General features: G+C 43.9%; 2 protein-coding genes across 2 annotated transcripts; one reads left to right on the top strand and one right to left on the bottom strand.

Annotated features, from left to right (window-relative positions):
* The first annotated feature begins 3,258 nt into the window (after positions 1-3,258).
* On the top strand, positions 3,259-31,814 carry dpysl2b (dihydropyrimidinase like 2b). Its single transcript, XM_035776128.2, has 14 exons — positions 3,259-3,569; positions 11,654-11,742; positions 11,960-12,144; positions 12,769-12,933; positions 14,567-14,628; positions 15,412-15,492; positions 20,508-20,576; positions 20,699-20,819; positions 20,976-21,132; positions 21,634-21,775; positions 21,988-22,158; positions 23,101-23,280; positions 25,185-25,359; positions 25,917-31,814. Exons 1-14 carry the CDS (start codon positions 3,522-3,524, stop codon positions 26,006-26,008), a joined length of 1,737 nt encoding a protein of 578 aa, XP_035632021.1. The 5' UTR covers positions 3,259-3,521; the 3' UTR covers positions 26,009-31,814.
* A 4,296-nt stretch (positions 31,815-36,110) lies between these two features.
* LOC118387595 (alpha-1A adrenergic receptor-like) lies at positions 36,111-50,639 on the bottom strand. Its single transcript, XM_035776126.2, has 3 exons — positions 50,059-50,639; positions 42,940-44,291; positions 36,111-38,655 (listed from the first exon to the last, which is right to left on the bottom strand). The coding sequence occupies exons 2-3, from the start codon at positions 43,865-43,867 to the stop codon at positions 38,111-38,113; spliced, it is 1,473 nt and encodes a 490-aa protein (XP_035632019.1). The 5' UTR covers positions 43,868-44,291; positions 50,059-50,639; the 3' UTR covers positions 36,111-38,110.
* Between the last annotated feature and the right edge of the window lie 913 nt (positions 50,640-51,552).

Below are 51,552 nucleotides of genomic sequence, written 5' to 3'. Positions count from 1 at the left end.
CTATGTATGGATCATTGACTTTAGGGAAAACAAACCCAGAGCAGGGCCAGCACCTAGCCGATATCCTTCACATCACTCTTCAATGGACTGGACATTGTCAGGTCGAGTTTGCCTACATTTCCCATGAGGCTCTGTGAAGCAATGGGACGTTACTTCCTGTGCTGTGCTTGGTGGAGTATCCATCAGAGGGAGAAGTTCCTGTAGTGAGCTGGCCAATAGGACAATGTCAATGTTAGAGTGCATGGCTTTATGTAGTCTTTAGCCGGTTTTCCTGTGGTCAAACTGCATCAGCCCAGCTTTTTATCAATCAAATCCCCACCTCTGGTCATTATGCATGCACAGTTAGAGTGGCAGGAACCTCACAGGATGTGTGTGTGTTTCCCTCCCACATATGCCAGACCTATACACCTAGTGCAGAGGGACACTATACAGAACATCCATCTCAGTCAGCATCTTGGCCAATGCTCATATGACTTGCTCTATGCATAATGAAAACTGTGTACTGTCAGATAAATACGCATTGTGTAATTTAGACTTTTATGGTTTATGCTCCTGTGTTTCTTCCTCACTAAAACAGAGTAGATCATGCTACTTCTCATTCTCTCTTCAGTGTCTTGGCCTCTTTTGACTCCCTGCTTAAATGCATGTTAAATATGTGTGTTTTTTTTTTAAATATAAAAATAGGCCTGTTATCTAAGATCCTCTTTACTGCTTCATGTATATTGTAGTACCTCTGTGCTCTATCGCTTATTATCTTCATTAGAATCAATCATTATTATTTTAAGGTAAAAAATAAAGAACAGAGTAGCAGTAGGATATGATGAGTGTGAAAGTGTGTGCGTGTGTGTGTTATCTGTGTGGGTTTTGTGTGAGTGTCAGTGTAGTGTGAGTGTGTATATACAGTGCCCTCTGAAAGTATTCACACCCCTTGACTTTTTCCACATTTTGTTGTTACAGCCTGAATTTAATATTGTTTAAATGTAGATGTATTTTGTCACTGGACTACACACAATACCCCATAATGGCAAAGTGGAATTATGTTTTTAGACATTTTTACAAATTAATTAAAATCTTAAATCTCTTAAGTGAATAATTATTTGACACCCTTTGTTATAGCAACCCCAAATAAGTTCAGGAGTAAAACTCTGCTTAGAAAGTCACATAATAAGTTGCATGGACTCACTCTGTGTGCAATAATACTGTTTAACATGATTTTTGAATGACTACCTCATCTCTGTACCCCACACATCCAATTATCTGTAAGGTCCCTCAGTCGAGTAGTGAATTTCAAACACAGATTGAACCGCAAAGACCAGGGAGGGTTTCCAATGCCTCGCAAAGAATGGCACCAATTGGTAGATAAAAATGCAAAAAAAGCAGACTTTGAATATCTAATTAAGCATGGTGAAGTTCTTCATTCCCCTTTGGATGGTGTATCAATACACTCAGTCGCTACAAAGATACAGGTGTCCTTCCTAACTCAGTTGCCAGAGAGGAAGGAAGCTGCTCAGTGATTTCGCCATGGGGACTTTGAAACCGTGACAGCGTTTAATAGCTGTGATAGGAGAAAACTGAGGATGGATCAACAACATTGTAGTTGCTCCCCAATACTAACCTAATTGACAGAGTGAAGAGAATGAGGCCAACACAGAATAAAAATATTCCAAAAGGTACTGAAGGTACTGTATAGTCTTGTGAGTGTGCATAAAGTCAATGCAAGATCGGGTCAATGCAGATAGTCCGTGTAACCATTTAATTAAATATTTAGCAGTATTATGGCTATTTAGCAGTATTATGGCTATTTAGCAGTATTATGGCTATTTTGCAGTCTAATGGCTTGGGGGTAGAATCTGTCTCGGAGCCTGTTGGTCCAAGAGCCGATGCTCCAGTACCGTTTGCCGGATGGTAGCAGAGTGAACCGTCTATGGCTTGGGTGGCTGAAGTCTTTGGTAATTATTTGGGCCTTCCACTGACACTGCCTAATATAGAGGTCCTGGATGGCAGGGAGCTCGGCCACAGTGATGTCTCTTTTCAGCCTCCTGAGATGGAAGAGGTGCTGTTGTGCCCTCTTTATGACTGTGCAGGTGTGTGTGGACCATGTTAAGTCCTTAGGGATGTGGACGACAAGGAACATGAAGCTCTCGACCCATTCCACTACAGCCCCATCGATTTGAATGGGGTCGTGCTCTCACCTCTTTCTCCTGTAGTCCATGATCAGCTCCTTGTTCTTACTGATGTTGAGGAAGAGGTTGCTGTCCTGGCACCACACTACCAAGTTTCTGACCTCCTCCCTGTAGGCTGTCTCATCGCCATCAGTGATCAGGCCTACCACCGTTGTGTTGTCTGCGAACTTTATGATGGTGTTGGAGTCGTGGGTGAACAGTTGAGCACAGGAGGGGACTAAGCACACACCTCGGAGGGGCACCTGTGTTGAGGGTCAGCATGGCGGAGGTGTTGTTGCCTACCCTCTCCACTTGGGGCCGGCATGTCAGGAAGTCCAGGATCCTGTTGCAGAGGGAGGTGTTCAGACTCAGGGCTCCAAGCTTTGTGATGAGTTTGGAGGGGACCACGGTGTTGAATGCTGAGTTGTGGTCTATGAGCAGCATTCTCACATAGTTATTACCCATCTTTTCCAGGTGGGAGAGGGCAGTGTGAAGCGCAATTGAGATTGCATCACCTGTGGATCTGTTGGGGCGGTTTACAAATTACAGTGGATCCAGAGTGTCTGGGATGATCGTGTTCATATGTGTCATGAGCAGCCTTTAAAAGCACGTTATAATTACAGATGTGAGTGCTACAGGGTGATAGTCATTTAGACAAGTTACATTTGAGTTATTGAGAACCCGGACAATGGTGATCAGCTTGAAACAGGTTGAGATTGGTACAAAGAGATATTGAAAATGTCTGTGTAGACACTTGCCAGCTGGTCTGCGCATGCTCTTTAGAACATGCCTTGGTTTTCTGTCTGGCCCTGCAGCCTTGCATTGAAGGAGAGCAAGAGTCATCAGGAACAACAGGTGCTTTCATGTAGGACGGTTTTGTTTTCCTCAAAGCAAGCATTAGTAATTTAGCTCATTTTAAAGTTGTTGTGCATTGGGCATCTCACAGCTGGCTTTGCAGGGGTGTAGCTAAAGCTGTAGCCTACTGTATTCCCTAATTCGGGTTGAGAAATGCATAGCATAGTTCCTGATTTCTCAATGGATCAGGGCGGGGCTCTGCGCATGCACGTAGGGCTTCGTCAAGAGTGTCTGTCCCTCCCTCCCTCGGTGTGTGAGTCCGTCTGGCAAGGTTTGGCGCATCAGCGGAGAACAGGAGAGAGAGAGAGGACGTGATTTGGAGCTGCGGTTCTTTCCCTAGATTCTGCGAGCGGTGGCCTCCCGCTTTCGGACGCACGACTCCTTTTGGAATTGTCTCTTTGCTGCGAACTTCCTTGACTATTCCACACCGGCAAACCGCACTATTCTGAACACCCATTCCATTGATAGCGGTCCATTAAGCGCAGCAAGAGCAGAACAGAGAAGATGTCTGGGCAAGGCTATCAGGGCAAGAAGAACATTCCCCGCATTACAGTGAGTTAGGAAAACATGTATTCATTCCATTGAACATTGTGCATGTATTGCTACAACTATCCGTTCACCAAATCAGGCAAAGATGTGCATCGCTAAAACGAGGCTTGTGATCCGAATTAGTTGAAGCTCTCTCGGGTAGCTTTAGGCTACATCTCAAAGATGAACGACCTGTTTACATAAACTGTGAATTGCATTCTGCACGAGCTCTTGGTGTAATTAACGGGGTCTTTAGGATTAACATGGAGAGGCCACATTTTTGAGACTATGTAAAGAAATGATCTTTCAAATGACAATGGGCTAAAATGGGCTATTACAGTTTTGCTTATCGGGTCAACACGCGTGATCGTTCAGAGCATAGGCTGTCTTTCAAGGACTTAATTTATCTCAATTGTCTTTATTTGACAAGATGAGAGCCTGAGGCTAGCTGTCCAACTCTGGATAGGCCAAATCACATTTGGCTCTTGTAAGACTCTCCTTGAAATCAATGTTGTCCTCGAATCATTTCCACATGTAACATTAATTCAGTCGCACGGTTGTGGTTTCGCGGACCCGCATTATAGGCAACATTTCCATGCCGATGTTCTTTGTCAGAGAACGGTATCTGGCCGGTTATCACCGTTCGCCAACGGGTGGAGCAAATGCATTAGCTTTCTTGCCTGTGCCCATCGCTGCAATGTCAAGTTAGTTTTTTGGACAATTCCAACTCCGGTGAATTCGGTAAAATTTGTATTTATATATAGGCGGGTTTAGGACATATAACCCGATATTGTTTACGGATTTTGTGTGACTGCGAGGCAGCAACCATGTCTCGCCCAAGATTTTAAATCATGGCGAGGAGAGAAAATCATAGGATAATGACAAGAGAAGAGGAATGAAAGGGGGCGTCAGAGGCTCCAGTTTCCTGCCGTGTCTCTCAGCCTCCACACTAATGAAGGGAAAGGGGAAAAAACGACTATAGACTCCCGCATGTCTTTCCATATTTATATTGCTGAACTGCATCATTTATAGGTTTTCGTCTCCAGTGGTCTATATGAACCCCCCCAGCTGTTAATCCAACATTCATGCTTCCCAACCACATTGCAATGAACCAATGCTTCAATACACAGTTGAAAAACACCTTTTGGCCTTTGTCCATAGGCCTACTTCTCCATGTAATGGATGTCCTGAAGATCTATAATAAGTCTAAGCTTTTATGGGAAAAGTGCCTCTCTCCTCTTTGCGTGTGCATGTGAGCTTTTTTGTGGACAAAGAAAGCAATTTGAAAGGGGCTTTGGCTGGCATCCCGGTTGGTTACTCCAGCAGGCTGTCAGGCTGGCTGGGTCTGACAAAACTGATGCAGGTTTGGCCTAAACCCTGTCACATCCCACAGCCTGCTCATATGGATACGGCAGCCGCCAGTCATGACCCGGTGAAGGGAGCAGGCTAGGGCTACCCCACCTAATGATCTATTCACATAGTCACACACACTATCATTCTGCAGTGCTCTGCCCCTTCTACTGAGCTGTCCTCATCCCTCTCTGAACTCCTGTTGCTAAACTCAGCCATTGTCCAATATGAGGATGACTGGAGAGACAGAGAAAGAATAGAGGTACGCCTAAAGTAGCCCATAATTCAGACTGCAAGAGATGAAAGAGCAAAATGTATAGACAGACAGATAAACAGGGGTGACTGAGAGTGCAGTACCAAGGGTGACTGAGAGTGCAGTACCAAGGGTGACTGAGAGTGCAGTACCAAGGGTGACTGAGAGTGCAGTACCAAGGGTGACTGAGAGTGCAGTACCAAGGGTGACTGAGAGTGCAGTACCAAGGGTGACTGCGAGTGCAGTACCAAGGGTGACTGCGAGTGCAGTCCCAAGGGTGACTGCGAGTGCAGTACCAAGGGTGATTGCGAGTGCAGTACCAAGGGTGATTGCGAGTGCAGTACCAAGGGTGACAGAATGCAGTACCAAGGGAGCAGCCGCAGTTGTGTGTACGTGTGCCACACCCCTGTGGCAGGGAGCAGTGAGCACACTGTGTTGTCTGCCTGTCATGTAGACAGCCTGTCACACACACATTTATGGAACCAAACAATCCCCTTCCCCGTACAGTCCAACAATCTTCTGCTTATCCAGGTCATATCCTTGTTATTTCATGCATTTATCAATTATCATAACACAGGATCAGCAAGCCAGGGAGTGTCGTCACTGTTTCAAGGTAGATGTATATCTATGTGTATATCATATGTGTATGAATGTGTTTGCGGTTTTAGATCAGTTTATCATCCTCGCGCTCCAGGCTTTGCTCTGTCTTCACCCAGTTCTGGAGTAGATTCCCTGAAGAGCGTAACAGTAAGTGTTAGATCAGAGGATCAGAAGCCATAGTAGCCCTAACAGCTGACTCAGATATAGAACATATACTCTGTGCCAGGGGAAAGAGAACATGAGGGCAGATGGAGAGAGATGAATGAAAGAGAAACTGAGAGAGTAAGAACATAGTACAATCAATCTAACATACAAAAACAATTCACTGCATAACCAAACACACGATCACTATAGATACACACAAAGAATGTGCTTGTATGCAACTTTCTGTCTTTCATGTTAAGTCAATTGTGATTTTTTTTTGGTTGGGTGATTATGACAAACACCCCCCACAGAAACATAGGCACACACACACACACACACACACACACACACACACACACAGTTGTTGAGATTGGAAAGTCAAAGGGCAGCAGGCAGGCTGCAGTACGAGGCTGTCGTCACCAGCTGGAGTGGTCAGCTGCAGACTAGGAAGCAGGACACCTCAGAGACGCCTCATCGAATATGAATGTCATCCTAAAATCACCACCTGGGGCTGCATTCAAAAGATGACTCATCCAACTCTCTCATGAATATGATTAGGTTCATTTACACTCACTCACTCACTCACTCACTCACTCACTCACTCACTCACTCACTCAAAGTTACCATTGGAAAATGCAGAAACAGAAATAGATTCTTTGATTTATTGTTATTTAAGGGGAGGACTCAAGGGTTCCTGTATAAAACTGATGGACTTAACTGCAGGACGGACATATCATGAATACTTTAATGAGAGAGGTCTTCCTGTTGTTCCCAGGCTCTGGGGTCAAGAGTTCAGGAGTCAGTGGAATACCTGGGATAGGGCCACTGTGGATGCCATTTTAATCAGAAGCCTCTGGCCGTGTCCGAATGCCCCTAGCAGCATTCTAAATAGTATGCATTTTGGGTATGCGAAAATACAAGTTACAATATATAGAATGTGAAATTCAGTATGCCTTAAATGCCATGATTTCATACTCATTTTGCCTTTTAATTTAGTAGAGTTCGCTGCACATTATTGAGGAAGAGAATCGTCTTTCGAGACTCGCGTGTTTTTGTCTACCTCTGATAATCAGACAAGGGGACGCAATCTACCAAAATGAACAAATGGTGGGATTCAATGCAATTGCACATTATATGACACCTTCACAGTATGGATGAGACTAGTAGTGATATTTGTGTGTACTGCATTAGTTTTCTACTAAACGGTATGTTCTAAATAGTATGTAGTTAGTACGATTAGTACACAGTATGCAATTGAAGTAAGCAGTAGGCAAGCCAGATTTCAGACACGGCCCCTGTATCTTCCTGTTAGATCAGTCTCTGTTACTAAAGACAGTCCAGCCTGGCGCTGCTCATCTCCAGCCCGCCATTCTCCCACAGTAATCCCATTATGCACTGTGGCCTGGGGAATTCCGTGTTCACACATTACACAAAGCACACTCTTAGTTCTAAGGGACACTGACTGCCTGCCAAGAACACTTTTTTCCCTTCTACGCTGTGAGATATAATCCAGCATATCCCCATTCATAAACCCTCCAATGTGAGATATAATCCAGCATATCCCCATTCATAAACCCTCCAATGTGAGATATAATCCAGCATATCCCCATTCATAAACCCTCCAATGTGAGATATAATCCAGCATATCCCCATTCATAAACCCTCCAATGTGAGATAGTGTTTATTTATGTCCACTTCAGCAGCTGGGCACAGGAAGATAGGGGAAGGAATGGTGCCCCAGTGCAACCTGGGATTTCTCTCTGACAAGCAAGGTTTCCTTTTTCTTTTAAGAGGATCCGGCGGCCGCTACACAGTACAGATGGTTGGCTCAACAAAATCCATGCTTCTAAATTGGAGCGTCTGTACAGTAGCAGTCATAGTCTGTGTGTCTTAAACCAGACAGCCACCCAGCAGCTCCTGTAGTCTTTGATCAGGGGGACTGTGGCTATTCCAGATCCAGGAGACATAGAGCTGACGGGGCCTGAGGGCGGTTTCCTGTTCACCCATCCACCCATTTGATGTCACGTCTTCAACTACACGTCACTAGTCTTTAATTCGAGCCCTCTAAAACATGATACATTGGACTGATCTGCCACACAGCGTGGAGAGAGGATGGTTCAATGCAACATCAATCCATCAGTCTATCTCTGATTGACCTCTAACCTATCCAGGCTCTAGTCTGGTGCTGGGCTTGGTTCAGATTTGTTTTTGCATTTTAGGGAATTTCTGAAAACGGCTTCTACACTTAAATCTCAATTGAATAATTTGTATTAGGTCTGTATTAGTTGGTCAGAGATGAATGACCTGTTATTGATATTAAACATTGACCAACACCCTAGGCATATTATTTGTCTAAGAGTTAAAAACCCTGTTCAATTGAGTCAATATCCTGTTTGTGTGTGGATAGAACTGGTTCACTGTCATGTTTGGCTCAGGTCCAGAACAATCAAAAGATAGAGGCTCTCCAGAAACATGATGCCCGTTGGACGATCACAGGCCAAGCAGATTGGGTACTGACTTTGACTTGCAAATGCTTCTTTAAAAACAAGAACCGCTACGTAGGTTAAAATAAGAAGAAACATGAAATAGGCGTGCACGTTTATAAACAAAACACAGTAGATTGAGTTTAAAAGCTCTTGACTGTTGTTATCATTGGACCTTTACTAAGAGTGACAGAGAATGACTTGTAATCCTGACACAGGACCACATTTTCCGTAACCTTTCTTGCCGTTTTTGGTAATGTAAGAGTATCTAAAAATGTAATTCTAGTTTTTAGATCATGGCTGCCTCACACATAGTTGTATGAATGTTTATGAATGGATTTCGGTAAAGGACTCCAATTTATAGTGCATTTGGGATGTATTCATACCCCTGGACTTTTTCCACATTGTGTTCCAGCCTTATTTTAAAATGGAATAAATTGACGAGGGGGGAAAACTCCACATACAATATACCCCATAATGACAAAACAAAAACAGGATTCTACACATTTTTGCTAATGTGTGTGTGTGTGTGTATATATATGCACTATAAATGCACTATAAATATTACATGTTACATTTACATAGGTATTCAGACTCTCCAAGTGAGCTGTCATGTGCCTTTTACTGAGGAGTGGCTTCCGTCTGGCCACTCTACCATATAGGCCTGATTGGTGGACTGCTGCAGAGAGGGTTGACCAAGGCCCTTCTCCCCCGATTGCTCAGTTTGGCCGGGCGGCTAGTTTTAGGACGAGTCTGGGTGTTTCCAAACTTTTTCCATTTAAGAATAATGGAGGCCACTTTGTTCTTGGGGACCTTCAAAGCTGCAGACATTTTTTGCTACCCTTCCCCAGGTCTATGCCTCGACACAACCATGTCTCGGAGCTCTACGAACATTTCCTTCGACCTCATGGCTTGCTTTTTGCTCTGACATGCACAGTCATCTGTGGGACCTTATATAGATGTGTGTACCTTTCCAAACCACGTCTAATCAATTGAATTTACCACAGATGGACTCCAGTCAAATTGTAGAAACATCTCAAGGATGATCAATGGAAACCGGATGCACCTGAACTCAATTTCGAGTCTCATAGCAAAGGGTCTGAATACTTATGTAAATAAGTTATTTCAGTTTTATTTTATTTTATGCATTTGCAAAAAAAACACATCTCAAAACCTGTTTTTGCTTTGGCGTTATGGGGTATTGTGTAGATTGATGAAGAAAAAATAATTTTAGATTAAGGCTGTAACGGAACAAAATGTGGAAAAAGGGAAGGGGTCTGAATACTTTCCGAATGCACTGTATATGTGAAATGGCACGACAAATAATGAAATACTTATAGTCAACCACATGATTTTTGTTCAGTGAACAGTTGCTAAAACAGGATGGAATCATGTAGATGTGAGAATGGACTGGGTTCATCACTCTTGTCACACGAGTTCTTCAAAATGTCCTGACATAGTCATCACTGATAATACATTCTTTGGGGGTTTGTTCGAAAGAGAGGAGAGAAATGTGTGTGCGCGTGCCTTTCTGCGTGTGTCTTTGTTTTATAGAATGTTTGTCAGTTGACAGCGCACAAGTAACCACTTTTGTTGGGGGAAAAATATACCAAAGCATGTCAATGTCATAGAGATGAGTTTTCTATTCTTTAGTCCAAATGCATTTCGGGCGGGGCATTGTGAACCCCGTTGGAAAGCATTTCTGCTTGAGGCCAGGGCTTCTAGCAGGGAAACACGCTAGAGGCTGAAACTCAAACAGAGCAACCTTTGTTTGTGGAGGGGGCTAAATGCCTCGTGACCAGAATTGTGCCTCTCCACTTTTGGAGAGTAGGCCGTCGCCACTGGGGCAACACAGGGAGGTGCCAGGGGGCCCGGCTCTCCCCTCTCTCAGTCTCGCACAGAAACAAGTGGCCTGGTGACAGAGGAAGACTGATTCCCAGTGAGGATGCCGGAGGGGCGTGTCCTGTGGCGTGCTCTGCTGCTTGTCATTGATTCATCCGTGCATTCCTCACCCTCATTTTGAGCCATGCTGGTATCATCCTACCTAGTCAATTATCCATTCGAAGATGCATGTTCCATATTTTGTTCCTGGTCACGACATGCTGTATTCAGCCATCTGTAATAAGCACACTGTACATCTGCGTTCCCTTTCCCCATTCCTGTATTAGGATGTGCATGAAGCATTGATCACGCATTCTCTCTTTAAGACTCATTCCAGGCTGCTGCTCAACTCCGATCCTCTGAGTCTTTGGTTCCGATTGAACTCCCGTTCCCTCTCTCCTATTGCTCTGCTTCTCGATCTCTCTCTCTCTCTCTCTCTCTCTCCTTTATTCTTACAATCCCAAACACGTTCTGTCCCGTTCTCTGTCTCACTCACATACTGTAATGGTTGAACAAGCTTCACCCAAGATCTGGTGCTGATCCAAACTATCCCTGTATGGAACTGCTTCTTCCTCTGTGTCCTGTGTGTGTGTGTTGTGTGTGTGTGTGTGTGTGTGTGTGTGTGTGTGTGTGTGTGTGTGTGTGTGTGTGTGTGTGTGTGTGTGTGTGTGTGTGTGTGTGTGTGTGTGTGTGAAAAGAGAGAGACTTACAACACAAGCCATCCATAATCAAATAGATCATGCCAGCCCAACACAACCAGTTGGGGCAACCATAAACATTATGGGAGGATAACTTGTTCCTTATCATCACAGAACTCACTTGGACAAAGCCTAATATCCCCATGGCGCAATAAGGCAGAACATCAGATAATGCTGTGACAGTGACACATGATGTGACACTGCCCAATACAGCAGAGGGGCAGTCGGAACGTCCCACCATGGTGGAGGCGATGGGACGGCAGGGACATGTAGGGGGGTTAACTCTTTTGGCTTGTCTTTAGTATTTTACGTGTCTGTATTTAGTATATTAATAGCACAGTGTTAGCTGATGCTTCCTGTAAAGAAAGTGGCTGGTACTGCGGGTGGTGCCAAATACAATACTCACCATAATGAGCTCATTTTTATTAGGCCATATAAATGCCCAGGATGTTCTTTGTGCGTTACATTCTGGTGTCTGCTTTCCCACACTGACATAAAAGGCTTTTCCTAAAGGAACGCTTACTTCACTGTGTTAACTCTGTGAGGATGAAGAGAACTGGACATGTGTATACTAACGAATGAATGAATGACAGTTGGCAACCCATCCCTCACAGGATGAATTGACACATAAGGAAACATCACCTTGATTCACAGTGAATTCTTCATCCAATAATATATATTTTTTAAATGATCTTGTAGAGTGACCGTCTCCTGATCAAAGGGGCGATAATCGTGAACGATGACCAGTCCTTCTGTGCTGACATCTACATGGAGGATGGTCATATCAAGTGAGTTTCACAACGACGACTACATGCTCTACTTCTCAGAAGTTAACTACCTCTGCACCATCCTTACCGTTAGACTTTTAACACTGGTCGTTGTTTGCTTTTACAGACTAAATTGCTGTCGTAATGATAACTCTATAACAACTCTCTCTCTTTTTCTCTTTCTCACTCTCTCTTGCTTTCCCTTCTCTCTCTTTATCTCTCTTCCTCTGACTCCCAGACAAATTGGCGAGAACTTGATAGTGCCCGGTGGGGTGAAGACCATCGATGCCCACGGGCGCATGTTGATGCCAGGGGGCATTGATGTGCACACACGCTTCCAGATGCCCGACCGGGGCATGACCTCGGTGGACGACTTCTACCAGGGCACCCGCGCCGCTCTGGCAGGGGGCACTACCATGATCAGTATGTACACTACCACCTACCCACTTTCTGTCCTCCCCCTCTCAAGAGTAATGGGCAGGGCACAGTGCCAGCTCCATCTATGGCAGCACCAGGTCCTGAATCCATAAAGTCTCATCTGCTACAGACTAGCGTGCCACCAAGTGCTGCTGAGTGCTGTGAAAAGTGGACTAGGGAGGACGTTCAAAAACGTTTTTCTAGTTGTTTATCCACTCTCCTCCTTATTGCTCAGTAATAGCATGGCCTGTCTGTAGCGTTCTACTGTCTGTCTGTAGCGTTCAGTAGAGTTCTACTGAATATCCTAGCTGCCTCAGTACAGGTCCATCTCCCTGCTCAGCAGTTACACAGACTCCTGAAGAGTACGGTGGCTTTTCACATCGTGCAGAATGCTGACTCCTGCAGCTCTGCACTGCAAAGTCCACAGAGCCATCTCTGTAAATGGGTCACGTCACGAAACAGAGGCTTACTGGGTCACAGTGCAGTACAGTACAATCTGGTGGATGAAACATGATGCAAGATCCTGATCTAGGCTTTTAATCTGACCTACTGCATATCATGGTTGAACGCGACCAGAACAATAAGAATGATCCAATTTACTAAACAATTGTATGTGTGTGTGTCCACTAGTTGACCACGTGGTTCCGGAACCCGGGGTCAGTTTGCTGTCTGCCTTTGAGCAGTGGCGTGAGTGGGCGGACAGCAAGTCGTGCTGTGACTACTCTCTACATGTGGACATCACTGAGTGGCACAAGGGAGTCCAGGAGGAGATGGAGGCCCTTGTCAAGGACCACGGTACAGACACATCCACATTAACATCTCATTATGTGATATAGTACATTTTGATTGGTTGTGTTCATGTTTTCTCTTTCTGTATGGTTGCTAGATTTCCTACATGTACAGTACCAGTCAAACGTTTGGACACACCTAGTCATTCAAGGGTTTTTCTTTATTTTTACTATTTTTGAAATTGTAAAATAATACAGAAGACATCAAATCAATGAAATAACACATATGGATTCTTGTAGTAGTCAAAAAAGTGTTACAAATATAAAAACATGTTTGCTTTGATGACAGCTTTGCACACTCTTGGAATTTTCTCAACCAGTTTCATGAGGAATGCTTTTCCAACAGTCTCGAAGGAGTTCCCATATATGCTGAGCACTTGTTGGCTGCTTTTCCTTCAGTCTGCTGTCCAACTCATCCCAAACCATCTCAGTTGGGTTAAGGTCAGATGATTGTGGAGGCCAGATCATCTGATGCAGCACTCCATAACTATCTTGGTCAAATAGCCCTTACACAGCCTGGAGGTGTGTTGGTTCATTGTCCTGTTGAAAAGCAAATGATAGTCCCACTAAGCACAAACTAAATGGGATGGTGTATTGCTACAGAATGCTGTGGTAGCCATGCTGGTTAAGTGTGCCTTGAATTCTAAATACATCACCTACAGTGTCACCAGAAAAGCACCATCACATCTCCTGCATGCTTCACGGTGGGAACCACACATCCGTTCACCTAGTCTCACAAAGACAGGATGGTTGGAACCAACAATCTCAAATTTGGACAATTTATACTCATCAGACCAAAGGACAGATATCCACCAGTCTAATGTCCATTGCTCGTGTTTCTTGGCCCAAGCAAGTCTCTTCTTATTATTGTTGTTTTTTAGTAGTGGTTTCTTTGCAGCAATTCGACCATGAAGGCCGGATTCACGCAGTCTCCTCAGAACAGTTTATGTTGAGATGACAGTTACTTGAATTCTGTGAAGCATTTATTTGGGCTGTAATTTCTGAGGCTGGTAACGTTAATGAACTTGCCCTCTGCAGCATATGTAACTCTGGGTTTGCGACTGCACTTGAAGAAACTTGAAGTTCTTGAAATTTCCGTATTGACTGACCTTCATGTCTTAAAGTAATGATGGACTGTCGTTTCTCTTTGCTTATTTGCACTGTTCTTGCCATAGTATGGACTTGGTCTTTTTCCAAATAGGGCTTTCTTCTGTATACCCCCCTACCATGTCACAACACAAATGATTGGCTTAAATCCACAAATGTACTTTTTACAAGGCACACCTGTTAATTGAAATGCATTCCAGGTGACTACCTTATGAAGCTGGTTGAGAGAATGCCAAGAGTTTGCAAAGCTGTCATCAAGGCAGAATCACAAATATATTTTTATTTGTTTCACACATTTTTGGCTACTTCATGATTGTTATTATTATGATGTGTTATTTCATAGTTTTGATGTTTTCACTATTATTCTACAATGTAGAAAATAGTAAAAATGAAGAAAAACCCTGGAATTAGATTGTGTGTCCAAACTTTTGACTGGTGTACTGTATGTTCATATGTTACTGGTCTCTTCGCCTCTCTTTGTTTCTCATCCCAACTCTCTGTACCTTCCTTTGACACGTGCTCTCTCTCCTCAGGTGTCAACTCTTTCCTTGTCTATCTGGCTTATAAGGATGTTTTCCAGCTTGCTGACTCTCAGGTAGGACTTACCTTATCATATGGTAGCTTTTTTTGGCTCCCTGTTTCTCTTACAGGAAACACACATCGATCGCTACCGCCACAAAGGACATGAAAGGTTAAAATAATCTTTAAGAGAAAAGTATGAAAGGAATTCACCTCTTTTAACGCCACATTAACTGTACTGTTGAAAGTTATGGGACAAAATCACACAGACTGCTCAATTACATGCACTGTAAGACTTTATATACTGTAGCTCTCCAGCCCTCCCCACCCAGCATATCCCATGGCCTGCTCTGGGCTGAGTTGAGGAGGGAGGGTGGGGGAGGTTGAGGCATTAATTGTGTGTGTCTCCAGTGGGAGTAAGGGACCATGAAAGAATGCACCAGTCCAAGTCTTTGTGTCTGACTCATGGTGAAACTGATTAATCTTGGACTGGAGGCTCCTTTGAAAACGGCCCGCGTTGGTCTTTGCACCTGTGTGAGGAATGCATTCAGGCTGCTTGGCCAGAGCATTTCATTCTATTTTGTGCCGGTCTCCCAAGGCAACCTATGGTAGCTCTTTATTATATTTCTGGCTTTTGGGAGATTACTCATACAAGACTCACACATCGCTCATACATCAGTAACAGGTTCTCCTCTACCACTGTTGTATTTGAGACCTTCAGAGTAAGTTTGCATGGTGTGAAATTGGCATTATTGTTCACTTTGCTCAGCTATCAGAGTATCCTCATTTAACTTTACCCTGTCTGTTCTATGACCCATCTGTGGTTGTCTCAGGCTGCTGACATGGTTATGTCCTGTAGGTCTATGAGGTGTTCAGTGTGATCCGGGACCTGGGGGCCATCGCTCAGGTCCATGCTGAGAATGGAGACATTGTGGCTGAGGTAAGACCTGAGGCTAATGGGGTAAGGCGGTTTTCTCTCTCTAAAATGGCGCCGGAAGAAATGGCAGCAGTTTTACGGGCGCCCAACCAATTGTGCTGTTATGTTGTTTTTTTTCGCGTTATTTGTAACTTATTTTGTACATAATGTTTCTGCAACCGTATCTTACGGCAAATAAATAGCTTCTGGATATCAGGACAGCGATCACTCACCTCCGGTTAGTATTTCTTCCTCGACAAGCAGGACGCACAGGACATTCTCCGAACTCCCGACAAGGCCAACATCTCAGTTATTGTCAAGAGGAAGAGACGCAGGTATAGAGGACACAGAGTGGGGTGCCCCCAGAGTGGGGTGATTCGCAAAAGGCGAGTTGGAAAGCTGCCGTTACCATCGATATTACTCGCGAACGTGCAATCATTGGACAATAAATTAGACGAGGTACGATCACGAATATCCTACCAACGGGACATCAAAAACTGTAATATCTTGTGTTTCACGGAATCGTGGCTGAATGATGACATGGATATTCAGCTAGCGGATTTTACACTACACCGGCAAGATGGAACAGCCCACTCCGGTAAGACGAGGGGGGTCTGTGCATATTCGTAAACAACAGCCAGTGCATGAAATCTAAGGAAGTCTCTAGATTTTGCTCGCCTGAAGTAGAGGATCTTGTGATTAAATTCAGACCACACTATCTGTGTGGCTGTTTATTTACTACCACAGGCAGATGCTGGCACTAAGACCGCACTCAGTCAACTGTATAAGGAAATTAGCAAACAGGAGACCGCTCATCCAGAGGCGGCGCTCCTAGTAGCCGGAGACATAAATCAGTTCTACCTAATTTCTATCAACATGTTTAATGTGCAACCAGAGGGGGGAAAAAAGTGGTCAGATGAAGCAGATGCTAAACTACAGGACTGTTCTGCTATCACAGACTGGAACATGTTCTGGGATTCTTCTGATGGCATTGAGGAGTACACCACATCAGTCACTAGCTTTATCAATAAGTGCATCGAGGACCTCGTCCCCACAGTGACTGTACGTACATACTACATACCCCAACCAGAAGCCATGGATTACAGGCAACATTCGCACTGAGCTAAAGGGTAGAGCTGCACCTTTCAAAGTGCGGGACTCTTAAGAAATCCTGCTATGCCCTTCGACGAACCATCAAACAGGCAAAGCGTCAGTACAATGCTAAGATTAAATCATACTACACCGGCTCTGACGCTTGTCTTATGTGGCAGGGCTTGCAAACTATTACAGACTACAAAGGGAAGCACAGCCGCAAGCTGCCCAGTGACCCAAGCCTACCAGACGAGCTATGCTTGCTTCGAGGCAAGCAACACTGAGGCATGCATGAGAGCATCAGCAGTTCCGGACGACTGTGTGATCACGCTCTCCGTAGCTGACGTGAGTAAGACCTCTAAACAGGTCAAAATTCACAAGGCTGCTGGGCCAGACGGATTACCAGGACGTGTGCTCCAGGCATGTGCTGACCAATTTTCAACATGTCCCTGCCCAAGAACACGAAGGCAACCTGCCTAAATGACTACAGACCTGTAACACTCACATCCGTAGCCATGAAGTGCTTTGAAAGGCTTGTAATCGCTCACATCAACACCATTATCCTAGACCCACTCTAATTTGCATACCGCCCCAACAGATCCACAGATGATGCAATCTCTATTGCACTCCACACTGCTCTTTCCCACCTGGACAAAAGGAACTTCTATGTGAGAATAATATTAATTTACTACAGCTCAGGGTTCAACATCATAGTACCCTCAAAGCTCATCACTAAGCTAAGGATCCTGGGACTAAACACCTGCAACTGGATCCTGGACTTCCTGACGGGCCACCCCCCAGGTGGAGAGGGTAGGTAGAAAGACATCTGCCACGCTGATCTTCAACACTGGGGTGTTGTACTCAGTCCCCTCTTGTACTCCCTGTTCACCCATGACTGCATGGCCAGGCACGACTCCAACACCATCATTAAGTGTGCAGACGACACAACAGTGGTAGGCCTGATCACCAACAATGACAAGACAGCCTATAGGGAGGAGGTCAGAGACCTGGCCGGGTGGTGCCAGAAGAACAACCTACCCCTCAACGTAACTAAGTCTAAGGAGATGATTGTGGACTACAGGAAAAAGTGGACCTCCGCATGCCCCCATTCTCATCAACAGGGCTGTAGTGGAGCAGGTTGAGAGCTTCAAGTTCCTTGGTGTCCACATCACCAACAAACTAGAATGGTCCAAACACACCAAGACAGTCGTGAAGAGGGCACGACAAAGCCTAATCCCCCTCAGGAAACCTAAAAGATTTGGCATGGGTCCTCTGATCCTCAAAAGGTTCTACAGCTGCAACATCGAGAGCGTCCTGACTGGTTGTATCATTGCAATTGCTTGGCCTCCGACTGCAAGCCACTACAGAGGTTAGTGTGTACACCCCAGTACATCACTGGGGTTAAGATGCCTGCTAGCCATGACCTCTATACCAGGTGGTGTCAGAGGAAGGCCCTAAAAATGGTCAAAGTCCCCAGCTACCCCAGTCATAGACTGTTCTCTCTACTACCGCATGGCAAGCGGTACTGGAGTGCCAAGTCTAGGACAAAAAGGCTCAACAGTTTTTACCCCCAAGCCATAAGACAGGCAATCGAATGGCTACCTGGACTATTTGCATTGTGTGCCTCCCACAACCCCTCTTTTACGCTGCTGCTACTCTCTGTTTATCATATATGCATAGTCACTTTAACTATACATTCATGTACATACTACCTCAATTGGGCCGACCAACCAGTGCTCCCGCACATTGGCTAACTGGGCCATCTGCATTGTGTCCCGCCACCCACCACCCGCCAACCCCTCTTTTACGCTACTGCTACTCTGTTTATCATATATGCATAGTCACTTTAACCATATCACATTGTTCATACTACCTCAATCAGCCCGAATAACCGGTGCCTGTATATAGCCTCGCTACTGTTATTTTTCACTGTCTTTTTACTGTTGTTTTTATTTCTTTACTTACCTATTGTTCACCAAATACTTTTTTCCGCTGTTGGTTAGAGCCTGTAAGTAAGCATTTCACTGTAAGGTCTACTACACCTGTTGTATTCGGCGCACGTGACAAATAAACTTTGATTTGATATTGTCACACTGACCTTCTCAATATTGCTGACTTAGTACACAAGGGGGCGCCAAACAAACACAGACTGCTTAACAAAATTAGCACAAGTAATAACGAATTTCCAAGGGGGTTGCTAGCTAAATATGCTAACGAGCGAAAACGAAAATAAGCGATTTGCAAAGACAGTCAATCCAGCTCGTGTGCATGTGTGTGTTTGTGTGTGTGTAATTTTTGTTAAGTTTGGACATTTACAAGTGAATGTGAACGGGAGACATAGTGCAAATTGTGGCAGCCCAGGGGGCAATAAATAAGACACACAATAAATAAGACAGCGAGAGTCAGTTTTGCGGTGCTTAAACAATAGTTGTTCGTTAATAAAGGTTGGGGGGAACGAGGAGGGGAGAAATACATCTGAAAGTCTTCTCATGTAACGGGTGGGTCACTGTGTTCAGTGTGGCTGTTCCTCGGACCGTCTGTGTTCATTTTATTGTTTTTTATTTCACCTTTATTTAACCAGGTAGGCCAGTTGAGAACAAGTTCTCATTTACAACTGTGACCTGGCCAAGATAAAGCAAAGCAGTTTGACACATACAACAATACACATGGAATAAACAAACATACACTCAATAATACAGTAGAAAAATCTATATACAGCATGTGCAAATGAGGTAGGATATGGGAGGTAAGGCAATAAATAGGCCATGGTGGTAAATGAATTACAATATAGTAATTAAACACTGTAATGGTAGTATGTGCAGAAGATGAATGTGCAAGTTGAGATACTGGGGTGCAAAGGAGCAAGATAAATAAATAAATACAGTATGGGGATGAGGTAGATTGGATGGGCTATTTACAGATGAGCTATGTATAAGTGCAGTGATCTGTGAGCTGCTCTGACAGCTGGTGCTTAAAGTGTCCATATGAACAAAAAAGAGAGTGAGAGTGATGAGTCTGGGGTTTCAATACTTGCGCTGGGAGTCGTTGTGTCTGGGAATGGGTCCTCTTGCTTTGGGTCCAAAGAAAAGGAAGAGAGAAAGTTGAGTCAAACATTACCTAGTATCTTCTTTGTCGTCTGATCGAGGTGCTTATCATACTCACTGCTGTTTTTCTGGGGTCTAGGAGTACCCTCTGCCTGTCTACCCAAGCACCTGAGTGACTGCACCTCTACTTATACCCATTTGGTAATGAGGGAACGGTGGGACCAATTCCAGGTCCAATTGGTTGCAGCACCTGGACTGGGTGGTATGGGTGTTGAATCACCAGCCCCAGTCGGTGCCTGTAGAGCTGTCCATGGTGCTGACTCACCTTAGCCTCTGTAGCTCTCTGGAGCTGACGAAGGTCCTGCTCTTTCCTTGTAGCTCCCTGCTGGCCCCCGGGTTGCCACAAAAGGAACAAAGTTTGGACGCATGATTGTCTAAACGTACCTTGTTTTTTTATTGTAAGCTTAATTACTTGTGTGGCTGCCAGCCAAATAGCTTTGCACTTGTGTTGTCATCTGATGAAAATGAAGCTATTTTCTGCTGAATGTGTTGTATTTTTTTGCGTGAAGGAAACTATAGTTGCACGTCCCTGATCACTCTATAAAAAACGCTGTTGACTTTTAAAATAAAACGCAACCCCTGTCAATACACAGCTGGACAACACAGCTGGGCTCACCTGCACCCACTTTATCCCGTTGTGCTATTTACAAAGAAACAGGTGACTGGCTTTCAACAGTATTGACAGTATGGAAAAACCATCCCGTGGCTATTCCCAAATACCCCGGTATATACAGTATACCGCCAAAGCCCAGCTAACAAAACACCATTTACTGGACTATCAAAACCCGATCTATAATATCAAACACTGGACATTTTTAAAGCGTACCTTTTCTGTCCATTCAGGAGCAGCGTCGTATCCTGGAGCAGGGCATCACTGGACCTGAGGGACACGTCTTGAGCCGTCCTGAAGAGGTATAATGCATCAGCATTTGACCTCAGAGTTCTTACCTCTCTGTTTTTATCTTCCCTTTCTATTTTCAAAACACGTCCTTGCATGGTCACCTTGAACTCTGAACCCTGGGTGTGTCTTTCAGGTGGAGGCAGAGGCTGTTAATCGTTCTGTGACAGTAGCCAATCAGACCAACTGTCCCCTCTACGTCACTAAGGTGATGAGCAAGAGTGCTGCTGATGTCATCGCTCTGGCCAGGAAGAAGGGTGAGAGACTGTTGGTAGGCTGTTGCTAGGGTACAAACATACAGAAGGATGAAGGGAAGATGCACATGTGTGAGCCAAAAGAAGGGAGACACGCCATAATAGGTCAATAACATCATTCATTTTGTAATCACATGATGTTTCTGATTGGCCTTGCAGGCACGGTGGTGTACGGGGAGCCAATCACTGCCAGCCTGGGCACAGACGGCTCACACTATTGGAGCAAGAACTGGGCCAAGGCCGCCGCCTTCATCACGTCCCCGCCCCTCAGCCCAGACCCGACCACGCCCGACTATCTCAGCTCCCTGCTCTCCTGGTGAGAGCACTAACTCAGCTCCCTGCTCTCCTGGTGAGAGCACTAACTCAGCTCCCTGCTCTCCTGGTGAGAGCACTAACTCAGCTCCCTGCTCTCCTGGTGAGAGCACTAACTCAGCTCCCTGCTCTCCTGGTGAGAGCACTAACTCAGCTCCCTGCTCTCCTGGTGAGAGCACTAACTCAGCTCCCTGCTCTCCTGGTGAGAGCACTATCTCAGCTCCCTGCTCTCCTAGTGAGAGCACTAACTCCAGCTCCCTGCTCTCCTGGCGAGAGCACTATCTCAGCTCCCTGCTCTCCTAGTGAGAGCACTAACTCAGCTCCCTGCTCTCCTGGTGAGAGCACTATAACTCAGCACCATTACACTGGATTGTGCCATATGGACAAATATCCATATTCATACGGTGTAAACTGTTATCATGGTGACAAGGTCAAGTAGGACAATCATCCCACTCAGAGTCCAGGTGGCACAGTCTAATCTCTTGTCCTGTGCCTTCCTCCCCAGTGGAGACCTTCAGGTGACTGGCAGTGCCCACTGCACCTTCAACACTGCCCAGCGCGCCGTGGGCAAAGACGACTTCACCCTCATCCCCGAGGGTACCAACGGCACTGAGGAGAGAATGTCCCTCATCTGGGACAAGTGTGTGGTGAGAGACTACATATTATATATATATATATATATATATATAAAACATACAGTATACTCATATACAGTACATAATATATACAGTAGAATGTACAGTGTACATCATGTGTAGAATGTGTATGCAATTGCGTACACACTCATCTATGTCCATATAAATGTGATTTTCTCCCAAAGTTAACTGCCCCATTCTCTGTGTTCCCCTGGCTCATCCAGGTGACAGGCAAAATGGATGAGAACCAGTTTGTGGCGGTCACCAGCACCAACGCTGCTAAGATCTTCAACCTTTACCCCCGTAAGGGCCGCATCGCTGTGGGCTCTGACGCCGACCTGGTCCTCTGGGACCCAGACATCACCAAGATCATCTCAGCCAAGAGCCACAACTCGGTCAGTCAGTCACACACTCACTACGCACAAATATTATATCTTCAGATAAGCGCAGTCTAGTGTATATCCAGCCATATGGTATTACACCACAGATTCATCTTCGGGAAACTGCCCAAAATTAAATTGTTAAACTTTGAACATTCAAGTGAACTTGTGGTTGAATTGCAATAGTTCTATGAAATTACCATATTGGTATTTTTATGGTCATCTGACTCCTGACCACATATGATTGGTTGGGTTCCCCAGCTCTAGGGCGTGGGCCGTATGGTAACTCAGAGGAGTGATGTCACCCCCAAACTCTGCCAGAGTACAGGAACATGTCATTTCTGATTGTTAGCAGCCAAATCACAGTGTGCGTGCGTGTGTATGTCCGTGTGTGTGCTTATGCAATCTAATTGCTCTACCTCTCTGTGTTCTATGGTTTCTTTCTTTCCATTTGGTCATGAAATTGACTAATGTACATGGGGAAAATTGGTAATTCAGAGAGACATAGTGTGTGTGTAATGGGTGGTCCAGCCTCTTGGTGATCTCATGCTTTTTCTAAGCCCTGTGGAGCCCACTAAATGGCCATGACCTCAGTCCTAGTCAGCCAGTAGTTTTTACGAGGGTGGTCACACTCCACACTGCTCTCCACTGCCCACACCAGCCTGGTAACTCTGCTCCTCGCTGCCTGGCTAAATCAATGGTCTGTGGTGATCAATGATGCTATCTCAGGAGGGGTTTTCAATTGCCATTTATCTATCCCTTTCAAAACCCATAGCGGACACTTAATGATTTGAACATTGGCCCACTATAAAACAGCAACGCACTGGCAAAGGATGGAGGAGGAGGGATGTCCTCCACAGTAGTACTAAAACCAATCAACTCACACGAATCATAAGAAAAATGATCTATTGTACTACATTCTGTCTCTCCTCCTCTCTCCCCCTGTCACTCTTCCAGAATGTGGAGTACAACATCTTTGAGGGTGTGGAGGTGCGTGGCGCCCCCATGGTAGTGATCAGCCAGGGTAAGATCGTCCTGGAGGAGGGGAACCTCCACACCACCGAGGGGTGCGGCCGCTTCGTGGGCCGGAAGCCCTTCTCGGACTACGTCTACAAGAGGATAAAGGCCCGCAGCAGGGTAAGGCACTGTTTTGGAACTGCGTCATCGTGGTGTGCTGTCTTTTGTGGTCCTTCTGTAGCTCAGTTGGTAGAGCATGGCGCTTGTAACGCCAGGGTAGTGGGTTCGATTCCCGGGACCACCCATACGTAGAATGTATGCACACATGACTGTAAGTCGCTTTGGATAAAAGCGTCTGCTAAATGGCATATATTATTATATTATATATTTTGCATTGATGTGTTTTATTTCCAAGGGAGTGGGTTTCCTTTTCAAATACCCTGTATCATGTTAAGTTACTGACTCATGATAAGATGAGGGTATTTGCTGACAAGTTGCTGTCAGTAGCAGGGTAAAAGTACTGTCACTGCAACGGATTTCCATCATATGGATTTTTTGGTTGTACAGTAGTTATTATATATTTTTTAAGGTATATACAGTGGGGCAAAAAAGTATTTAGTCAGCCACCAATTGTGCAAGTTCTCCCACTTAAAAAGATGAGAGAGGCCTGTAATCATAGGTACACTTCAACTATGACAGACAAAATGAAAAAAAAAAAATACAGAAAATCACATTGTAGGATTTTTAATCAATTTATTTGCAAATTATGGTGGAAAATAAGTATTTGGTCAATAACAAAAGTTTGTCTCAATACTTTGTTATATACCCTTTGTTGGCAATGACAGAGGTTAAATGTTTTCTGTAAGTCTTCACAAGGTTTTCACACACTGTTGCTGGTATTTTGGCCCATTCCTCCATGCAGATCTCCTCTAGAGCAGTGATGTTTTGGGGCTGTTGCTGGGCAACACAGACTTTCAACTCCCTCCAAAGATTTTCTATGGGGTTGAGATCTGGAGACTGGCTAGGCCACTCCAGGACCTTGAAATGCTTCTTACGAAGCCACTCCTTCGTTGCCCGGGCGGTGTGTTTGGGATCATTGTCATGCTGAAAGACCCAGCCACGTTTCATCCTTAATGTCCTTGCTGATGGTAGGCTTTGTTACTTTGGTCCCAGCTCTCTGCAGGTCATTCACTAGGTCCCCCCATGCGGGTCTGGGATTTTTGCTCACCGTTCTTGTGATCATTTTGACCCCACGGGGTGAGATCTTGCATGGAGCCCCAGATCGAGGGAGATTATCAGTGGTCTTGTATGTCTTCCATTTCCTAATAATTGCTCCCACAGTTGATTTGTTCAAACCAAGCTGCTTACCTATTGCAGATTCAGTCTTCCCAGCCTGGTGCAGGTCTACAATTTTGTTTCTGGTGTCCTTTGACAGCTCTTTGGTCTTGGCCATAGTGGAGTTTGGAGTGTGACCGTTTGAGGTTGTGGACAGGTGTCTTTTATACTGATAACAAGTTCAAACAGGTGCCATTAATACAGGTAACGAGTGGAGGACAGAGGAGCCTCTTAAAGAAGAAGTTACAGGTCTGTGAGAGCTAGAAATCTTGCTTGTTTGTAGGTGACCAAATACTTATTTTCCACCAAATACTTTCTGCCCCACTGTATATATATTGTTTAATCAAATTGAAAAGGACTGGAGCTGGTCAAACTTGCAGTTTTATGTACAAAATGATCTTTCCCTAAAAGCTTTTTACATGAAAGGGGAACTTAATTTACATGACAGGGGAGGTTAATTTACATGACAGGGGAGGTTAATTTACATGATAGGGGAGGTTAATTTACATGAAAGGGGAGGTTAATTTACATGAAAGGGGAGGTTAATTTACATGAAAGGGGAGGTTAATTTACATGAAAGGGGAAGTTAATTTAGATGAAAGGGTAAGTTAATTTCACCCTGCAGACAATCGATCTGAGATCGACTTAAGTTTTATTCATGGAGTTTTGGGGGGGGGGGGTTTAACCCATGCAGTAGGTTCGGGTTGTTTGATCTTGACTCTTGATTCTGCCTCCTCCCTGTTCTCCAGCTGGCTGAGCTAAGGGGTGTTCCCCGGGGGCTGTATGACGGGCCTGTCTGTGAAGTGTCAGTCACACCCAAAACTATGACTCCTGCCTCCTCTGCCAAGAACTCTCCAGCCAAGCAGGCAGTAGCCGGCGCCCAGCCTGTCCGCAACCTGCACCAGTCAGGGTTCAGCCTATCTGGTGAGGAGCACTGGGGTGGATCCATGAATCCATTCACTAGAGATATCTATCTGACATTATACCTATCTTTTTTTTACCTCCCATTTTCTCCCCAATTTCGTGGTATACAATTGTTAGTAGTTACTGTCTTGTCTCATCGCTTTAACCCCCGTAAGGACTCGGAAGAGATGAAGGTCGAGAGCCATGCGTCCCCCGAAACCCAACCCAACCAAGCCACACTGCTTCTTAACACAGCGCGCAGCCAGCCGCACCAATGTGTCGGAGGAAACACCGTACACCTAGCCCGCCCGCCACAGGAGTCGCTAGTGCGCGATGAGGCAAGGATATCCCTGCCGGCCAAACCCTCCCTAACCCGGCCAATTGTGCACCGCCCCATGGGCCTCTCGGTCGCAGCCGGGCTCCGGCTCTGGGCTCGAACCCAGAGTCTCTGGTGGCACTGCGCCACCCGGGAGGCCTATACCTATCATAGTTTTGATGATAAACTATGACATGTTCATAACAATGAACATGTCATAATACAGTGATATTGACTTCCTCCTCCTCTTCTGTACTTGTAGGTGCTCAAGTTGATGACAACCTTCCTCGGCGTAACACCCAGCGCATTGTGGAGCCACCTGGTGGCAGGGCCAACATCACCAGCCTGGGTTAACCCCTCCCATTGGCCACCAGGGGAAACGAGGGCTTGAGGAGAGGGGCATCAGGGACTAGGGGCCATTCCACCAGGAGCCAAACCAATTCTCCCCTCCTCAATCTCTTTCCCCCGTCTCACGCTCTGTACATCTCTCCCCCACTCTCTCTCCCCCGACACCCCACTATAAAGGAGACGCCTATAAAAAAAAGATTTGCCTCATTGGAAGAAAAAAAAGAGACGAAAACAACAGCCCATATTTGAGCACTTTTGACTGTATTATTTAGTGTTCTCTACTGTACTTTCTTCCTGCCATGTATCATTCAGTTTATTTTTTGATGTTCATAGTAGAGGGGTCAAGTGAGACTAGACTGAGCAGTTTTAACACGGCCAAAAGGTCAAGACAGTGCATGTCGCATTTGCATGGAGGAAGTCCTATCTGTTTCCGTTCCGTCTTTTTTCATTTTCAATGTAGGATAAATGGAGTACGGAGACACATGGGTGACATGTTCTACATCAGATTAGTTGCGCTAACATTATGTAGTGAACAAACATGGAAGAGATAAGTCGCTTATCCTTTCCTCAATATTGATATATTCACTGGTGTGTTTGTTCTCTACTGTTTATACAGCCTGCCCTCCACTGTGCTCGTTCTTTCCCACACGGTTCCCAAGATCAGTACAGCACTGGCTACCATCAACACAATTCATTGACTTGTCCATTGTTATTGTTTAAAGCTGGCAGTATGCCATCCTCGTCCTCCGGGTTACGGGATGAGGCATGAGATTAGTAGTAAGCCGAACTACTGTTGAAAACCTTAAAGGAGCTTCTGACTGGTGCTCATCTCATGTCATCCCACCAGTAGCTTTGTTTAAAGGAATACATGGACTGAAAAAACATGGTCCATATTTGGAAGCTGCTGGTGAGCCAGGAAAGTCCAGTAGATTAGAGGAGAAGGGGTTTTGGCAGGCTGTGAATAGAGCGCTGTATGTGTGTCTCCCAGGGAGCGGCCATCATGGAACTTAACGGCCCATGAGAGGAGATGTGACTCAAATGTAGGATGTTGGGAGGAGTGTAACCGGGTCGGCAGCGAAGGAAGGGAGATTTGTCAGAATACTAGGGAATGCCCAATTCTTCATAGCCTCGTTCAACTCACCCTCTTTGCAAGATGGTGCCACACTCGTACTCAGCTACGCTATAGTACAGTATGTGCCCATATGCCTCGCCTGAAGGGGATTGTGGTCTATCACTGTAATGGGATCTTTGAGATTCATACACCATTTAATTGACAGTGTTGCAGGCAGCATCCCTCCCTCCTGTTCTAGAATGTTCCAGTACCAACCAGTGCATTCAGAAGACTGAATGTCTTTCTGCTCCCGGCCTCCTCTTTTTAATTCATGCACTCCCCTTTTCCTTTTTAACTCTTTATGTGCCTGAACCCACAGAAGTTGGACTGATAGTTCGATTTTGTATTATTCTTATGATGGTAAGATAAAAATGTAAAATAGCTGATGTTAACCGATACAAAGGTGCCAGATTTTGTTATTTCGTATTCCACTGATAGTGCTCCTTTAAAAACAACCATGCTTACTTAATATGTTCTAATGTTTTAGTTTTTAACTGTTCCTATATTTGGTGTCATTCTGTAAGTAAGTGGCCTGAGGCTGAACACTATTCATCTGAGCTTGAAAGTAGACATGGAGTAATGTATATCTAACTAGTGTGCAGTGTTAATGTGTAAGGGATGGGACACACACTGGTCCCAGTGCACCACTCCTTGGGTCTCAGACCTGGAGTGCTGGTAATGGCCCTTCGTTTTGCACGGTCTGGTTTTCATTAAGGCAAAGCAGTCTGGCAGCTGTTTTTCTACCTTCACTCGCATGTCAGCGAGATTCTGGCCTAGAAGTCGCTGTTCTGCAGTGTTTCGCCTTTTCCTCTCCATGACTCAACACAGAGCAACACACTCACACTGTGACGGACGCACTCACTCACACTGTGACGGACGCACTCACTCACACTGTGACAGACGCACTCACTCACACTGTGACAGACGCACTCACTCACACTGTGACAGACTCACTCACACTGTTAGACACACGCACTCGCACGCATGCACTCACAGAACAAGGGGTGTCTGTATGTCCTTCCAGCACTGTGCTGTGTCTTGGACCCTTGGTTTTCCTGGCTGTGTTAAGGTCTCATAGGAAGCCCTTAGAAGGTAGAGTCTCTTTCAGGGTAGTAATGGTATCTGTGTATAAGGAATCCATAGCAGGGAAATTAAAGTTTGACACTTCAATGTGACGACCTACAGGGAATGAGATTAGACGGGGATGGGAGGGAGGTCGGCTTGTTAGTGTTCAATCACTCAGGTGAAAGAGTCATTCCAGTCAGGGTTTGGATGATCTAATGCAGCCAGATGACTATATATCAGAATTGTGTATATGCATACAGTACCAGTCAAAAGTTTGGAGACACCTACTCATTCAAGGGATTTTCTTTATTTGTACTATTTTCTACATTGTAGAATAATAGTGAAGACATCACAACTATAAATAACACATATGGAATCATGTCGTAACCAAAAAAGTGTTAAACGAATCAAAATATATTTTATATTTGAGATTCTTCAAAGTAGCCACCCTTTGCCTTCTTGAAAGTTTTGCACACACTTGGCATTCTCTCAACCAGCTTCACCTGGAATGCTTTTCCAACAGTCTTGAAGGAGTTCCCACATATGCTGAGCACTTGTTGGCTGATTTTCCCTTACTCTGCAGTTCAACTCATCCCAAACCATCTCAATTGGGTTGAGGTCGGGTGATTGTGGAGGCCAGGTCATCTGATGCAGCACTCCATCACTCTCCTTATTGGTCAAATAGTCCTTACACAGCCTGGAGGTGGGTTGGGTCATTGTCCTGTTGAAAAACAAATGATAGTCCCACTATGTGCAAACCAGATGGGATGGCATATCACTGCAGAATGCTGTGGTACCAATGCTGGTTAAGTGTGCCTTGAATTTCAAATAAATCACAGTGTCACCAGCAAAGCACCATCACACCACCTCTTCCATACTTCACAGTGGGAACCACATATGTGGAGATCATCCGTTCACCTACTCTGCGTCTCACAAAGACATGGCAGTTGGAACCAAAAATGCAAATTTATACTCATCAGACCAAAGGACAGATATCCACCTGTCTAATGTTCATTGCTCGTGTTTCTTGGCCCAAGCAAGTCTCTTATTATTATTGTTGTCCTTTAGTAGTGGTTTCTTTTCAGAAATTTGACAATGAAGGCCTGATTCACACAGTCTCCTCTGAACACTTGATATTGAGATGTGTCTGTTACTTGAACTCTGTGAAGCATTTATTTGGGCTGCAATTTATGAGGCTGGTAACTCTAATGAACTTATCCTCTGCAGCAGAGGTAACACTGGGTCTTCATTTCATGTGGCCCCCATGAGTCAGTTTCATCATATCACTTGATGGTTTTTGCGACTGCACTCGAAGAAAAGTTCTTGACATTTTCCAGATTTATTGACATTCATGTCTTAAAGTAATGATGTACTGTCGTTTCTCTTTGCTTATTTGAGCTGTTCTTGCCATAATATGAACTTGGTCTTTTACCAAATAGGGCTATCTTCTGTATACCCACCCCTACCTTGTCACAACACAACTGATTGGCTCAAAAGCATTAAGATGGAAATAAATTCCACAAATTAACTTTTAACAAGGCACGCCTGTTAATTGAAATGCATTCCAGGTGACTACTTCGTGAGGCTGGTTGAGAGAATGCCAAGAGTGTGCAAAGCTGTCATCAAGGCAAATGGTGGCTACTTTGAAGAATCTCAAATATAACATATTTTGATTTGTTTAACACTTTTTTGGTTACTACATGATTCCATATGTGTTATTTCATAATTTTGATGCCTTCGCTAATATTCTACAATGTAGGAAATTGTAAAAATGAAGAAAAATCCTTGAATGAGTAGGTGTGTCCAAACTGTACTGTCTGGCACGTAAGATTAAGGCTGGGACAAGTCTCCGCCCTCACATGTGAAGAGTAGGCTACATGGCTGAGCAAAAACTCTCTTTATTTTCTCTTTGCCTCTTCACTTTTATATCATTCTCATTGAGATATTATGGTCATCATTATTCATATTTTGGTTATTGTTGTGATTATTTTTGTCATTGTTATTTTACTTGTTCTTCTCATCCCATGGAAAATCCTGGCCAATGTATTGGTATTTTTTCAGCGTGAGTCTCTTGCTTGCTTGGTGTTGGACTGCATTTCTCTCAAACGGAGGGGGACGCAGGGTTAACATGATTCATACCTCTACTCCCATAGACTGGAGGGTGGAGCAAGGGGCCTGCCAAAGCACAAATAAGATCTGTCAGCCAGGAGCGCATGAGTCCTCCTGAGACTCAAAGTATGTCTGCTCTTTTCTACCCCGATATTTCTCTCTCCCTCTTTCTCTCTCCCTCTCTCTCTGTGTCTCTCTCTCTCTCTCTCTCTCTCTCTCTCTCTCTCTCTCTCTCTCTCTCTCTCTCTCTCTCTCTGTGTCTTTCTCGCTCTCTCTCTCTTCCATTGTTGCCCTCTGTTGCCTTGACTACGAGGCCCTTGAGTCACACTAGGCCCCGATTTTTGTTTGTCATGGCAACGCTTGTAAGATCGGAATTTCCCCATAGCAACCCATTCGGACCTGGTGCTACTAGAAGAGCATGGTGTCTGTGGCAGACTAGCTGTACGGAAGCCATACACTCTGTAGAACTCTTTCCACACACACATTTTCTTCCCAAACCTGCTGTTCTAAAAATGAACTGCTGCTGCAGAATCACACTGTTTCAGTGTGTCACCGTCTGTATATAAGCTTTTGGTTAGTTGGGTGGGATCCACATACCTCTGCTGACCCAGGATTCGTTGGCCCTTGAATTGAGTCTTTAAGAGGGCACCACAAGCTTCACTTCACAGCATTTACGCAGAGTTCCTCTACAAGGCCACAGATATCTACCAGTCACCCAACGCTGTGGTGGAGCACCCATGCCTAAAGCATTGACTCAGATATTATTGTGTCCCCACAATATACTGTATACACACAAGCCCCATATACACACAAGCCCCGTTTTATACCTGGTTCTAACTTTTGTCCTGATCTTGTACACATTCAGATTGTGCTCACATTTTTTGACAGGTGTCTGGATATCTTACAAGTGTAGACAGATCTAGACAGAGAAACCATTTAAATAATTATTCTGCCCTCTGAAATCATTGACAGTTGGCAGCATTGACTGATTACATCAAGTAATCATGATTACATAAAGTAAGGGACCAGAAAATCTTGTCACAATGCAGACACAGTGGACAGATAACAAACACATTGTAATACCATGTGTAGACACATGTCTGGAAATGTGGGCACAATCAGAATGTAGGCGAGATCAGGACAAAGCACCCATGTTAGCTCCAAGTACAGTATAAACAGGGCTATAGACACACACATGCAAGCATTCACACAGACACACACATTCCTTCTTCTTGCTCTTGTCAGTTTGGATGTTTTTATATGCCACACTAATATGTGATGCAAGCGAAACACAGATGGAGAGTTTTAGGTTGGAGGTTGATAATGCTGTTCAAATCCCACCCCACACCCCTGTCCTCCCCCTCCACCTAACCCCCTCCGATAGTGAAAGTGAAACTGTGTGATGGTGTTTGTCTTGATGGCTGTGGGGTTTTGAGGATGCTTTGCTCTCTATGGAAAGTGTCAAATCCCATGGATGGTGATGTAAAAACAATAACCAAAACAAATAAAGATCAAAAACAAAACTCAGCCTCTGGCTTTTTTGGTGGTTGTTGTGTGCTGACCTTAGGGGGTAGAATTGGGTTCCCTCTCTCCACTCCTCACCCTTGGTAATAGCGCATCACATGGCCACTGATCATGTTTGAGTTTATTAAGTTTATTTTATTTTTACAGGGACAGTGCACATTAATCAACGTTTCAAGTGACAGAAACATTTTTTAAAAATGTTATTTAACTAGGCAAGGCAGTTAAGAACAAATTATTATTTACAATAATGGCCTAGTGGGTTAAATGCCAGGGATTTGATCTAGTAACCTTTCGGTTACTTGCCCAAAGCTCTAACCACTAGGCTACCTGCCGCCCTGACATTTGATTTGTGTGTAGTGTTTAAGTCTAGCCCTATAGTGCCCTGTGTATTAAGGTTACTGCGCCCCCCAATATTAACAACAATATTAAAACCTTTGTGTAGGAAAGGCCATATGAATATGAATAGTAAAGCTAAACCTCCAAATCGGTCAAACAATTCCAAACAACTATACTGTGAATTACAGAGCATACAGAAACATTACTGAATGTTCAATACTCTCCAATGGGCCTCTTGCAAAGATACAGACGTCAATGTTGCCTCTACTTATTCAGCTCATGTAGGACGGCATATTGTAAGTAATAATTTGTTCTTAAACTGACTTGCCAAGTTAAATAAAGATTCAATAAAATAAATAAATGTAATGTAGGCCAGGTTTTCCCAAAGTCAGTCCTGCCCCCGTGCACATTTTAGTTTTTGCTGTAGCACTACTCAGCTGATTCAAATAATCAAATCTTGATGATGAGTTGACTTGAATCAGCTGTGTAGTGCTAGTGCAAAAACAAAAACGGTCCCGGACCGACTTTGGGAAATTGCTGTAGGCTCACCAAATCCCACCGGACAAATGGTCTGCTCAGTCCTATGAGCGCAAGTACACTCTCATGACACAAGATGTCAGTATGTCCCCTAGTCTGTTCAAAGAAGTAAAATACCTATCCAGGTGTTCTCATCCTATTGTGTTGTTTTGTTTGGTATCATTTCATCTATTTTTATTGGATAATTGTTGTGTCCTTTTTGAGTTTACCTTTTCCATATCACTTTAGAATCTTTTATCTGAATTAAAATCTCTCCTTCATTAACCAACCCTGGAACTGTGTGACTAACAACTGGACTGTCAAATCAAATCAAATCTAATTTTATTTGTCACATACACATGGTTAGCAGATGTTAATGCGAGTGTAGCGAAATGCTTGTGCTTCTAGTTCCGACAATGCAGTGATAACCAACAAGTAATCTAACTAACAATTCCAAAACTACTGTCTTATACACAGTGTAAGGGGATAAGGAATATGTACATAAGGATATATCAAATCAAATCAAATCAAATTTATTTATATAGCCCTTCGTACATCAGCTGATATCTCAAAGTGCTGTACAGAAACCCAGCCTAAAACCCCAAACAGCAAACAATGCAGGTGTAAAAGTGATGGTACAGAGCAGCATACAGTAGATGGTATCGAGTACAGTATATACATATGAGATGAGTGTGTAGACAAAGTAAACAAAGTGGCATAGTTAAAGTGGCTAGTGATACATGTATTACATAAGGATGCAGTCGATGATGTAGAGTACAGTATATACATATGCATATGAGATGAATAATGTAGGGTAAGTAACATTATATAAGGTAGCATTGTTTAAAGTGGCTAGTGATATATTTACATCATTTCCCATCAATTCCCATTATTAAAGTGGCTGGAGTTGGGTCAGTGTCAATGACAAGTGTGTTGGCAGCAGCCACTCAATGTTAGTGGTGGCTGTTTAACAGTCTGATGGCCTTGAGATAGAAGCTGTTTTTCAGTCTCTCGGTCCCAGCTTTGATGCACCTGTACTGACCTCGCCTTCTGGATGATAGCGGGGTGAACAGGCAGTGGTTCGGGAGGTTGATGTCCTTGATGATCTTTATGGCCTTCCTGTAACAACATTTGACACACTGAACTCTGTCTGCAAAGTAATTGGTGAACCAGGCAAGGCAGTCATCCGAAAAACCGAGGCTGTTGAGTCTGCCGATAAGAATTTGGTGATTGACAGAGTCGAAAGCCTTGGCGAGGTCGATGAAGACGGCTGCACAGTACTGTCTTTTATCGATGGCGGTTATGATATCATTTAGTACCTTGAGTGTGGCTGAGGTGCACCCGTGACCGGCTCGGAAACCAGATTGCACAGCGGAGAAGGTACGGTGGGATTCGAGATGGTCAGTGACCTGTTTGTTGACTTGGCTTTCGAAGACCTTAGATAGGCAGGGCAGGATGGATATAGGTCTATAGCAGTTTGGGTCCAGGGTGTCTCCTCCTTTGAAGAGGGGGATGACTGCGGCAGCTTTCCAATCCTTGGGGATCTCAGACGATATGAAAGAGAGGTTGAACAGGCTGGTAATAGGGGTTGCGACAATGGCGGCAGATAGTTTCAGAAATAGCGGGTCCAGATTGTCAAGCCCAGCTGATTTGTACGGGTCCAGGTTTTGCAGCTCTTTCAGAACATCTGCTATCTGGATTTGGGTAAAGGAGAACCTGGAGAGGCTTGGGTGAGGAACTACGGGGGGCGGAGCTGTTGGCCGAGGTTGGAGTAGCCAGGCGGAAGGCATGGCCAGCCGTTGAGAAGTGCTTATTGAAGTTTTCGATAATCATGGATTTATCGGTGGAGACCGTGTTTCCTAGCCTCAGTGCAGTGGGCAGCTGGGAGGAGGTGCTCTTGTTCTCCATGGACTTCACAGTGTCCCAGAACTTTTTGGAGTTGGAGCTACAGGATGCAAACTTTTGCCTGAAGAAGCTGGCCTTAGCTTTCCTGACTGACTGCGTGTATTGGTTCCTGACTTCCCTGAACAGTTGCATATCACGGGGCTATTCGATGCTATTGCAGTCCGCCACAGGATGTTTTTGTGCTGGTCGAGGGCAGTCAGGTCTGGAGTGAACCAAGGGCTGTATCTGTTCTTGGTTCTGCATTTTTTGAACGGAGCATGCTTATCCAAAATGGTGAGGAAGTTACTTTTAAAGAATGACCAGGCATCCTCAACTGACGGGATGAGGTCAATGTCCTTCCAGGATACACGGGCCAGGTCGATTAGAAAGGCCTGCTCACAGAAGTGTTTTAGGGAGCGTTTGACAGTGATGAGGGTGGTCGTTTGACTGCGGCTCCGTGGCGGATACAGGCGATGAGGCAGTGATCGCTGAGATCCTGGTTGAAGACAGCGGAGGTATATTTGGAGGGCCAGTTGGTCAGGATGGCGTCTATGAGGGTGCCCTTGTTTACAGAGTTAGGGTTGTACCTGGTGGGTTCCTTGATGATTTGCGTGAGATTGAGGGCATCTAGCTTAGATTGTAGGACTGCCGGGGTGTTAAGCATATCCCAGTTTAGGTCACCTAACAGAACAAACTCTGAAGCTAGATGGGGGCGATCAATTCACAAATGGTGTCCAGGGCACAGCTGGGAGCTGACGGGGTCGGTAGCAGGCGGCAACAGTGAGAGACTTGTTTCTGGAGAGAGTAATTTTCAAAATTAGTAGTTCAAACTGTTTGGGTATGGACCTGGAAAGTATGACATTACTTTGCAGGCTATCTCTGCAGTAGACTGCGACTCCGCCCCCTTTGGCAGTTCTATCTTGACGGAAGATGTTATAGTTGGGTATGGAAATCTCTGAATTTTTGGTGGCCTTCCTGAGCCAGGATTCAGACACGGCAAGGACATCAGGGTTAGCAGAGTGTGCTAAAGCAGTGAGTAAAACAAACTTAGGGAGGAGGCTTCTGATGTTGACATGCATAAAACCAATACTTTTCGATCACAGAAGTCAACAAATGAGGGTACCTGGGGACATGCAGGGCCTGGGTTTACCTCCACATCACCCGCGGAACAGAGAAGGAGTAGTATGAGGGTGCGGCTAAAGGCTATCAAAACTGGTCGCCTAGAGCGTTGGGGGCAGAGGATAAGAGGAGCAGGTTTCTGGGCATGGTAGAATATATTCAGGGCATAATGCGCAGACAGGGGTATGGTGGGGTGCGGGTACAGCGGAGGTAAGCCCAGGCACTGGGTGATGATGAGAGAGGTTGTATCTCTGGACATGCTGGTTGTAATGGGTGAGGTCACCGCATGTGTGGGGGGTGGGACAAAGGAGGTAACAGGGGTATGTGACTAACAACCGGACTGTGTGACTAACAACCGGACTGTGTGACTAACAACTAGACTGTGTGACTAACAACCGGACTGTGTGTGACTATTAAAGAATGCTATGACCATTACAATCAATAAATATCTCAAGTTGTTTATTATTGGACCGATTGGATTAATGGGAATAAGTTGGAACCTCCCTGTATTTTGGTTTCTAACAAGTGGCTATATGGATATTTGAAGTCATAACATACTAAATAAACTGAGTGTACAAAACATTACGGACACTTGCTCTTTCCATAACAAACTGACAAGGTGAATCCAGGTGAAAGCTATGATCCCTTATTGATGTCACTTGTTAAGTCCACTTCCATCAGTGTAGATGAAAGGGAGGAGACAGGTTAAAAATATATTCTTTAGCCTTGAGACAATTGAGACATGGATTGTGTATATGTGGCATTCAGAGGGTGAATTGGCAAGATTAAATAATAACATCCTGCAATGCATAGCAGGTATTTGGCTCATTCTCTGGGTCTCGTGTGTTGGAGTATCTAGCTGTGCATGTTCTTCTGCTATTTGAGTTGGTAAAGAAAGAGACCACTGTCACAAGACACAAGCATACACACCAGCAGCACAGTAGCTACTTTACATAGTAAGAGCCAAGCACGCATTACATTTTTCAGTGCAAATCACCGTGAAAACTGCACATGATGGTAAGCTTGTCATAAATATTGTCCAAAAAAAGGTAACAGAATGGATGGTAAATTGAACCTATGTATGGACATCATCCTCAAATAATCATCTTCATTGACCTGAAAGCAAATTTTCATTCAGTCTCTGTCAAGTTTAGGTAGGTTACTTTCTAAATGGAATCTGTTACAGTTACTAGTTACCTGTCCAAAATTGTAATCAGTAACATAACTTTGCGATTACCCAAACTCAGTAACGTAATCGGATTACTTTCAGGTACTTTTGGATTACTTTCCCCTTAAGAGACATCAGAACAAGACAAAAAGGATCCATCAAACACATTTGGTGTGTCATCATAGTGGTCTCTAACTTGTGGTCAGACTCAGTTGGAACGATCTTAAACTTGTTCCTTTTTATCAATGCTGAATTGAATGTCAGAGGAAGGCCCTAAAAATTGCCAAAGACTCCAGCCACACTAGTCATAGACTGTTCCCTCTGCTACCACACGGCAAGCAGGACTGGAGTGCCAAGTCTCGGTCCAAAAGGCTTCTTAACAGCTTCTACCGTCAAGCTGCTGAACAGCTAATCAAATGGCTACCCGGACTATTTGCATTGACCCCGCTACTCGCTGATTATAGTCTATGCATAGTCACTTTACCCCTACCTACACGTACATATTACCTCAATTACTTCGACTAACCTGTACCCCCGCACATTGACTTGGTACTGGTAGCCCCTGTATATAGCCTCGTTATTGTTACTCTTGTATTTTTTAAACTTTTGTTTATTTAGTCAATATTTTCTTAATTATTATTTTTCTTAAAACTGCATTGTTGGTTAATTAAGGGCTTGTAAGCAAGCATTTCACGGTTAGGTCTACACCTGTTGTATTTGGCGTATGTGACAAATTCAATTTGATTTGATTTTGATTTGAGAAAACAGAAAGGTGTCATATTGTATTTTTTCGCAAACAGCCTTTCTGAATTTAAAAGTAATCCAAGAAGTAATCTAGTTTTTCTAAAGTATCTGTAATCTGATTACAATATTTTAGTTGGTAACATAATTGATTGCAGTTACAGTTTTTTATAATCAGATTGCGTGTAATTGATTACATGTAATCAGCTACTCCCCAACCCTGGTCTCTTTACTGACTCAGTACTCTTTATTCAGTTTCTGTACTGACACTGTGTATCCTGTACATCAATCTACAGTGAAGCACATACAGTACAGTACATCTCTACCTCCAGGTGTGTTACAGTATCTTCTTCAGTGGGTGTACTCTCTCCCATTTCCCAAAACATGAAGACACATTAGTTTTATGGCAATAGCTGTACTGACTGATTCCAGCAGTTCTCGAGAGAGATGTCTTAACTTCATGCCAATAAGTGCCACATCTTTTCCCAGAACTTGGGGGAAATTTTAATTACCCAGAATCCTTCAGTGTTCCCAGTCAGACAGCCTCCCCTCTTGCTCCCAGGGAGTGGCAGTGGACTTTCGTTTGACATGTAGCACCAGGGGCTGAGGGGCTCAGGCAAGCAGCACCATGTTGGGACGGGTTCTCCCCCGCTGCAAAACACCACACCTTCAGCAGGCTTTTACTGTGGACCCGGGTACTTTGGGTATGGCCTGGCACCCCCACCGAGGAAGAGGAGCCAGAGAAGGTCCTCCAGCAGCCTGAGGAGGAGGCGTGAGAGGCTGGGGAGGCGGCTCGGCGTGGCTGGGTAGGGGGGGTGGAGGAGGAGGAGGCGTGAGGCTGGGATCTAAAAAGAGACGATGGACCAGGACTGGGACTATAGGAAGGAGCAAACCCCAGAGACTTGGAGCTCCTGCCACCCTGTCTGAGGCAGCGTCCATGCAGAACGTTGAGGAAGGCCCTCTGGAACTCCTGGCTGAAGCAGGGATAGATAATGGGGTTGATACAGCTGTTGAGGTAGCCCAGCCAGAAGGTGATCTTAAATATGGTGTCAGATGGCCTGTACGATGGGAATATGGAGCCTGTGGAGAGAACACAGACAGAAGTCACACACAAACGGATCTGTCAATATAGCAAGTACAGTAGTTCACAACGTCTATATGAATCATGAATAATTTGCATTTCCTATTGACCCTTATCTGTATTGAATACAGCAAGAGGATGAGCAGAGGCAGCTCAGACATTCTGGTGTTCACTGTGTATGTACTTACTTCAAGGTTATCTGATAAGATATGTATGTACGGCCAACATACACTACCAGTCAAAAGTTTTAGAATACTTACTCATTCAAGGGTTTTTCTTTATTTGACTATTTTCTACATTGTAGAATAATAGTGAAGACATCAAAACTATGAAATAACACATATGCAATCATGTAGTAACCCAAAAATTGTGAAACAAATCAAAATATATTTTATATTTGAGATTCTTCAAATAGCCACCATTTGCCTTGATGACAGCTTTGCACATTCTTGGCATTATCTCAAACAGCTTCACCTGGAATGCTTTCCCAACATTCTTGAAGGATTTCCCACATATGCTGAGCACTTGTTGGATGCTTTTCCTTTACCCTGCGGTCCAACTGATCCCAAACCATCTCAATTGGGTTGAGGTCAGATGATTGTGGAGGCCAGGTCATCTGATGCAGCACTCCATTACTCTCCTTATTGGTCAAATAGCCCTTACACAGCCTGAAGGTTGGGTTGGGTTGGGTCATTGTCCTGTTGAAAAACAAATGATAGTCCCACTAAGTGCAAACCAGATGGGATGGCATATCACTGCAGAATGCTGTGGTACCAATGCTGGTTAAGTGTGCATTGAATTCCAAATAAATCACAGTGTCACCAGCAAAGCACCCCCACACCGTCACACCTCCTCCTCCATGCTTCATGGTGGGAACCACACATGCGGAGATCATCCGTTCACCTACTCTGCGTCTCACAAAGACATGGCAGTTGGAACCAATAATCACAAATGTATACTCATCAGACCAAATGACAGATATCCACCAGTCTAATGTTCATTGCTCGTGTTTCTTGGCCCAAGCAAGTCTCTTCTTATTATTGTTGTCGTTTAGTAGTGATTGCTATTCAGCAATTTGACAATGAAGGCCTGATACATGCAGTCTCCTCTGAATAGTTGATGTTGAGATGTGTCTGTTACTTGAACTCTGTGAAGCATTTATTTGGGCTGCAATTTATGAGGCTGGTAACTCTAATGAACTTATCCTCTGCAGCAGATGTAACTCTGGGACTTCCATTCCTGTGGTGGTCCTCATGAGAGCCAGTTTCATCATATCGCCTGATGGTATTTGCGACTGCATTTGAAGAAACTTTCAAAGTTCTTGAAATGTTCCGTATTGACTGACCTTCATGTCTTAAAGTAATGATGGATTGTCGTTTCTCCTTGCTTATTTGAGCTGTTCTTGCCATAATATGGACTTGGTCTTTTACCAAATAGGGCTTTCTTCTGTATACCCCCCACCTTGTCACAACACAACTGACTGGCTCAAACACATTAAGGAAAGAAATTCCACAAATGAACTTTTAAGAAGGCAGACCTGTTAATTGAAATGCATTCCAGGTGACTACCTCATGATGCTGGTTAAGACAATGCCAAGAGTGTGCAAAGCCCGTCATCAAGGAAAAGGGTGGCTATTTCAAGAATCTCAAATCCAAAATATATATTGATTTGTTTATTAACACTTATTTGGTTACTACAATGTCCAAACCTTTGATCGGTAGTGTACCTGTAGCTCTCTATCTGAAGAGCTTTGTCTCTAAAGGTCTAAAACATTCAACTCTTTCATTCCTTTAGTCTGAGAATCTCAGGGGCATTAGCTTTGACATAGAATATTGTGCTCGCAGGTCTGAAGTTCTGTTTCTATTGAAATGCATGACTCCAGTAATGCTTTGCTACCTTGGAAAGATGAAGGGTGATTGTGGGGCGCCGGCTTACTGCACACAACATCATGCCCTTTATGGTTGTTGTTTATAATGGCTTTGGAATAAAAGAATGAATAGTGTTTTTGTTCATTTCATTACTTCCCTGAAGTAAAACCCTATTTGGTTTAGCACTGGTATTTCATTTGCTCTGCTTCTCCATGGCAGTAATTGAATTCCTGATGTACAACTAAAGAAAACAGACAAGTATACGGAGCATTCAAGAGGGGAGACCAGGGTCGTAGACTCTGTTTTTATGTATACAATGAAACACAAATAAATCAAAAAGCTATTCCAACATCGAACTCATTGAATTTCCATCAAGAAATTGTGTATAAATGAATTCTAAAGTAGGATTAGAAGTGCACAGAATCTGAATAGATTCAGCTACACTTCCCAAGACCAAAGGAGGTGTATTTGGGACCAGACCATCAGCAGGCCTTTTGATAATCTGTTCATTTACAGTAAATTAGTTCAACCCTAATCTCCATATAATCTTGAATTACAGATCTGTCAGATCCTCAATCAAGGATATTAAAGTCTGCGTAGCCATTATACAGCATTTCATTAATCACATTCTCACAGGCTTGAGGGGGTATTAACGATGTTGATGACAGCTGTGAGGCCACGTTGGGTTTGACTGTACATCTATCATCACATGATCATATGTACTGAGTGGACAAAAACATGTTGTTTTTTTACCCTCAGAACAGCCTCAATTCGTCAGGGCATGGACTCTACAAGGTGTCGAAAGCGTTCCACATGGATGCATGTTGACTCCAATGCTTCTCACAGTTGTGTCAAGTTGGCTGGATGTCCTTTGGGTGGCGGACCATTCTGTGGAAACTGTTGAGCGTGATAAATCCTGCAGGATTATACAGTTCTTGACACAAACTGTTGCACCTGGCACCTACTACCATACCCTGTTCAAAGGCACTTAAATATTTTGTCTTGCCCATTCACCCTCTGAATGGCACACCACGTCTCAATTGTCTCAAGGCTTAAAAATCATTCTTTAACCTGTCTCCTCCCCTTCATCTACACTGATTGAAGTGGATTTAATAAGTAACATCAATAAGGGATCATTGCTTTCACCTGGATTCACCTGGTCAGTCTACGTCATGGGAAAGAGCAGGTGTTCTTAATGTTTTGTGCACTCAGTGTATAGGTCTTATCTTTCAAATCACTGAACAATTGTTATACATGACTCATCCCATGGCTAAGCTAACACCAGTGATTTTGGAGCTGAATTTCTATAATAGAGGGTTGCATTTGTTTACGGCTCCTAACATTGTTTTTGGTGCACTGTGGCAGGAAATATGCAGAAAATAGGTCCTGTGGCTTATTCCCTCTTTCAGTCTCAAAAGCATTCATTTCCATTCAATTTCGTGCTTTTCCATTGAGAGGTTAAGATTTACATTTCACAGTTCAATAGAGTTGAGTGGTAGGGTTGATTTTTAAGAGATTTGGAAGGGAAGCTTCCCTGACTAGAAAATGACACATTGTGAGTCAGGCATTGGCAATCACACTCTATCCAGTAAAGGGGATTTATATGCTGCTATGGGAAATCAGTTCTAGGGATTATTTTCTTGAGAAAAATGCAAATTCATTCAGTGATGTTATTCTAGTGATGGGGGGGATCTATACAGTAGAGTATCGCAAAATTATTTTTGGCGATATTATAATATATTCTATGACTCCAAGTATCTACAAAAAAAAGAGGTGGGTAGTTAACATTAGCTAGCGCTAGTCGGCTGTACAGATGTATGATCATAATTTGATCTCCCTGTTGCAGGAGAACTTTCCTGCAATGCAGGACACCTAAAAGTTGTAGTGTATTTGAAGTTAAATGCGATTTTCATTTTGACATTTCAGACTTGATTTTCCCTTACGTATCAATTTCAAATCTCAGGCATTTCTTCTTCTCTGGCTTCATTCATCTTCTTTTTAAATGGTGAGCCAACGTGTTTTTGGCGCTTTTATTTCCATGATTGATCAAAACTTGTTTTCTCATGACTCTCTCTTGTCCCGCTGCAGCAGACATGGTGAGCAATATGTTTGGAATATCAAATTGCATAAAATCGTAGTATCGGATCGCAATACATATAGAATTGTGAGAATCGTATCGGCACCTTAGTATTGTGATAATATTGTATCGTGAGGTCCCTGGCAATTCCCAGCTCTATGTTACTCCCTATGATACTGCTATTCAACATTTGATTAGACTTGTGTTTTTCATATTAAACGTCTCTGTATCTGCTTTCATTTTCATATCGCATTCACTTTTTCATTTCCATGCAATTCAAAACAAAGGCAGGTAGCAGCACATAGGGAGAGCAAGGAAAGGCATTGTGGGATACCCACCAATGGGCATAACCAGGAAGAAGGGCAGCCAGCAGAGAACGAAGCAGCCAACCACAATGCCCAGAGTCTTGGCTGCCCTCTTCTCTCGGGAGAATTTCAGCAGGTGCATGAGGGCGAAGGTGGTGCGTCTCCGCCTCATGATGCATTTCTCCTCCTCTTGCCCCTCTGGCTTAGCAGGGGCATTTCCCCGATGAATCCTCAGTGTCACTCCCTCTCCCTCCGTATGCATCCCCCCCTCCCTCTTCCTTCCCTCCCTCAGGTCTCGAGTCTTCCGCTTGGCCACCACATACACCTTGCAATACATGGCCAGGATGACAGCTAGTGGCACATAGAACGACCCCAGGGCAGAGAAAATAGCATAACCCGGTTCCTCTGTGATCCGGCACTCAGTCTCGTCCTCTGGGTCGGGCTCCTTCCAGCCGAAGAGTGGACCTACGGATATGGCTGCCGAGAGGCCCCAGAGAGCTGCCACTGCGACCAGGCCGCGCCGCCCAGTGGCCATGGCAGGGTAGTGCAGCGGGTAGCTGACTGCTAGGTAACGGTCAACAGAGATGACACACAGGCTGAGAATAGAGGCAGTGCAGCAGAGAACATCCAGGGCGGCCCAGGCACTGCAGAAAGACCGGCCAAACACCCAACGGCCTAGGACCTCCGAGGTGACAGAGAATGGCAGCACGGTGGAGCTCAGGAGCAGGTCTGCCGCCGCAAGGTTGGCGATGAAGTAGTGTGTGACGGAGCGTAGGTGGTGGTGGCACACCACAGACAGGATAACCAGGATGTTACCGAGAACCCCGAAGATGACAAACAACCCCATCACCAGGCCCAGGGTCACCGCCTTAGTGATATCCACCTCAGCGAAGGAGGAGGAACTGCAGTTGGGACAGCTTTCTGACACAGGGAATGTGATGTTCTCATCTGAGGGAACCATTTTGGGTTTATTTACGGTTCATTCACTCGTTGAATGTCTTTGGGATTGACTGTCATGTTTGGTTAAATGCAAACTTCCGCACCGGCATTGGGAGTCCACCATTTTGCATTTCCCCTTCTTGTGACTCAAGACTGGAGAAGTTTGTACCTTTTCAATCACAGATCTTTCATGCTAGGAGGCATGAGCCCTTGCCAATGCCTGCACAATGTCTTTGGCAGTAACATTAAAAACACTGACAGGTCAGGATAGTGAATCTTCAGCACCGTCACTGCTTGTTGCACCATCTGTCTTTGGAGTTTGGCTGCAGGGCCCTCTGGGTCATAAAGTCAAGATCCGATATGTTTACGGTGTCTCTTTCACGATGGGACTGAAATGGCATGATAGAAACTTGCTGGAGGGATGTTTTCATTGAACAGAAGTCCCACTAAAAACACAGTAGAAAGAGAGCAGTTAATAAACAAGCCATCCCCCAGGCTCCATCCCTGTTTTACAGAATAGCAAAAGCTAAATGTAGTCACTGTTGCAAATAAGACTGAATAAGCCTGAGACTGAGTAAGCATTCGTCATAGTACAACCATATGCCAGGCATCCATTACATTAAAGGATATTAATATATATATATATATATAAACCATTGTTTGTGCACACAATAGTCTCAGGCTACATTTACACAGGCAGCCTAATTCTGATCTTTTTCCACTAATTGTTTTTTTGACCAGTAAGATCAGCTCTTTTGCCAATATTTGGGCAAAATATCAGAATTGGGCTGCCTGTGTAAATGCAGTATATATATATATATATATATAAGATGATGGGCGTGCTGTAAATATGCATTAGACTCCCAAATATATTCTTCCTCAAGAGTGAGGTTCTCTGTAAAGATTTCCTCACTTCACACATCATTACAATGCCACCAGAGTAAACAAGAGGTCCCGCTTCAAGAAACATAGCATTTTCTATTTACTTTTCATCCTAACAACATTACTGAAATTGATCTGTCGATTCGCCTCCTGATACATAAAACCATTGACTTCAAACACCAGCTCCACTGACACAGAATCATTGGTAGTCAAGACATAAGTTATGAAGGAAACCAACAAAGCATAGAGGTTATGAAAATAAATAGATATATAAAACAAAAGCACATTTTCATAAATCAGGCAACAACATGTGCTGGTCTCTGTAACGGGCTGTGTCTGAGTACTGAGACAGGCTAATATTCACACACAGCTCCCTATAGTTACTCAGCAGCTAGATGACAGGCCAGGGATTGAACTGTACAGAGGGCAGTGCATTAAAGTTCTGAAGGGCAACGGACTGATAATTCCACTCAATACCAATCTGGGTGTACGTGTTGGAGATTTCGCATGTCATTGGATGAGATAAATGTTGGTGTAGCAGGAAAGGGGATAGTGATAGAGCCATCGCAATGCAATGCCGGTCAAATGGTCCAGCAGGATCAAAGACAAGCAAAGAGATGGGTTGTTATGCCAGGTTCAGTAATATGGAATGAGTATTGTCATTTTTCTTTGAGCTGTTGGACTTAATAAGTGTCCGGTTCTGACAGTTCGGGGAGTTGGTACAGTATGCCTGCCTGCTCCTTAGTTTGGCACCCGATTTGGGGGGTTGGCAATAGAAGCCTGAGAGGTGGGCCAAAAAGAGGTTGTTTTGATGCCCAGAAGGTTTGATATGAGATTTTTTTTAAAGAACTGGCTGGGGATCTAAAGCTGGCTGTGCCTTCGATGGATGATTACATGACCATACGTATGGGAGACCTAACCTACCTCTAGGTGTGTGTATGACTCAGAATGACTCAACACGAGGATGACTGTCATGATCATGAAGCAGTCTGTAGAGCAATACATAATATTGGTGTATCCACAATGTACCCTTACATATACAGTACAGTATATTTAAAGGACTGGAGTTAAAACAGCTAAAGGACAGCTAAACATTCAAAGACAGTTGATGTAGAGTAAAGATGATTGATTAACCAGAGACCCACAAAACACTAAAGACTATTCAATGTGATCTCTAATCACTAGAGAAATGCAACCTTATTTCTTCAGGGACTTCAGGGCACCACTTCAACCAAAGACCACTGAAACGTCTAGTTGTGTCCTGTTCATTGCTCACAGTCGCAACATTTCTTCAGTTATCGTATTACTTGTGAACTTCCAATACATTTCATAAGGCTGTCACATATTGCTGAAGTCTCTTGTGCTATAGTAAGATTTGAAGATTGAAGCATTGAGCTGGTCTCAGAGGATCTCGCATTATTCTTTACATAAATCCAGGTTAGCTAGCTGGCTAATGTTTGCTGGGTTAGGGTTAAGGTTAGGGTTAAGTTTAGGAGTTAGGTTAAATGTTTAAGGTTAGAGTTAAGGTTAGGGGAATGGTTAGCTAAAAAGCTTACATTTAGGGTTTGCTAACATGCTAAGAAATTGCAAAGTAGCTAAAAAGTAGTAGGTAACTGGAAAGTTGCTAATTAGCTAAAATGCTAAAGTTGTCTGTGATGAGATTCGAACTCGCAATAGGTCTCATGGGTAGTAGCCTACAACTGCAAAGTTTTTCTTAGGACATTAAATTTACTGTTGGATGAATACATGGCTACCAGCGGCAGATTAGCAATCTAGTTATGTGTTTTAAGGCAGATAGACAGAAGAACAAGAAGAAGCACAGAGTGACAGCAGAGAAGATGCTGAGACAGAAGACAGCTCAAGGAGGCAAACAAAATGGCTAGAGCAGAGTTCTATATCCAGTGGTGTTTTTACATGTTGTATTTGTTTTAGATGAAGGCGCACTGTGACGTGGGCTGGTGTGGATAAAATGCCAGGGCCGAATTCTTGTCCCAGTCCGCCCCTGCTAGTATGTTAGCAATCTATATCTTGAAGTCCTAATCAGTATGATTCTTTGTGAAGCAGGATATCAAACTCTGCTAGACAGCTAATGCTGACCTCAGCTGGGGCAACCTCAATCTCGAAATAATTATCCTTAGACACTACCAGAAAATACATCATATATCATTTGTATCATTTGAGTGCCAGTCTGTTCAATCATGTTAACTCTTTGTCACTCATAGTCATGTCAAATGTGTGACATGAGAACAGAAAAAAGTTATGATCATGGAAGTTATTATTATAGGCCTACATTTCATTTTCCTGTGGCCATATGTTGTTTTGTCAGCTTCCTTTGTTCAGGCCAGCCTAATGATAAATGATCCCCATGCAATACGTGCATATTCAGCAATCTTCATTTATACTAAGCGTCTAAGTGCACGCACCTGGCACTTACGAAACACTTGGCAAGTCACTTTTTTGGTGCTCTTTAAACTTTTTGGAGACCCATATTTCCTTTGTTCTGTAGCCTACTACTTTGTCTTTGATGCAAGGTGAAATACACTGCTCAAAACAATAAAGGGAACACTTAAACATCACAATGTAACTCCAAGTCAATCACACTTCTGTGATATCAAACTGTCCACTTAGAAAGCAACACTGATTGACAATACATTTCACATGCTGTTGTGCAAATGGAATAGACAACAGGTGGAAATTATAGGCAATTAGCAAGACACGTTCCTATGCTTCCTGGCTGATGTTTTGGTCACTTTTGAATGCTGGCGGTGCTTTCACTCCAGTGGTAGCATGAGACGGAGTCTACAACCCACACAAGTGGCTCAGGTAGTACAGCTCATCCAGGATGGCACATCAATGCGAGCTGTGGCAAGAAGGTTTGCTGTGTTTGTCAGCGTAGTGTCCAGAGCATGGAGGCGCTACCAGGAGACAGGCCAGTACATCAGGAGACGTGGAGGAGGCCGTAGGAGGGCAACAACCCAGCAGCAGGACCGCTACCTCCGCCTTTGTGCTAGGAGGAGCAAGAGGAGCACTGCCAGAGCACTGCAAAATTACCTCCAGCAGGCCACAAATGTGCATGTGTCTGCTCAAACGGTCAGAAACAGACTCCATGAGGGTGGTATGAGGGCCCAACGTCCACAGGTGGGGGTTGTGCTTACAGCCCAACACCGTGCAGGACGTTTGGCATTTGCCAGAGAACACCAAGGTTGGCAAATTCGCCACGGGCGCCCTGTGCTCTTCACAGATGAAAGCAGGTTGACACTGAGCACATGTGACTGACGTGACAGTCTGGAGATGCCGTGGAGAACGTTCTGCTACCTGCAACATCCTCCAGCATGACCGGTTTGGCGGTGGGTCAGTCATGGTGTGGGGTGGCATTCCTTTGGGGGGCCACACAGTCCTCAATGTGCTCGCCAGAGGTAGCCTGACTGCCATTAGGTACCGAGATGAGATCCTCAGACCCCTTGTGAGACCATATGCTGGTGCGGTTGGCCCTGGGTTCCTTCTAATGCAAGACAATGTTAGACCTCATGTGGCTGGAGTGTGTCAGCAGTTCCTGCAAGAGGAAGGCATTGATGCTATGGACTGGCCCGCCCGTTCCCCAGACCTGAATCCAATTGAGCACATCTGGGACATCATGTCTCGCTCTATCCACCAACGCCACGTTGCACCACAGACTGTCCAGGAGTTGGCGGATGCTTTAGTCCAGGTCTGGGAGGAGATCCCTCAGGAGACCATCTGCCACCTCATCAGGAGCATGCCCAGGCATTGTAGGGAGGTCATACAGGCACGCCACACACACTACTGAGCCTCATTTTGACTTGTTTTAAGGACATTACATCAAAGTTGGATCAGCCTGTAGTGTGGTTTCCACTTTAATTTTGAGTGTGACTCCAAATCCAGACCTCCATGGGTTGATACATTTGATTTCCATTCATAATATTTGTGTGATTTTGTTGTCAGCACATTCAACTATGTAAATAAAAAAGTATTTAATAAGAATATTTCATTCATTCAGATCTAGGCTGTGTTATTTTTGTGTTCCCTTTATTTTTTTGAGCAGTGTATTAATCAGAGCCTGATCATCGATTGAGCCTTCCCACTGGGCACAGAAGTCAATTCAACGTCTATTTCACGTTGGTTCAACGTAATATCATTGAAATAAATTTTATTGGCATGTATTTCATTGGATTTACATGGAAACAACATTGATTCAATCAGTGTGTGCCTAGTGGGTTTGAACTTTCATTGATTGGGATTGTTATCATTGATTTGACAGATTTTCCCACTTTAGTTTCCATAAAGAAAAATATTAGCATGTCAAACAAGCATCAGGTGTTTTGTTATTCTGCACATGCCTATCAGTGAATATTGCAGCCTTCATATACTGCATTTACACAGGCAGCCCAATTCTGATATTTTGCCCAAATATTGGCAAAAGAGCTGATCTTACTGGTCAAAAAAACAATTAGTGGAAAAAGATCAGAATTAGGCTGCCTGTGTAAATGTAGCCTGAGACTATTGTGTGCACAAACAATGGTTTGAGCTATTCAGTGCTATTGAAAAATAACTGTTTTGGTGATGCCACCAAAGCTTTCTCGTAGCACAGGAAGTCCTCATAGTTGACTGATTGTCTTGTAGAAATATTACATATAGCATTTTTTTCTGGTACATTATAATTGATTGATTTATTGCATGTTTTGAGGAGCAATTGTGAAACAAATTCCACATATAGGAGGAGTAAGTAAAGTGATGTGATTCTTAGGCAGTGTTCTGATTGTTTATAGTCTACTAATGGCATGCCTATCTCATTGCATTTTCAAAGGTTTTTGATTGGCTATTTGTAAAAGTCTCACATTTTTTAAATTTTTAATTGAAAGCAAGTAGATGTGAAATGATGCAGGACATTTTGAAAATGCAAATGACTGAGGGCAGACCATGCATTCCAATTATAGTCAACAGTTCTCATTACATTTCCTCTCAAACTGTTAAAAGAAAAAAATGAAAGTTATAACTTCTTTCAATAATAATTGACATGTTACAATATAATAGACAAAAAGTAGACACATTTAGTAGACAAAAAGGACAGCATAATTATTAAACATGAATAAGTAGGCTATAGACATAATTAAAGCAAATGATAGGTACATTACTTTTAATTTATTTATCTGAGACTAGTCTCTGCACTAGTCTCAAATACCCAATAGGTACAGGCAAATGTTGAATTTAATTAGAAATAACAGTTGACTCACATTCCCACCAGCTCGTTTTGAATAAGAATTCAACAACAATATTTCATCAAATTCATTTCATGCAAAAATGGGAATGGCTTACCTTGTTATCCCTAAATGCCTCCCAAACGAGTACCGTTCTTTGACAGTACAAGTATGATCAAAGCAAATGTGTTTTTCGTATGGACTGGACAAACTATTCAGACGGTAGGCTATTTATGGCTGTTATGTCGAGACGCACACACCCGGTGTAGCTCCCTGAGGAATCTGTCTGCTGCTGCTACCCTCAGAGAAATGCACCAGCTAGAGACGCGCTTCACCTGATATTCAACACTGTGTGAGACAACACCCTCCTTTCTTTCCCTACTCTCCACCACCCAACATCTCCTTTTCACATTTCATAGTCCACAGTCAGTAGCATAGGCTATTTAACCTTTATTTGATCAGGGAGTCATACTGAGACCAAGGTGTCTTTTACATATGTGCCTTGGATTATATAAATGACAGAAAATACACACATCAATATAAATACTAAATGGTCATACAAAGCAAACACATTCATCATGGGCGACGGGTAGACTAGTTAGAGCGTTGGGCCAGTAACCGAAAGGTTGGTGGATCGAATCCCCGAGCTGACAAGGTCAAAATCTGTCGTTCTGCCCCTGACCAAGGCAGTTAACCCACTGTTCCTTAGCCGTCATTGTAAATAAGGATTTGTTCTTAACTGACTTGCCTAGTTAAATAAAGGCTAAATAAAATCAGCAATAAGGTCCTTAATCAGCTTTGAATTGAATTGCCCTAGAGGCATGAAATTAAAGAAGATTTTGAAGATTGTTCCACAAATAAGGTGCAAGAACTCATTATAGACCAAAGGAATTTCCAGAGTTAAGCATCCCTGAGACCGGGGGTGGTAACTCCTATGTCTAAAGTAATGATGTTACATACAGTGGGACTTTTTGTAAAAGGACTTTATAAATGAAAATATAACAATGTTTCAACCTACGTGATATCAAAGAGGGCCAACCAACTTTCTGGTTAGAAAATGCAGTGATGAGAACAAAAATTGTTGCCTAAAATAAAGAGCAGTACGATCTGATAAACTGCATCTAATCACTTTAATGAAATGGCAGCTGTGTTCATATAGATGATGTCAACAAAGTCTAGGACCAATAGGAATGTCGACTGAATAATCTGCTTTCTACTATTTAGTGAGAGGCAGGACCTATTTCTATATAAGAAGTACATATTTATTCTCAGCTTCTTAATAGCTTCTTAACTAACTCATCCATATGCTTTTTTATAAAAGACAGCTTTTCATGTATCCAGATGCCCAGATATTTGTAAGCAGAGATACAATCAATATGGACACCATCCAATGTACGTTGTTATACGCGCTAGAGAACAACATATACTTAGTTTTACCTGCATTCAATACTAATTTCAGGTCAATAAAGTAGTTCAGATAGAGCCTGGTCAACCGGTGGGGCAATAGCATATACACCAGTATCATCGGCATACAAGTGTAGGTTACAGTTTGTTTTACAGACATGTCGATATTGTTAATATAAACAGTAAAAAGTACAGGACCCAGAATCGA

The sequence above is a fragment of the Oncorhynchus keta genome, chromosome 9, assembly GCF_023373465.1.
Source record: "Oncorhynchus keta strain PuntledgeMale-10-30-2019 chromosome 9, Oket_V2, whole genome shotgun sequence".
Classification (NCBI taxonomy): Eukaryota; Metazoa; Chordata; class Actinopteri; order Salmoniformes; family Salmonidae; genus Oncorhynchus; species Oncorhynchus keta.
This window is presented reverse-complemented; position numbering and strand designations above follow the sequence as displayed.

What these genes read in the sequence shown, in the direction of transcription:
- dpysl2b (XM_035776128.2), top strand. Translation starts at nt 3,522, where the DNA reads ATGTCTGGGCAAGGCTATCAGGGCAAGAAGAACATTCCCCGCATTACA. An exon ending in ATGGAGGATGGTCATATCAA is followed by an intron (nt 11,743 to 11,959) that starts GTGAGTTTCACA and finishes TCTGACTCCCAG; the next exon opens with ACAAATTGGCGAGAACTTGA. An exon ending in CGCTCTGGCCAGGAAGAAGG is followed by an intron (nt 20,820 to 20,975) that starts GTGAGAGACTGT and finishes TTGGCCTTGCAG; the next exon opens with GCACGGTGGTGTACGGGGAG.
- LOC118387595 (XM_035776126.2), bottom strand. Translation starts at nt 43,867, where the DNA reads ATGGTTCCCTCAGATGAGAACATCACATTCCCTGTGTCAGAAAGCTGT. An exon ending in CTTCCTGGTTATGCCCATTG is followed by an intron (nt 38,656 to 42,939) that starts GTGGGTATCCCA and finishes TTCTCTCCACAG; the next exon opens with GCTCCATATTCCCATCGTAC.